This window comes from Vitis vinifera, chromosome 17 (genome assembly GCF_030704535.1).
Source record: "Vitis vinifera cultivar Pinot Noir 40024 chromosome 17, ASM3070453v1".
Classification (NCBI taxonomy): domain Eukaryota; kingdom Viridiplantae; phylum Streptophyta; class Magnoliopsida; order Vitales; family Vitaceae; genus Vitis; species Vitis vinifera.
Genome location: NC_081821.1, coordinates 4,079,569 through 4,143,284, shown reverse-complemented (window position 1 = coordinate 4,143,284; position 63,716 = coordinate 4,079,569). Strand labels below are relative to the sequence as shown.

The 63,716-nt window shown below is 34.0% G+C and overlaps 6 protein-coding genes, 2 long non-coding RNA genes and 1 other non-coding gene across 12 annotated transcripts in view; 5 read left to right on the top strand and 4 right to left on the bottom strand.

Moving 5' to 3' along the window:
- Positions 1-6,032: 6,032 nt before the first annotated feature.
- Positions 6,033-8,322, top strand: LOC104882341 (ethylene-responsive transcription factor ERF118). Of its 2 annotated transcripts, none has more exons than XM_019226684.2 (3): positions 6,033-6,288; positions 6,433-6,644; positions 6,814-8,322. In XM_019226684.2, the coding sequence occupies exon 3, from the start codon at positions 7,007-7,009 to the stop codon at positions 8,027-8,029; it is 1,023 nt and encodes a 340-aa protein (XP_019082229.1). In that variant the 5' UTR covers positions 6,033-6,288; positions 6,433-6,644; positions 6,814-7,006; the 3' UTR covers positions 8,030-8,322. The 2 variants fall into 2 exon arrangements, with proteins under 2 accessions (XP_019082229.1, XP_059590195.1); XM_059734212.1 differs by having other exon boundaries at positions 6,043-6,288; positions 7,014-8,322.
- Positions 8,323-10,439: 2,117 nt separating this feature from the next.
- On the bottom strand, positions 10,440-31,214 carry LOC100252635 (carbon catabolite repressor protein 4 homolog 5). Of its 3 annotated transcripts, XM_010665291.3 has the most exons (14): positions 29,841-30,234; positions 26,729-26,892; positions 26,148-26,213; positions 26,000-26,052; positions 24,998-25,079; positions 23,797-23,843; positions 15,231-15,312; positions 13,638-13,730; positions 13,497-13,529; positions 13,238-13,335; positions 12,929-13,046; positions 12,515-12,600; positions 12,348-12,432; positions 10,440-10,764 (listed from the first exon to the last, which is right to left on the bottom strand). In XM_010665291.3, the coding sequence occupies exons 1-14, from the start codon at positions 30,154-30,156 to the stop codon at positions 10,696-10,698; spliced, it is 1,392 nt and encodes a 463-aa protein (XP_010663593.1). In that variant the 5' UTR covers positions 30,157-30,234; the 3' UTR covers positions 10,440-10,695. The 3 variants fall into 3 exon arrangements, with proteins under 3 accessions (XP_010663593.1, XP_019082132.1, XP_059589940.1); XM_019226587.1 differs by lacking the exons at positions 10,440-10,764; positions 12,348-12,432; positions 12,515-12,600 and adding exons at positions 12,670-12,828; positions 31,129-31,214; XM_059733957.1 differs by lacking the exons at positions 10,440-10,764; positions 12,348-12,432; positions 12,515-12,600 and adding an exon at positions 31,129-31,214 and having other exon boundaries at positions 12,670-13,046.
- Positions 27,103-28,024, bottom strand: LOC132252764 (uncharacterized). The gene is made up of 2 exons (XR_009464545.1): positions 27,898-28,024; positions 27,103-27,728 (listed from the first exon to the last, which is right to left on the bottom strand). It is a non-coding gene; the product is annotated as an uncharacterized LOC132252764 (long non-coding RNA).
- Positions 31,080-34,872, top strand: LOC100247526 (lysM domain-containing GPI-anchored protein 1). The gene is made up of 6 exons (XM_002276088.4): positions 31,080-31,193; positions 31,303-32,019; positions 33,928-34,042; positions 34,134-34,295; positions 34,479-34,510; positions 34,606-34,872. The coding sequence occupies exons 1-6, from the start codon at positions 31,190-31,192 to the stop codon at positions 34,857-34,859; spliced, it is 1,284 nt and encodes a 427-aa protein (XP_002276124.2). The 5' UTR covers positions 31,080-31,189; the 3' UTR covers positions 34,860-34,872.
- Positions 31,420-32,737, bottom strand: LOC132252763 (uncharacterized). Its single transcript, XR_009464544.1, has 2 exons — positions 32,647-32,737; positions 31,420-32,144 (listed from the first exon to the last, which is right to left on the bottom strand). It is a non-coding gene; the product is annotated as an uncharacterized LOC132252763 (long non-coding RNA).
- A 6,833-nt stretch (positions 34,873-41,705) lies between the features above and the next one.
- Positions 41,706-43,612, top strand: LOC100264676 (zinc finger protein CONSTANS-LIKE 16). Its single transcript, XM_002276145.5, has 2 exons — positions 41,706-42,892; positions 43,115-43,612. The coding sequence occupies exons 1-2, from the start codon at positions 41,918-41,920 to the stop codon at positions 43,370-43,372; spliced, it is 1,233 nt and encodes a 410-aa protein (XP_002276181.1). The 5' UTR covers positions 41,706-41,917; the 3' UTR covers positions 43,373-43,612.
- Positions 43,613-49,109: 5,497 nt separating this feature from the next.
- On the top strand, positions 49,110-49,331 carry MIR319G (microRNA MIR319g). The gene has a single exon (NR_127797.1). It is a non-coding gene; the product is annotated as a microRNA MIR319g (primary transcript).
- A 1,070-nt stretch (positions 49,332-50,401) lies between these two features.
- On the bottom strand, positions 50,402-54,534 carry LOC100250756 (NADH dehydrogenase [ubiquinone] 1 beta subcomplex subunit 10-B-like). Its single transcript, XM_002276774.5, has 3 exons — positions 54,197-54,534; positions 54,032-54,084; positions 50,402-50,702 (listed from the first exon to the last, which is right to left on the bottom strand). Exons 1-2 carry the CDS (start codon positions 54,483-54,485, stop codon positions 54,056-54,058), a joined length of 318 nt encoding a protein of 105 aa, XP_002276810.1. The 5' UTR covers positions 54,486-54,534; the 3' UTR covers positions 50,402-50,702; positions 54,032-54,055.
- Positions 54,535-63,213: 8,679 nt separating this feature from the next.
- The window catches only part of LOC100245622 (LOB domain-containing protein 41), a 1,863-nt gene continuing 1,360 nt past the window's right edge, over positions 63,214-63,716 (top strand). Inside the window, exon 1 of the mRNA XM_002276863.4 lies at positions 63,214-63,716. This exon is cut by the window's right edge and continues 402 nt beyond it. Within this exon, the coding sequence (XP_002276899.2) occupies positions 63,710-63,716 (7 nt within the window). The 5' untranslated portion in view covers positions 63,214-63,709.

Below are 63,716 nucleotides of genomic sequence, written 5' to 3'. Positions count from 1 at the left end.
GCTTTCCACAAAATTATAAAAGCCTATCCTCTTCTTATCCTCTCTCTTTCATTGAAGGCCTTTGAGGTCTAGACCCATTTGGAATAACTTTTTATTGTTTTCTATTTTAAGTGGAAGGTGAAGTTAAGTGAAAGCTATGATTTTTAAACATGTTATTAGCTAACCAAAAAAAAAAGAGTAATCAATGCCTTTTGGAATAAAGGTATAAGTATAATAACGAATATATTGGCAACAATCATACTCAATATCCATGAGAGGATATGAACATGTTGAAATATTCATACCATTGATGATTAGCTCGGTTCAAAGTATATAAGATCGTTCTTGATCTATATACTAATTGTTGTATATAAATTTCCTTTTGTGGAACACCATACAAGAAAATCATAATAAAAATAAATTAAATTAAAGGATACTTTATAATCAGAGAAAAAAGTTTCATAATAATCAATTCAGAGTATGTTTGATAGTGATTTTAGGAAGTATTTTTAGTATTTTTTTAATATGTTTAAAAGATAAAAAATTTTAAATGTTAAAAAGATTAAAAACAATTCATAAAATCACTATAAAACGTATTCTCATTCCTTTTTCAAGAATAGTTTTCGCTAATTGAACTTTTTATTTCTTCTTGAACTTGATTTTTGACCTATTCACATCTGATTGATTTCTTTCTTTAATGCAATTTTTATTACTTTTCATGTTGCATTCATTGCAATGATTCTCTATCTCCTCATTAGTCACTGTCAATCCTTTAAATTGTATTCAAAAAACAATAGGCAGCTTCACTTCTGTACCTTCGTGGCTGGCACTTTATATGGGTATGTTTCTATAGTTTTCACACTGCTTTAAGAATCATTGGATTAGGTCCACACATCCGTTTATAGGTGTTGAATTTCATTTTCAATCTTGTCTATTCTTTCTTTCTCAAATATCATTTCCGCTTTTTTACATTTTTATTTTTTATTTTTTGTAGTTGAGTGCTTTTAGTAATAGTTTTATTCATTTTGATCTTTCTCTTACCATATGTTCCTCATCAAATTATATATATCTGCTCACCATTTTTTTATTCATTGCTAAATCCTACAAATCCATGGCATATGCACTCTTTTGATTTTGAATTGGGTTTTGATCTTTCTTCGCTCTACTCGCAGACACAAGTAGGATAATAAAATGTTAGTGATAAAACAAAGACTATGAATAATTAAGGAAAATACCCAAAAGGGGGGGGGGGGGGGGGGGGTGAATTGGGTTTTTCAAAATCTTTTTCCACACAATAATATATACACAAAATAAATAAAGGAAAGAGATAAAGTTAGAGAATTCAAACTCAGGTTTATAGTGGTTCGGCACTTCCTTGCCTATGTCCACTCTCCTCAATCTCTTAACCGAGTGAGGGTTCCACTAATTTGAAGCTTCAATCAAACTTTCAATCTTCTTACACTTGAATTCCAGCTCCAATGGGCTCTTACACAATTTCTTTAAGATTTGAACCACTTGAAGGCTTTCACACTCAGTTTACACAAAAATGAAACTCTCAACCTAGCTTAAGGATGTCTTAAGTACAAGAGAAAGTTAGGATGATTTACAAGAGTGCACTAAGAATATGCAAGTGATGGTTTAATGCACTAAGAAAGAAATGAGAGCTTTTTGATCAAGAACAGGTAGGTAGGCTTTGAATGCAATTGTTATCTTAGTCATAAATGAAGTGGAGCTCTCAATTTATAGGTTTCTAAGCTCGGGAGTCAAAAACAGCAAAAGGCAACCTCGTCCGGTCGAGCGAGGGGTCAATCAGTTCACTAGCCGTTGGAGCATTTAATGCATGACAGGTTACCGTTGCCTCAACCGGTCCTCGACCAGACATCGACCGGTAAAGGAATCACCTCGACCGGGAAGAGAAGGCTATTGGGAGAGAGAGAAGGTTTTTAACCTTCCTCGACCGGTACTCGACCGGACGACCTCAGCCGGTCGACCGGTTCCTCACCCGATTGACCGGTTGGCCTTAGCCTCGACCGATTGAGCCTTTTTGGCCCCGAAAAACCTATTTTTTAATTCTTTTTTTTTTCTAACACTTAGGCAAGGTCTTTAGGTGAATTAATATGCCATTTTTGAATCAATTTGCCTAAGGTATGTTTGATAAAACTTGGGTTTTAAAGAAAATCAAGTTTTAAAGAATAAACCGAGTTTTCTAAGATGCATGAAAATGTATGAACATCCTAAGTGCACTCATGCTATCATCTTACATTTATTTCCTATGATCTCAAGTCTTCCAAGCGTCTCAATCTTGTATCCATTTGGTCCTTTGATGAATTTTCGAGTTTATACCTAAGATTCTTAAACATTAAACCAATTAGTTACTTAACCATGGTTTGTTATCATCAAAACTCGATTAGGAGAACCCTTGGGCTAACAGTTAGGAATTAAAAAAATAATTGATTTACTTAACCATTCTTTTTCCAAAATTTTGAAATTAATTGTAGAATATAGAAATCGATTAATTATATAACAAGTCATATTATCAATCTTAACCCATAAATTCTTAAGTAATTATAGCATTCAATCTCATGCATCTAACATGTTCCAATAGTGTTTTGTTCATCCTTTGAACCACTCCGTTCTATTGCGGGGTTCATTTGCCTGAGAAATATCAAGAAATATTATAATTCTTTTAATACATCTTAAACTTTTTATCTTGTATCCAAATCCATTATCTTATTTGAAATATTTTATCTTCCTTCTTATTAGGTTTTAAACTTCTTTTTTTCATTACTTAAATATCCTAAAGATTCTTATTTATGCTTTATTAAATGGATTTATAATTTTCTTGAATAGATATTTGATGAAACAAACAAAAAATAAAATATGCACCATCAATAGAAGGAACTAAACTAAAAGTCAAAATATCATAATGACCATAATTGCACTTAAGTTTTGTGAGATGTTAACTTGAAATCAACATTGTGTGGTTTCCCAATCACTTAAATTCACAAAAATTTATGCTAGATAACTTCACTATTTCTAACAAATTCCACCATGCTTCATTCAACTAAGAGTTCGAGACTAGTGTGTCAAAACTTCACATCATTTGAATCTAACTTTAATATTATAGAAAGTGCAACTTTATCTACAATAGTATTGTCTACCTAATTATATAAAATTTCAATATTCTCATCATTCATGATCCCCATTGCTCCTTTGACTCCTAATTTTTCATTTTTGGTTGTATAGTGACATCCCAATCCATATGACGCTCTAAGGGAAATCAAATTCTTTTTCGATTCAAGGAAGTGTCTAACTCTTATGAGAGTTTTAACCACTCTATCAAATATTTTGAATCCAATTATTCATATTTTAACAACTTCACATCATGAACCACTGCCCATTAAAATATTCTCACAACCACGTGATTCATATATGTCAAACTAGTCTCTATGAAAGCAATAACACTTCCTTTATTTACAAGTTTATATATATATATAATTTGTTGAGTTTTCTTTCTTTCAAGACATTTTTCAAATTTTTTTAATATTTTCTAATATTTTCTAATATATCCATTTTTGTAATAGTATTAACACACCGTGCCTTAATATAAGCGTAACCATGATATAAAATTATTTCTATTCGACGATCTATCAAACCTAACGACTTCTTATATTTTTTGTTTCTGATTTCAATACCAAATCATCTCTTCGTTGTTTTCCACCAAAACTTTTATTCTTTTTTATCATATTAAATATAACCTCACAAAAAAGATTAAGATTGATGACACTAACCATCGTCTTCTTAGTATGGTTAAAATTTAGAAATGTCCAATGATTTTAGTAAAATTGCTTTTGTACTTACTTGGATAAAATGTGCAAAAAAGTCAGCTTTTCACAAAAGCAACTTCTTGACATATGCAAGATGAAGTTTTATACTTAATAAAAATGTGACAATACCAAATTTACCCCTTATCCTGAGAATGATAAGTGATGACATCAAATGTGCCCTCTTGTGGCCTTATGTTCTCTTGACTCTCTTAAAAGTATAAGAATATCTCAACCAATAATCTAGGTTTAAAAAGGTATTTTTCACATTTTTTTTTTCAATTCTTCATGAAATTCACATTTTAAATTAAAATAGTTTTGAAACTAATTAAAAAAATCAAGGTGTTATAATTTTTTTATTATATCAAGATTTAAAAATTTTTGAAGTAATTTTTAGGGGCATAAAGTAAGCCTATATTTTTTATAAAAGAATTTTTATTTATATATATATATATATATATATATATATATATATATATATATATATATATATATATATATATATATATATATATATCAAAAAGGAAGCTTTAAGCTTTGTTTGGAAACTGTTTTTGAAAACTTTTCTCTAATATTTTGTAGAATAAAAGTTTGTTTAGAAATATTAAATATTTTTAATCTATTTTCTATAGTTTGAAATATGATTTAAAAATAATTTTTATATATAAGATTTTATTTTTAATCATTCTTCATATTTATATAATTATTTTTGAAACAACCCTTAAAAAATAAATAAAAATAATTAAAATATATTATCTAAAAACATCATATTTTTTGTTTCTAAAAACAAAAAATAATTTTCAGTTTTTAAGTTATCAAATGTGTTTTTTTCTAGAGAATATAAAACTATTTTCAAAAAAAATTATCAAACAAGACCTTAAATTTTCATTTGAGAATCAATTTTTTTTTGTTTTTTTTTAATTTTTTTTCTATCATACTAGGTTCATGCAATTTTTTTTAATTATAATAGTAAAATGTTTATTTTTTAATAAAAAAACATTTACTAACATTAAAAAGCATTTTTAGCCCTTCATAAAGTCGCTCTCAATCAAGCTTTTAGTATTTTTCTCTTGAAATTATGTTTGTTACACTTGCTATTTTTTCCTTTTAACTTATTGTCGGTGCAATTTCATATTTTATACCTTTTTTTTTATCAAATTAATTTGGGTTGTTCAAATAATATATACTGAATAACATCATCAATCAGGTCATGTCACATATGTATATTTAAATCTCATTATTTTATTTAGATTTTATCATACATTATAAAAAACAATAAAATCCATTACTCTAATTAATGTTTTCCTTTAATGTCTGTTTTCTTTGTGTCCCATTTATGAGATGATCCTTCTTTATTGCACTACAACAAAGTGCTTTAAATGTAAAAATGAGTCATGACAAAATAATAAAGCCAATATGAAAGAGAGTATACACACCACTAATATCAACCTATATATATATATAGATATTTTTTTTTTCCTTTTGTTGTTCATTATTAAAAATAAAATAATAAAAATTCATACTACTAATTCTATTAATTTTGGATTCTTTTCCTATCTATCATATCGTGTTTTCTTAGTTTCCATTATTAGTGATTTACAAAACAAAATTTAGCATTATGCCCACATGGATCTATTATTAAAAAATTGAATAATTATATATTAGTCAATTAAATTCGTGTCTTAAATAATGGGCTAGAATTGTTTTTATGTGAAGTAATTTGGTTTTTTTTTACCATAATTGCTTAAAGTCCATTTTATTACAGCTAGACATAACTAAGTTTATTATTTACGTAATTTTAAAAAATGATTCTAATATTTAAATATTTTTATGTTTCAACAATTGAAAACACTTCTTAAATATACTAAACCTAATTTTAATCTTATTATAAATATCATAAAATCCACCTCGAATATATTAATTTTCTAATAGTGTGAATTAAGGTGATAAAATAATGGCAATAAATCACTCAAAAGTCAATTTTATAAATTTTGTATCTTAATAAAAAAATAATTTCAATATATATATCAATATATTGCATTGTGGCCATGAGAACTAGAAGGTTCTATAAAATTTTGAAAAAGAAACAAAAAGTAAAAAGGAAAAGAAGGACAGGACTTACAAAAAAAATAAATTAGAGGACAAAAATCCCATTAGAAGATGAAGTGAAATGACAAAAGTACCCGGGTGTGGCCTACCGAGAGGACCCGGTCATAGAGTAAAAGAGACAAGACGGTGTTGGGATGGGGGAGTGGGAGGAGACTGTGAGAGAGTGAAAGCTATAAAAGTGAGGGAGAGATGGGAGTTTTGAATGGTCCAAACAGCAGGCACGCGTGTTGATATTGGGGCCTTAACCACCGGTCAGCCGCCCTGGTGGAGAGAGAGGCGAAGAGCACAGAGTCTTGAGAGTGTGTGAAAGCAGGAGAGGGGAGAGAGAAGGGAGGGAAGACCAAAAAAGGGTTTGCTAGAAAGAGGAATAAAGCTGGTATTTTCATTAGTATTTTTCTTTTGATTTTATGTATGTGCTTTTGGTAGCAAATCTGCGGGAGTTTTGTGGGGTGTGATTGATATTATTGTGCCTTTTGTTTTGTGATTTATGGAGTGGGTGTGATTTGTTTGTTTGTTTCAGTGCGTCTCTCGCTTTCCCTCTCTGCAACAGCAAGAAGTTTTCGAGGAGAGAGAGAGAGGATTTATGTCGTCTGGATTTAGGCTGTTGACTGGAGCTCCAAGGAAGCTCTGGATTTCTTCTGAGTCTCTGTTGCTCTGTATGCAAACTTGTCCTCTTCATCAGAGGAAGATTCAGCGTTCACCAGTTTCTTCCATGCGATTAAGGTCAAAAAGGTAATGGCTTTTTATCTTTGATTTTATTTTCGCTTTTTATCTGTATCTGTTTTAGTTTTTCTTTGTGTTTCTAAAATGAAATCCATGAACCCCGCTTTATATGTGCTCATTTTGTGATTCATGATATGGGTTTTGATGGGTTTTAGGGTTTTGGGTTTTTGCTATGCAGGAGTTGGTGCTTTGGGGCTCTCATCATAAAACACTTCCTCTTTTGTGTGTTGAGTTTTGGGGTTTTGGGGTTGTCTTGATTGAGAGAATCTTCCTAAGATTTGCTTCAATTTTCCTTTCATTTCTTTTGTGGGTGGTTTTGGGCTTTAGGGGTTTTTGGGGTTTTGGGATTTTTATACATTTTTTTCGCGAAAATGCCAGGGTTTAGCAGGCAATTCTTGATGGATCAAGATATGATGAATAAGAAACCGAACACAAAGAAACCTAGCATGTTAGAGGTTTCACAGCCGATGAGGAGAGTTCGAGTCACTTACTGTGATCCCGATGCCACCGATTCTTCCAGTGAAGATGAAGAATACAATGGCAAGAAGAAGCAATTGCTGAGATCCAAACGCACTGTCAAGGAGTTGTTTGTTCATGGAATTCCATATGAATCATCAGCAGAGACTTCTCCCCATATCAGTAATAATGGGGGCAAACTCAGCACCAAGTTTGACAGCAAAATTCAGAAAACCCCAAGATCATCCTCTATTTATAAAGGAGTTAGGCGCAGGAAGTGGGGAAAATATGCAGCAGAGATCAGAGACCCAATTCGAGGGGTTCGAATGTGGCTTGGTACTTATAATACTGCAGAAGAAGCTGCCAAAGCTTATCAAACGAAGAAGCTCGAGTTTGATACCATTCTTGGATCGGAGAAGCTTAAGAATAAGCATTCATCACCTTCAAGTTCAGCTGTTACATGCTCTTCAAGGCAGAAGCCATCTTCCTCAGAAGAGACCAATGGCTTATTTTCTCATCCCTCTCCATCATCTGTCCTGGAGATCTCCCGATCGGCTTCAATTGGCTCTGGCAATTCAGTTAAAGAAGATGACAATGCAATGAGAAACGACAAAGAAGAGCAACCTATTTCGTCTTTGACTGGCCCTGCCAGTTCAATTACAGAAGATAATGCCATGGAAGAAGACAAGGTTCCTGCTGCATCCCTCTTGGAAGAGCCCTTGTTTTTCCCACCATTCAATCAAGAGCTTAACTTGGGTTTTGACGACAACTCTTTATTTGGGAACAACTTTGAAGAATTTTTCGATGATCTCGACATGGAGGGTCTTCCAATGTGCGGTTTTGAAGATGGTGCAACAAATGGCCTTCCCAACTTCGACTTTGAGCTGGACAAGGAATTCGCATGGGTTGATGAAACCTTAAATATAGCCTGCCTCTAAGTTTTGCAGTTAGGATAGAATCATAGTTTTAAGTTATTCATAGTTCATTTGGAAAATAAAAGAGCTCCAAAGCCAGGCGTGGAGATCTTGAAGTTTTGCTTCTTTTGAGAGAGAGAGAGAGAAAAAGACGAAGAGTTCTTGGGTTTTTTGTCCGTGGCCTCAGAGCCGTCCAAGATTTTCAACTCTTCCAATGAGACCATAGAGTGGTTTTTTGCTTCAATCTTGAGTGAAATGTGTTTGCAAACTCCAGCCAATGATAGCAATAAAAGGCAGTAAAATTTTGTATTGGGAAACGAGAATCTGAATTATGCAAGAGAGACTAATGCTTGAGGTTTGAGACTTGTCTTTGTTCTTCATATTTTATTTTTAATGTGATGGATGGATTCTTGGTTGGGGTAGTTTGAAATGGGCATCTTCGCCCAATGTCATGTTGTAGATAGATCATATGCTTGGCCACCCCAAGACAAGAAGGGTGACAAAAGCAGGGTGATGAGTGTCCTCTTCTCATTTGCTTGGGATGTTGACATGCTCTTATCCTATTTTTACTTTTTCTTTTTATGCTTATATGCTTTCTTTATCCTGGATTTTGATTCTCATTTCATTCATGTGAGTTACGTGTGAAGTATGTTATAAGCTATGGCCATTGAAATATTCCATTACCCATGGAGGAAAAAAAAAGGTTGATGTAGATACTCTGGACTCTAAAAAGAGGATATCCAGATGTTGGATGTATGTTATGGACTACTATTTTAATATCATTGTCTTAACAAAGAAAAAGTTATTTTCAACATTTTCCATATTTTTCTATTCATCTTAGTTTCAATGTTTTGTTTGGTAATTATTTTGGAGTAATATTTTGTATGTATCTAAAAATTTTGACACCTAAGAAAAATTTCGGAATTTTCTTCATCTTATGGGAGTGAAAAAGTTCATTTTCTTTTTATCATTTAAATAAATTACATTTTTTGAGAACTTAATATAAGGTATGTTTGGTCCTTTTTGGAAAAAAAATAAAAAATTAGGTTAAATATTGATGAGTTGTCATTTTTGTTTTTGGAATTTGATAGTAATTTTTTTTTTAAAAGTAAGTGTATAAAAAAATTTCTAAACAAAAATTCAACATTTAGGCTTGTTTGTAATCGTTTTTGAAAATAATTTTGAAAAAGAGTATTTAAGAGTAATTTTTGAAAAATGTTTTATGATATTTTATAAAACAAATGTCTATTTGAAAACCTAAAATGCTTTTAACCTATTTTTAATATTTTTAAATATGTTTTAAAAATAATTTTTATATCTATTATTTTATTTTTAATCATTTTATGTATAATTTAAAATAGTTATTAAAAAACAAGTTAAAATAATAAAAAATAAGCAAAAAATATTATCTAAAAACACCTTATTTTTTATTTTTCAAAATAAAAAGTAATTTTTTATTGTCAGATGCATTTTTATTTTTATTTTTTTGTTATGAAAAACAAAAAACAAAAAATTATTCTCCTAAACAGTTGTCGAACAAATCCTTATATTTCATTTACAAGCAAAAAGACTTATTATTTCTTAGCATATGGTTATCAAACATGTTTTAGCTTTATTTTAAAAATGGAAAATAAAATTAGAACCATTAAACATATCTAACATTTATCAAAGCTTAAAATATATTTAAAAATGTTCTTCTGGAATCGTAAAAGACAGAAGCATTCTCTTTGAATTCTGTAACCCCTTTGATTTTGTCAAGTTTGCGTCAATGAAACATGTTGGCAGCCGCCCCACCCATCAGGATCATGGGGGTAGCCTGTAATATTCTAGTCAATGCCACTCTCTCAAACCTTCTGTTTATTGTCCTTGCCATCCAAAAATAACTGCACAGAGGGACCCCAGTGATAAGAAATTTGTTTGATCTGTAATGAAAAGAGAGCAGGTGGTTCACGGCTGTTTCTATTTGACAATGAAGTGTTTGGCCGAGCCCACTTCTTAATTACTAATTATAATGAAAAGAGAGCAGGTAATTGTGCTAGTGGGAAGACATTTCCTTGAGCCAAGGGATGTATCTTCTTCCCTCTCTGTTCCTTGTCTTTGTCTTGAACCATACGACATGTTTGATTTTGATTTCTCGCTGTTTTCCTCACTTCTTGTGATTCCATTATTATCTCCGCCTTTTTTGTTAACATCTTCCTTGGTGTCCATCACTTTTCAGACTTTTCTTCAACCTCACGATACTTCCGTATCCATCTGACTTTCTTCTTCAAAGGTGGTTGGCAATTGCCATCCCAGAATTTCTTCTGCAGTGGCCCCATGAATTATTCTAGTTGGGTTCAGGATCACCATTAACCAATCACATTACTATCTTAAACTCTACCCTCTTTCTCTGTTAAGACTTTTCTTCAAAGTAAATTTGGAAATCTTTCCAATGTGCCACATTAATGATGCCCTGTGGGCACATGGTTATCATATCCATAAATATAAGATGTGGTAGGAGGAGGAACTCATACCATGCATCAGGGTGCATTCAGATGCTTGATGTTTATAGTGTAGTGTGAATCACATTGCTTGCGCCATATAACTTACAATGGAAACTTAAGAGCAGCAGCCCAGCTCCAAGAAACCGCATAAAATGGCATTTTGTACACTAGCTTCCAATAAATGCCAATCAGAGGACTTGAACTAGGTCAAGAACTACTGCCATCATCTGCAAAGGCCAATTCACACACGAGAGCAAGATGGTCGCTGCCCCATTTCTGCAGGAAAGCAAACATCAATAGGTAGATCCAAATAGACAGAAACCCAAAGTGAAGAAACACAATCTCATAGGTACAAACAGATTACTTGGAAAACAATGGCCCGCTGACTGTTTATCTGGAAAGATACTCCATACTAGAGATAAAGCGTTATTCATAAGCAATTTTTGATAAACACATTTGTTGCAGAGAAATATTTTAATTTAATGTAACTTAAGCTGCCTATGCTACTTCCACAATGAAGTTGATGCCAGAAATGGTTGACCAACTTCCACAAAGAAGGGCTTTCAGGAATCACCTATCACTGGATCTCAATTTGCAATATTCTAGGTCAACATGAGATCGGTTTACCATCCAATTTGTTCAACATCATGGATGAAGTGGTCAATTATTCCTTGAAAATAACTGTACGTCTGGGAAGTGGGTTCAAAATTTCCACCATGCCATTGATTGGCTTTCTTAGAGAAAAAATAGTGCACTCTTCCTGATCTTCCATCACCCTGCCTCGGATCCAAAAGGGCATGGATGCTCACAGGACTCCCAAAGTCACCCCAGCTGTCTTCCATGACATTGAGCATTATTCTTTCAAAAAGTAGGTGCCATCTGTGTACTGAGGGTCATGGAAAGTTGTATCTTAAAGTTTAGGATGTGCATACATGTATTGCCTAGAAATCAAGATCCCCCTTTTATTTTTATTTTATATATATAGGTATGTAAAGAGAGTACAAAACAGAGTTAGTCTTTCATTTCACAGGTACCCAGGAAATCTAATCTAGTAGGTTAGATCTTCATCAATATTTTAACTAAATTGTCCGAAAAAGAGTTAGCCTTTCATTTCACAGGCATCTAAGATAATCTAATCTAATAGGCTCATATTGTGCCAAGCAACAATATAAGAAAGACAGAAGGCGTGTCCAAAATTGCTAACTACAGTGTCGATTGGGCACATCTCTGGTTTTTTGTTTTTCAAAACAGAAAATGATAGTAGCTCCTATATAAAATACAAGAATTCTTGGGGCTTACCTTAAAATGATAATGACTTTTAAAAACTGTTAAAAAATAATTAAGGTACTAAAAATCTTTTACTACCTTAAATTTTAAAAATTTAAAAATAATTTTGAAGAACATAAGTTCATACTTTTTATATAAGAGTTACTATATTTTGTATAGTTATCACTTTTTCTGTTTTTAAAAACAGAAAATAGAATATGTATCCAAACAAGCACTATAGGAAATCATTCTAGGGAACATTAGAATTGATTACTTGAAAATTTTCCTTTGAAGTCTCTTCCAGAACACACCATTGATCAGGCATCAGTTACTTCAAGAGAAAGAAATTCAAAATATGAGGGTGTGCCTAATAGGACTTTGGCAGAATGGATAGTTGTAATGCATGAGTGCAAATGATCATCAATCACAACAACTTCAAGTTTTATTTTAACAAAATGAAGAGGCCTATGATTCTCAAATGAAAGCTTAGTAACTGCAGCTTAGATAAGTAATGTTAAGCATAATATTGATATAATACGTTTATAAAGATGAAAGGCAGAAATAGTTATACAGTATACAAAGAGGAAAGTTACCTCACTTGGGAGCCCTCCTGTTTTTCTTAAAATATCAACAGGTAAGGTTTCAAGAACTCTCACAGGAACAAGTTCCTCAGTATGCCTGTGTCAATCACTATCATCAGTATCGAGAAATTTTTGAATGCACAACCAATATTGTGATTGTTTCAATAAAATTGAACTACCATATATAATCAACAGTTCCCATAAACTTGGAGTGGTATGACGTTGCTAAGGGTTCTCCATAATTATCTCTTGTTCTACAGCTTCCCTGGGCAAATCGCACACCATATATTAGAGGGGAAAAATGATAAGAGATAGAAATGCGCCAAGAGAAATGGACCTAATAGAAATGTCAACAAAAGCATTCCTATTTTTGTTCCCTGTCTTGAACACTCCTTATCCCCGATCAGATGCCAACATAAAATGTAGGATCACAACTTTTTGGAGACTAGTATTCAACAGCAGTTATCCATGTAAGACACCAGAAGTCATGGCTCTATCTTTGTCAAAGACAATGAAAGAAACTTCTCAGGGCAAGTTAACTGTGATATTTCCAGAAAGTCACAAGCATTTATTATAAGACTTGAACATCTTACAGGAATGCCATAGTATGCACTACATAGCTTTAAACAGTGCTGAAGATGAGTAACTCCATCACTGCCAGTGGCAAGTCTTAATTCTTCATTGCTCCATCTATGCACCAATGGCCTTGATCTGGACATGCAAAAGCTACACTAAATGTAACACTGCTCAATTAACAGAGTGTAAAGCATTTCACATCATTAACTTTACTGTTTTTTTCTTTTTATGAGGTCATGAACACTGTTAAAATGCATTTGAAATTGAATGTGAATCATGGATGTCAACAGTCACCTCAAGGACTATGCAAGCACTTCAAGCAATACCTGGATGCATCTTCATTCTGATATCTGTAGGCTCTATGTTGTGACTGATGTTCCACCTGCCCAGAAATTTTTCTGCGATCATGTAACCGGACGTCCAACTGCAATAAATCCCAACATTTTCGCACAAATTTAGAAATCCTCCATTGAAAGAGAAATATAGGTAGGAGGAATATAAAACCTGAGTGCCGCAATATTGCAAGAGAATATTCAATAAGACAATACCTATGAGCTTGACACAACATGAAAATTTGAGACTCACCTCAGATGAGGCCAGAAACTGATACAGTGCACTCTGACAGCAAGATAAAAACAAGCACAGTTATAAATTGACAAGGAAACCATAAACCCCAACAAAAAGCATTTGATTTGACACTATTCAATTAATAGTTACATCTATCACCTGTGGCATGCTGTTAAGGTCTCCAGCAAGTACAACAGGGATGCAGCCCCATTCTTGTGATAGTTTGTGAGCCTTCTCGAGAAACAGCCGCATCTGCATCATGGTTTCACATATATTAACAAACATCACAGAGATTGATGGTATAAGAACACCAACACAGTTCTGATGGGGGATAACTCAAGGCACAACAATTGCATTAACAAAAAGAAACATTTTCAATCCTTCTTCAGTTTTCACTAAAAACATATTTTCCCAAGCAAATGTGAGAGGAACAACTTGAAAGTCGTCTCAAATTTCAGACCACCTTTACATAATGTCTTAAAGTTATTTAGCAAAACTATCTTCCAGAATTCCATGTGAAACACCCCACTGTGTGGATAATTTTTTTTTTTGATAAGTAAAAGATATGCATTAAGAAAGGCAAAACGCCGCACAGCATACATGAAGTATACAAGGCAGCTTAGGCCTCAAAAAACAAAAACAAAGAATCACCTCCCTTTAAGCGGAAGCTATCCACTCTAAGAAGCCTATAAGGGAGAACGCCTCCTCACCTACATACAATTTGGCCCAACTCCACAAATTACAAACAAAAGAATTCTTTAACTTTTGAACATTCAAACCCCCCCCCCCCTAAAAGCTAATCTATTCCTCTCCTTCCACACCGTCCAAAAAATACACAACGGAATGGCATCCCATATCTTTTTCCTTTTCTTTCCCACAAACGATCCCCTCCAACTAGCTAAAACCTCCTTTACAGTTCCTGGAAAAACCCATTTCACATCAACTAAACCAAAAACAATATCCCATAAAGCCCTAACCACTGTACAATATATAAGGATATGATTTACACTTTCTTCTTCACATCCACACAAAAAACAACGATTTGGAAGTTGAAATCCTCTTCTTTGAAGTCTATCCAAAGTTAGCACCTTCCCCCATGACGCCTCCCACGTAAAAAAGGCAACTTTAGTTGGCACTCTTGCCACCCAAATGCTTCTTGAAGGAAAACCTATATCATCAGACTTCGTCAATAAACTATAAGCTTCCTTGACCCTAAACTGACCACTTCTTCTTTTCCTCCATAGGACTGAATCTTCCTCCAAGAAAGGTTTGAAACCCCTCAATATGTGGAGAAAGTCCCCAACCAACTCCAACTCCCAATCATTGAAGTCCCTCAAGAAGTGTAGATTCCAGTTTCCTTGCAAAGTTTGCATATAGTGAATTTTATCATTCTAGCATAGTGCTTACCTCACACCGACTGAACTATCTTAATCAGTAAATTATGTATAAGTACATAATATGGGACCCCTTCTTGAATATGTTTGATTCATCCATAACCAGTCATAAAGGGGTACCTTAATGAATATATTAATGCACAAAAATTCAACATTGAAGCTCCAAATTTACGACAATCTAACATGATCTTGTGTTCAGATCTTGTGTTCAGATCTATACCAGAGGAAAAGAAAAACAAGAAAAAATAGAAAAAAATTAAAACAAAAAAAGGTTTCAATCTCAATGCTTACAAATTAAATCACAGCTTACAAATTATAAGAACTTCACCAGTGCTAGACAGCTAGTAATAATTATTACCTGACCTAGCTTGATGTCTCCTCGATTTGGGTTGAAGAGCACATGTATATTTCCAACAATTAAACTTCGAGTAGGTGGAATCCTAAATATGCACATTCAACATCAGCTGCTTAACTAGTGACCCATGATTACAAGGATAATATAACAGAATATCCTGGAAAACCATTACAAGTACAGCTAATTCAATAGCCTCCCAGCTAAAAATGCAAATTCAACACTTTAAATATAAAATTTGTTCAAGAAATATGTGGAATGAAAACAATGAAAAAAAATCTATTCCTCCTTTTCTGAATAAAGTAAAGGGTTTTTTTATTTTTTTTATTTTTATTTTTTAACATTTCAACTTTGCATGCCTATGGCATAGGACAATTGAGATGCTGTACAAGTTACAACTTACAACTCCAAAAGTTAAGTAACACCCAATCATTAAAATATGAAGAGGCCAGGTAAAAATAACATGTACATGTAACATATTATTGGAGGCATTTAACATACTAAATAAATTACGAAACAAAAACCTTGTGGTTAGACTTGTCCTTAGTGTCCATTATTCCATCACAATAAAGAATGTATGAAACACAAATCCTATGGTTAAACTTGCTTTTAAGTTTTGACACAATATATTTGTGTAGCTTGATAAGATTCTTTGTTTAAAGCAGAAAGTTAAAAGAATGACAAATACACCAGCTCAGATAGCAGATTTCCCAAAACAAGAACCTTTTTTGAGAGACGGTCAATGGTTCATTATCATTTCTACATTCAGGCACCTTCCTATAATAGTTTCAGGGTTAAATTTAGTTGGTGTTAAGGAGTCTTTCTGTATAGTTAATTGGTCATTTTCTCCTCACTCTTTATTTTAACAAAGATTCTTCATTTAAAGCAGAAGTTGAAATTATGATGAATACACCAGTTCAGATGGCAGATTTCCCAAAACTAGAACCTTCTTTGAGAGATGGTTGATGGTTCATTATCATTTCTAACTTCAGGCACTTCCTATAATGGTTCAATGGTTAAATTTAGCTGGTAGCAAGGAACCTTTCTTTATAGTTAGTTGGTCATTTTCTCCTCTTTTCTTACATCTATAGAGAAAGTTAAAAAGAAATTGGAAGAAAAAATAACTTATAAGGAAAGATCCTGTCCTCTGGAACAATGGCAGTGGTTTCTCCCAGAGGCAAGTGCTGGTTCGGTGTGGATTCAAAGACCTTTGAGATTTCTATTGGAGAGGTCAAAGGGAAAGTGAGTGGGAGAGAGTCTGTGAGAGGGGCCCAAACTTCTCTTCCTGGTTCCACTTCAGTGGTAAAGGTTTGGCCTTCCTGTTGGAAGGGGCTGAGACCTGCAACAGTCTCAAGATAGGGGATCGTTTCAGAAAATCTTGGGCGGAGGGGGGCAGAAGGTACCAGTTGGAGTTGTGCAGTAACAAGGCAGGACGTTTTCTGTTTTGCACAGCTTGGGATGTGGAAGGCAAGAGATTCTCCTTGGTGTTTCCCGAAGGAAGGGGTGTGGTTGGGGGATGGAAACTCTTGGCTGGAAAGTTGAGAAGTTTGGGTTTTTCCTTGGCCCAAAGGGGAGAAGAGCCTAAAGCCCCTGGTGGGAAGGAGTACTCCATGGTAGAGGCAAAGACTTCTAGCTCTGCTGAACTTCGTAATGCGGTGTGGCTGGAAATCGAAAAGGAAGTGATTGACAGTAATGAGGAAGTTCTGAATAGGAGCTTGGTGGGGAGATGGGGGGGGGGGGGGGACTCTCTGACCCGTTCTTTGATCTCGTCTCTCTTAAGCCCTAAGCTTAGTCTGTTTGGAGGTTGAAAGGAAATCTTCACCTGGCTCTGTTGGGAGGACCCCTAATCCTCTTTGAGTTTGAAGATACTGGCAAAGCTGAATGGGTTCTTCATACAAGGGTGAAGTGGTTTAGGGGAAAAAGTCTCTTTTTGGATTGGTGGAACCCCTTTGTTGGGTGTCTCACTAAGGACAAGGAGTTTTGTGAGGTGTGGGGTTAGAATTCTGGGTCTCCCTTTGCATCTTTGGGTGAAGAGTCTGTTCAAAAGTTTGGGGGAAGCTTGTGGCTGTTGATGAGGATACGTCGGAAAGCAAGTTTTTGTTGTGGGCTAGGATTCTTGTCAAAGCCAAAGGGTGGAACTTTCCCAGTTCCCTGCAGGTGGTGGTTGTTTCCACCAGTTACACGATCCAGCTGTGGTGGGAGACTCCTCCATGGAAGAGCGAGGTGAAACCCTTGCAGTGTTGCAAAGGAAGGGGGGAGGGGATGAGGGCGTGGATGGGTCACATGCCCCTCAGAGAGTAGCTGAAGTTCTTTTTGTGAAGGGGGCTTAGCCTGGTGTCATTGGATGATCCACTGATCTCTGCAAAAGGGGAAGAAGACACCATCCTTGATGTGATGGGAGTAGTTGCTAGTGCACAGACCAGTCTGCTCCCCACAGGTGATGGGCTAGAGCTTAATGGAGGGGGCTCTTCTGTGTTGGGCCAGACTTTGTTGGGCCCAGAGAAAGGTGCTAAACTTAAAAGGCCTTCTTTATTTAAAGCCCAATTAGATTTGGGTCGGGGCTGCCCTTTAAGGAGAGGGGAAAAGCTTGTCTTTGGATCATTTTCTCCTCCTCTTCCTTGCTATTTTCCTTCAGATTGGTACCTTAGTAGCTCGTCGACTGCATTGGCCTCCTTTAAAGGCCCCAATCCTTGCGCGTCAACTCTGATGGTTTCAGTGGTGACTTTGAAGCCTTCAGCTGATGATGTCCTTCTAGAAGAAGTCCTCAAATTCCAAGGTATGCTCTCTTCGTCCTGTACTTCTTAAGGGGAAGGGCCTTATTCTTCTTTTTCTCCTTCTTCTCCTTCTAGGCTTAGGGTTTTGCTATTGTTGGTGGGGACTATAGAGGGAGTGTTCTTGAGAAGGTAAGGGGTGATTCCCCCGAGATGGCTTCTCCCGATGCGTTCGAGAAAGGGGCTGAAGCTGTGAAAGGGCCTCTGTCTATGGTTTTGCCAGATGGCTTAGAGGTCGTCTTCCCTGAAAATGTTTCTCTTGGTGAGGGCTTGCTTTCCAACAAGGAGCTCTCCAGGTTCAAAGAGTTTAGCAGTTTTTTGGGAATGCCGATTGAGGGGTGTGATAAAGAGATCCACTTGTTGCTGAGTAAGATGTGGAAGAAGGCTAGTAGTAGGACCCCTTGTAAAGGGAGGAAGATCGGTGCCCGTTTCTCGCTCTAAAAGGGAGCTTAAGAGGTTGGATTGTTCGATCAATTATGGAGATTCTGCACTTGCATCCAAAAGGAGTGGCATAAACTATTGGGAGCTAATTTCGGTGGATTGATGAAGATCAAAATCCTCTCTTGGAATGTTAGAGGGCTCAATGACAGGGAGAAATGTAAACTGCTTAAATTGGTGATTAGGTCCCAGAAGGCATATTTGGTTTGTCTTATTGAGACAAAGATGCAAGAGATGTCATTAAAGGTGGTGAAAAGTCTAGGTGTTGGTAGGTTTTTGGATTGGGGTGCAGTTGATGCTAGGAGAGCATCCAAAGGCATTTTGATCTTTTGGGACAATATAGTTTTGGATCTTCTGGAGCTGGAGTGTGGAGGTTTCACCATCTCGGGTCGTTTTAGGAATGTGGAAGATGGTTTTGTTTGGGTATTCACTGGTGTCTATGGTCCAGTCTTCTCAAGGGAAAAAAAGGACTTTTGGGATGAGTTGGGTGCAATTAAAGGTTTGTGGGACGATCCCTGGTGTGTACGGGGGGGGGGGGGGGGGGGGATTTCAACTTTGTTAGATTTCCAGGGGAAAGGAGGAATGAGTTTAGTTTGACGGAAAAGATGAGAAGGTTCTTTGAAGTCATCGAGGAACCGAGATGGAAGGATTACCCCTTTCTAGTGGCCTGTTCACGTGGTGTGGTGGCTCTAACTCTCAAGTTGCATCAAGGTTGGATCGCTTTTTAGTTTTCGATGAGTGGGAGGACCACTTTCCAGGTATCTTCCAATGCACTCTTCCCAGAATTGCCTTTGATCACTGTCCCATCACTCTAGGGGGTGGAGGGGTTAAAAAGGGCAAAACCCCTTTCTGTTTTGAGAATATGTGGTTGTTAGCGGATGGATTCAAAGAGTTAGTGAGGAAGTGGTGGATTAAGTATCCGGTTGTTGGGAGTAGTAGTCATTGCCTTGCTGAGAAGCTGAAAGCTCTTAAAAAAGATCTTAGAGTGTCAAATAAAGAAGTTTTCAGCAATGTCCCTTTTAGGAAATCAGAAGCCTTTTCTCGAGTTCAATTATGGGATTCCAAGGAGAGAGTTAATCCCCTTTCTATCGAGGAGGCAGAGGTTAGAAAAGAGGCTTTAGAGGAGTATAAAAAATGGGCTTTATTGGAAGAAGCTTCATGGAGACAAAAATTTAGGGAAATTTGGTTAAAGGAAGACGAAAAAAACACCAGGTTTTTTCATAAGATGGCCAATGCTAGGGCAAGAAGGAATTTATTATCCAAGGTGAAAATTAATGGGGTTACACTGATTGACGAAGAAGAAATCAAGGTCGGGGTGTGCAGGACTTACCAGACTCTACTGACTAAAAAATGGGGATTGGAGGCTGCGTCTTGGGAGTCTTCAGTTTAGAGTGCTGGGAGAAAAAAGGTATAGAAGTTTAGAAGAGCCATTTTTGGAAGAAAGAGGTGTTTGAAGCCCTTTCCAGCCTTTCTAGTGACAAAGCACCAGGCCCAAACGGCTTCACCATGGCGTTCTAGGACTTTTGCTGGGATTTTACTAAAACTAAGATTATGGCTCTTTTCGAAGATTTCTTTCGCCTTGGCACATTCTAGAGGGGTTTAAACTCCACTTTACTACTTTTAATTCCCAAAAAAAAGGGTGCGGAAGGGTTGAAAGACTTTAGACCGATCAGTATGGTTGGAGGACTATACAAGCTTCTCGCCCAAGTCCTAGCAAATAGGTTGAAGTCAATAGTAGGGATGTTGGTTTCAAATAACTAGTGTGATGTCCCACATCGGATAGGGGAGAAAGTTCATGACGCTATATATATAGAGGCTCCTCTTAACTAAATAGACGCGTTTAAAGCCATGAGGACTCCCTTTGGGTCAAAAGCGGACAATATCTACACGGTTGGAAGTGGGTCGTTACAAATGGTATCAGAGCCGATCCCCGACCCCGGTGTGAGGGTTTGTTTGGTTCCGTAAGGGGTGTTTGTCTGTTGGACCCCACAATCCCATGGGACACAATGAGGACGTTGTGTCTGCATGGGGGGGTGTTTGTGATGTCCCACATCGGATAGGGGAGAAAGTTCCTGGCGCTATATATGTAGAGGCTCCTCTTAACCAAGTAGACGCGTTTTAAAGCCGTGAGGGCTCCCTTTGGGTTCAAAGCAGACAATATCTACACGGTTGGGAGCAGGTCGTTACAACCAGCATGCCTTTATTTGGGGTAGACAGATTCTAGACGCTGCCTTGATTGCAAATGAGGCTGTGGATTCTAGGTTAAAGGTCAACATCCTGGCCTCCTTCTAAAATTGGACATTGAGAAGGCGTTTGACCATGTCAACTGAGACTTCCTTTTTGCTGTCAAGTCTAATATGAGGTTTGAAGAAAGGTGGATTAGCTGGATCAGGTGGTGTATCTCCACCACTAACTTCTCAGTTTTAATCAACGAAACCCATTCCGACTTCTTCCACAGCACTAAGGGCTCGAGACAAGGTGACTCACTATCTCCCTATCTTTTCATTTTGGTCATGGAGGCTCTCAGTCAACTGCTGTCTAGAACCAGTTGTGGGGGCTTCGTTGGGGGGTTTAAGATGGGAAGAAGCGGTGGGGAAGGGAAGGACTTGCTCCATCTCCTGTTTGTCGACGACACTCTAATTTTTTGCAATGCCAATAGTGAAAATCTGAGATACTTGAGTTGAGTGTTTTTGTGGTTCAAGGCAATCTCTAATTTAAAAGTGAATAAAGATAAAAGTGAGGTTATCCCCAGAGGAAGGATTGAGTCTTTGGAAGATGTTGTTTCAATGATGGGGTATAGAGTTGGGAAGTTCCCTACTTCTTATCTGGGACTTCCTTTGGGTGCCTCATTCAAATCTTCTAGGGTGTGGGATGCAGTGGAAGAGAGATTCGGGAAAAGATTGTCTTTGTGGGAAAGGCAATATCTCTTTAAGGGGAGGAGGCTCACCTTGATAAAAAGTACTTTATCAAGTCTTCCAATTTGCTTCCTATCTCTCTTTGTTATTCTGCGGAAGGTGTGTGCAAGACTTGAAAAGATTCAAAGGGACTTTTTGTGGGGTGGTGTTGCCTTAGAAAAAAAAACTCACTTGGGGAATTGGAGCTTGGTTTGTATTGATAAGAAGGAGGGAGGCTTAGGAATTTGTAGACTTGTGGCTCTAAACAAAGTCTTACTTGGGAAGTGGAGTTGGAGATTTGCGGTAAAGAGGAAGTCCTTTTGGAAACAAGTCATCATCAACAAATTTGGGTTAGAGGAAGGAGGGTGGTGTTCGAGAGTGGCAAGGGAAGGCTATGGTGTGGGGGTGTGGAAAGCCATTAGAAAAGAATGGAAGGGTATTCGTTGTAGATCTCGCTTTATTGTTGGGAATGAGAGAAAGGTCAAGTTTTGGAAGGACTTGTGGTGTAAAGACCAAACATTGAAAGAAGCATTCCCTAAACCTATATTGATTGGCGGTTAGCAAAGATGAATGGGTGTCAAATGCTTGGGAGAGGAGTGGGGAGTCAGGTTGTTGGAATCCTCACTTCTCAAGGCATTTTAATGATTGGAAATTGGAAGAGTTGGAGGGCTTATTCTGAAAATTGCATCCTTTGGTAGTGAGAAGAGAAGTGGAGGATGCTTTGAGTTGGAAAGAAAGTAGGGACGGCATTTTCTTTGTTAGATCCCTCTACTGCTCCCTCATGAGGGCCTATAGTGACCCTTTTCCTTGGGGTCTTATTTGGAGGTCTTAGGCTCCTATGAGGGTGAGCGTTTTTGCTTGGGAAGTGTCTGGGAACAAGAATTTCGACCATCGATCAGCTCAAAAAGAGGGGATGGAATATGCCGAATAGGTGCTACTTGTGTAAAGAGAAAGAGGAAACTAGTGATCATTTAATCTTGTTTTGTAAAAAGGTTACAATGCTTTGGAGTTTGATTTTCTCCTTTTTTTGGTGTGCAGTGGGTTTTGCATTCTTCAATTAAAAGGAATTTGCTTGGTTGGCATGGTGCCTTTGTGGGTAAGAGAAGGGAGAAGACTTGGAGGGCTGCCCCTTTATGCTTAATGTGGACCTTATAGAAAGAAATGAAAGAGCATTCAATGGTATCAAACGGTCGAACCAAGCTTTAAAACATTCCTTTTTGTATACTCTTGTAAATTGGGTTAGGGTGTTTATAGAGGATCATACTTTGTCTATGATTGACTTTATAGAATGACTATATGTCTAGCTAGGGGAAAGGTTTTTTGTTTTCTTCGCCTAGTTTTTTTGGTGTTCTGATTGTATACTTAGTGTGTACTGTTTTCATCATTTCTAGGCTCTTCTAATACAAGCTCTACTTACCTATCAAAAAGAAAAAAAAAAAAACTTATAATGTTATAATCAGAACCCATTTTAGTCTAACACACAATGCATAAGGCCTACATCTGTAAGGTGAGGCTTGACAGAAGACATGGCTTCATGAGCACCCCAGACAAATAAAAAGCTAAAACTACAAGAATTAAGTGCAATTACAAAGGTTTATCAGTTCAGTCAGACAGAACAATGACAAAGGTTTATCAGTTCGGTCCAATGAGAACAATAACAAAGGCATATTTTAAATTGGAATTCACAAAATCTAATGTCTTGAAAGGTGTATTCTTGCCTAGCTAATGGAAAAACTGCAGATGATTTTTTTCCCCCTGATGGGAAACAAACAATTGATTTCATAGGAGAAGAATAGCATTATAAAAAAGCCCTGATCTTATGATGACTATTTCCTAAGCAGGGATTTAACGGTCACCTCTATGGATATCAGATATGATGATTGTTTCCTTTGAAGGCTTTGGCAAGAAAAGAAGCATATTGCAGTAGCCTTGTGCTACTCCAGCTATAGCATGCAAGGCATGGCTGGAAAAGAAATGACAAGTATGATCGTAATATCATGTGGGGATTTCTTGAAGTTAGCTGATTTTGGTTTCGGCATCAAGGTGGGAATTTTAGCTTTCTTGGGCTGCTTGAGAGAGGCTCTCTATGAGGATCAAGAACCTTCTTATGTAAGGGGATGCTTCGCTGGTTATTTTCTTGCTTAACTTCCAAGAGAGAGACTGCTGGAGCATTGGTGTGAGAGAGATTTCCAACTTATCAGCAGACATGGAGTTTTGGAGCCTAGATCAAAGCAGCTGACAGGCTAACCAAGAAGGGTGCCATGTCCATGGATGTCTTCATGGGGGTTTTCAGCCCCCCTTGAATTGTGGTTGGATTGCTTTGTGTTTATTTAATCTATACCACCACATTTTTCTTTTTCTATTCTCCTTTAGCCTCTGTTAGATATCTCTCATCCTTTTGTTGTAATGCATTTTCATTATTAATATAATTTTGTTACTTGAAAAAGAAAATCATGTGTGAGAACTTACTGTGATGCTTTAGTATCTACATCGGAATTGGACTGATTTCGATTCATCTGATTTTAAAAAAAAATGAAAATAGAATTATTATACAAGAAAAAGAAAAGTCAACTAAGAGAAAGAAAATATGTCAAAAGTTGGAAGCAAGAGTGATCTTCTCCACAGCAGCAAAGCATGTAGGCAAAGAAATATAAAAACAATAGATGTGGAAAACACAAAAGTTATAATATTGGCATCATGCTGGACAGACTAAAAGCACATGTCCCTCAACCAATCAGGTAGACATCTTAAAATCAAATCTTAAACAAGTTGATGTGGCTCACCAATTTAAAAACAAATTGTCAAAAGTTCAAGAAATATCCACAAAATAAAAAGAGAAATAGTATAACTAAACAAATGCAACTCACAAAATGTTATGAGCCAATTCGCCTTTGTTGGTAAAATTGTAGGTTGCAAGGAAAGGGTACCCAAAAGATCTGTTACTTTTATATACTCTTGCCTATGTAAATGGACTTAAAACTTTTGTAAACTTTTATATAAGAAGACAACATAATTCTACTTATAGACTGGAAGAAGTTTGATCAAAGTCAAGCATTTAAAACTTTCTGAGACTCATATTGAACTTCAAATTCAAATTTATCACTAGATAATTTCCCTACAAGGTGATTGGAGTTTGATCTGACACCAAGAGTTCTATACCTAATTTGAGTGCTCCCAAACATTTATTGAGTATAGATTGATGGATTATTCTCAACTCCACAAAGCCTTAATCCCACTGCTTGGGTCTAGCTAAATCCTTCTTTACCATCAAGCCTATGTACAATTATATCCTTCATCAAACCTTGGCACTTTTCAGAATCCTTGTTCTTAAGTTGGGACCATATATTGTTAGAATATGCAATCACATCTAAAAGATATTTTAGTTTCATATAGTTCATTTATCACAACCCAAACACACATGCAGAGGTAGTAGATAGGGTGAAACAGGGAAAATGAGCAATTTTAGAAAAGATATTTACATGGTAGATTGTAATTCAATTAAAAAAAAAAAAGTTACCAAGTTACTTGAAAATGATCAGGAATCAGCAGATAAGTTTTTCTATAAATGCACTAAAAATATAACATACATGCCTCCAGGAAGTAAAGCCATAAGCACCTGAAAAGAGAAGCTATAGAAGTCATAATTCTTAATATCAACAACCATTCATACCTTCAAAACACAAAGTTGAGCAACATTGTGACGGAGACCAAAATTTTGAAACTCTATGTTCTCTTGATGCAAAAGAGTAAAGCTGTATTCAGAAATATGATTTGCTAAAAGTCAAGTATCAGAAAAGAGGAAATTGAAAATAAATGAAGAATCAAAACATGAACTAATTTATAAAAAGAAAATGCTCACTGCTATTGAACTAGAATACTCAATTTATGAATGAACATCCTCATAAAAAACAAAATCATGATGCCTGTTTCCACATCCAACTTTTTTCCAATTGCAGCTACCAAGGAACTAGAATACAACTCAAATTCTTCATTAACAGGCATAGAGAAAGATCTACCAAGCAAATAAATAAGAACCTTCAAATAATTAAATCATTTTTTTTTCGATAAATAAACACAAATATTAGCAAAAGGCAAAGCGCCGCATAGCATACAGGGAGTATATGAGGCGACGAAGACCTCACAACAAAAAAAACCCACCGACCCTTAACTGGAGGCTATCCACTCCAAGAAACCTATAAGAGAACGAGGCTCCGCACCATTATACAATTTTGCCCACCCCCACATATTACAAACAAAAGAATTCTTAACTTTCTGTATAGCTAACCCCCCCCCCCCCCCCCCCGAATGCTAATCTATTCCTCTCCTTCCAAACCGTCCAAAAAATAAATAATGGTATGGATCTCCAAATTTTCTCCCTCTTTTTACCCACAAAAGAACCCTTCCAGCTGATAACCGCCTCCTTTACAGTTTCTGGAAAGACCCACTGGGCTCCAAACAGACTAAGAACAATCCCCCACAACACACTAGCCACTGTACAATGAATAAGAAGATGATTAACGTTTTCCTCATCACTACCACTGGGCTTCAAATAATTAAATCATATTCCAAGTGAATCAATAATTAACATGATTAACTCTACTACTCCATTTATCATCATGTTACAGAAACATAATAAGGGTTTTCAATTTTCAATGGACTTGAGAAACCTTACAGATCATCTTTCCAGAACATAGCACACCCATCATATGCTTCACCTGTGCGAGCCTAGAGCAAATGGTAATTGGAAATCAGCACTTAGATCGTACATTAGTAGTCATGTCAGATTATATGTTGTAAGATTTTTTAGATCTAGGATATACCTTATAAACTCCTTTAAAACCCCCTTTTTTCAGAAGATTATTTAAATCATTGAAACGGTCAACCTCCTGCAGCCATGCGAGCATATTATTAGAATGCAAGCGCATCCAAGACATTTTGCAACATGCTCCACTCTTTAAAATCATTGAGAATGAATGGCAAAAACTTCAACTGCATATATCCAGTGACTCATTCTCCATAAGCACAGGAAAACTATAACATAGATTAACACAAGCAGGTGCACGCATACATGCACATGCCCCCACCCCCAGTAAGATGATTAACATTTAGAAACATCAAGACGCAATTTCAAGCTTGGGAAACAATATAGAGGAATCATAAGGTGATCAAAATGAAACTTCAGCAAACAAGATACATCACATGGACACAGATGAAAAAAAGTGGACTGGAGAAAGGATCTGAGAGAGAGAGAAAGGGAGAAGAAAACAAAAAAGAACCCAGATACTTAACACTCAATGCAAAGCCCTCATCTTCTGCTAAAGGACAAATATCTTCATCCTCTAGTCTTCCTTAGAACAAAGAATTCACACATCAAATGCTTATAGAACATCCTGACACTTACCTGAAAACAAAGAATGCTTGGATTATACTGATTGATCTCCTTATTAATGAGCTTTCTTCGCCGGTTCCAATCCAACAATTTTGTTGGGACTTTAGAGTACAAATCTGGATGGTTTGATGCATTTTCAACACCTAGTATATTGTAGGAAACAACAACAACCTTATCTGCAGAATGAAAGAAAAGGTTTAGCTAGAGCAAAGGTGTGATGAACATTGTAATCTAGATGAAAGATCAAACTGCACAGATAAAATAAGAGCAATTTTCCTATATGATTTACAGTTACTTCATTTCAAGATCTATGTTCAATGCATAATCCTATAGAATGAAAATTTAGAAAGAATATATTTCATGGGAAATTGAACTGAGAAAGAGAATAGAGTACAAAAGAGGTTTCCAGATTCCCCATAAGTACTAAAGATAAGAAAATGCCCAAAGACAAATAGAAACCCTTGACAAGGTGTAGTGTTTCACAAGATACCCTCTAAAGAAAAGACACTTAACCTTGTTATCATGACTCTCTGGCAACCACAGAAAAGATAGGTTGCACAGTTATTTACAAATCACTTGCTTCCTTAAGAAGATCAGCAAGATGTGATTATCAAAAAGGAGGGGAGGGGGAATAAAAAAAATATTGCAACATCCTGCTTTTCCTTGTTTGATCCATTTCACAACATTCTGGCAAACATGCTCAGTTGTTAAACATCCAATTTTTCAGCTTCTCTCAGACCAATTTAGAGCTCCGAATTCAGCCCTACAAGTTTTTCCATGACAAAAAGGCAAAGAAAAGTAAGAATCACAGTTCTAAAAGAGCAGGAGAGTTTACATTAATACAGTTTCTAAAAGAATCCCTTAAAAGAGAAAATGTGTTCAGATTTCACCTGTGCTTCCTAAAGAACAACCATCAAAGTTAAGACTAAAAAAGTCGTTTGGAGGACTGACTTCACGTGGGTAGGAAAAGGTATTCCCATTAAATTCCTTAGGATGGAATGCATGAATCCAACTAAAGGCAAAACCAACAAAAAATGAGCACAAGTCAAACAAAGAAAAAAAAATTCAAACCCATGTTGAAGTCTATCACATGAGTTCCACTAAACTGATCCAGCTAAGATGCAAAAAAGCCACCATGTGGATAATCCTGTTACACATAGCTTTGGTTTACCTAGTCTTACCCTTAAAAAGGTATCATATTCTTTTCTTTCCAAAGAGCCCATAAACTTGCAGACTCACACCACCCCACCCTTATGCCCCAAACTTTAATGTGAACTGTCACCAACTCTCACAAAGTCTTGGGCCACATAACCTAATTAAACACAAACATATTTTAAAATATTAATCTCTCACACATGTTGGTAGGATACAATTATATCAGCAGAGACATTATGTTATGCAAAAGTTATGTACAAGAAACCTAATAAAATCATGAAAAATATAATAATAATAATCCAATCAATCATACAGGTCTATCACATTTAGCTATGCTGTGCAAGATTTGAAAATATTATTAGCATCCATGACTAAAAACAGAAAATGGAACCCATCTTCAACCCAAAAAGTTTCCTTATATTACTTGTTCAATCAACCAAACTTGAAGACGACACACAGAATTTTCATGAAAGTGATTGCCAAATAGCTACCACCCAAGAAACTTCACTGGCTCCAGCATGCGTGAACCTGTGTCAAACACACTAGATAAACCAAGGATTTTGAATAGAACTTTGTTTTTTGACTGTGGATACATGGCTATCATAGAAAACAAGTATAATTACACAATTACAAAAAAAAGAGAGAATCCATTCCCTCTGATAGAATTGCCTTTCTGACTTTGAGAACACATCCTACAAATAACACTACAAAGAATTACCCCATCTGCCTCCACCTCATAGTTATGTAAAGCCGTAATAAAGCAAAATGTCCAAGATTTCTCACCCCCAAGCAGCTCAAATAGTTTTCCGCCATAACCTCCTTTGTTCTGCCAAATGGAGTAAATGTGGGAACCCCTAAAGTAGTTCAATGCCATCTCCCATGGTGTTCAGCCAAGTGCTTGCCCAAAAATGGACTTGTTATGCATCCCTAACTACAACAAACATCTGTCTAAAGAACATTTCCCACCCCTTCCTAATCCCTCTCTAAAGGACCATCCTCTGCAGATTTCTACTAATGAAAGAATACAAACAATACTCCTCTCTGTACTTCCCAGCCACTTACATCTTCACAAACTACTCATTTCTACTGCAAACCTCCACAATCATTCAATCAAGAAAGCTACATTAAAGGTCACCAATCTCCTAAGCCCAGGCCACTGTATTGTTTACAGCACACGATTTTATCCAACCCACTAAGTGATATTTCCTATCCATAGTTTCCCATAGGAAACTCTTCTGCAATTTCTACCATCTCTCAGCCACAAAAGCAGGAATGCTAAAAAGGAACTCGAATTAAGTCAGAATTCCAGATAATTTATTTCTGATAGGAGGTAGAATTACATTAAGTCACTGCACTCTCTCCAACATTCAAGTTTTTGTAACTCATCAATTCAGTAGTTCTTGGCTTTCCTCCCAAAGCACGGTCTATATATTTAAGTGGCTAGTCACAAATTCCATAAGAAACATTGTCTATAAAACAATCAATTTTGCACTAACATAGGCTGAAACATGCTAAATAATGCACTTAAATCTTCATTCGAAAAGGATCAAACTGATCATCTTGAAAGTCCTTATATGCATGCTTTGACACAAAATGAGAGCTTTCCCTACAAATTAGTCCATAATTGTCAGGTGTAGAGGATTCTTTCGCATGGCCTCCACTGGACCCACATGGGCCCACAATCAACAAAGTCCCCTGAGACCAATTAGGAGCAATCCCTGGATTGAAACTTGGCCACGAACTGAATGTAGATAATTAGCCCAACCCCAATTACTCGGCCCTATCAATTAATTTTCAAACAAGACTGAAGACAATCTTCTGTAACACCTTACTATGCATTTCAAAAACGAACAATTCTCGTAAACTCAAAATTGAACCAACAACCATTGTCACATGGGACCACTTAAAACCCACTACAAGAAATTGAATTAATAAAAAGATACACATGTAATGAGTTAGAATCTCGAACCTTTGTAATCGGATAAATCGCGAGTAGAGAAAACCCATCTGCGATGAGCCTCTGTTGTTGCTGATTTTTGTCTTCTTTTTAGCTTCTTCCGCTTCTTCTCCTGTCGTTGTGAACATTGAATTGAACTGAATCTGTTTGATGTGGGCAGCTCGTCAGCTCCGTTGGCTATTAGGGTTACGGTTTCTTCTTTGACAACCAATCTTTGCCTTTTTACGTGATCATGACATTGCTTCGGGATGGCAGAGGGCTTGCGTTTGCGTCCAGACGTCGCCGGATAGTGTACGGATGGAGGGAGTCGACGATCGCCGCCTCTCATGAGCGGGGATATTCTGTGCTTGGCCGTCGATTATCAAATGCCGTTGTTCCCCCCAACCCCTAACTTTAGCATGTTATGCTGAAGAAAAAAATTTTAAACACAGAAATATTATTAGATATATTATTTATATATTATATCAAATTAAAAATATTTATAATTAAAAAACTTAATAATATTTTATTTTTATATTTAAATACTATCAAATTAAATATAAATGTATTAATATTTATCATTATAATAACATATATAAGTAAAAAGATATATTTAAGATGAAAACAAATTTATAATATTTAATTTCCAAAATTATATATTTTTATTTTTTTATTATATAATTATTATAAAAATAAATATGGAGTAAATATTTATGTTTATTTTTGGGTTTTAAATCATGAAAATTATTTGAATTAATTCAAAATAAAGTCCAAAACAAAAAAATTACCCAAAATCAGGAGGATTCATGTCTAATGTTGTTTTTCCACCCCATAAAGATGATTTTTTTTTTTTTTTTCATTATTTTTTGCCAAGAAGACCAAAAGGGTAATATTGTCATTTCCTAACTGGTCAATGTCCTGACAAAATAACCAATCTTCCAGCTCTACAATCCATTCCTAATAAACTTTAGTCAGCAAGAATCTCTGCAAATCTAAAAGAATATGGCAATACTTTCCAAAACACTAGGGTTACTATTTCAGAAAATCTGCAAAGATTAGGTTTCATTTCACCTTAAAGAAATTAATTCCAACCTACCAACCATACTAAACTCCACTCATTTGTAGGAAAAAATCCCAGGCAATTGTAATAGGACACTGACCATTAATTGTAATGTTCTGCAAGCTATAAACTACAGCTTGGAATCCCTTGGAGGGATATGTAAGCATTTCCAGAAAGGGGGAGAGAGGCCCCATTCAATTAAGAAGGCGGTTGGCTTGATTATCACCATATATATCACCTTTTTGAGAAGTGTGATGATACCTGCTAAGCCAGTAATCCCCAATGACTGTTAGGTTCCATGGCTGACCTTCTCAGGAGTTAGATGGGTATCCATTGTCCTATCCTCCCTTCAACCCCCTTATCATCTTCTCTGCTTTTGTCTCTGTCAGTGTCTTCCCAACTATCTTTCTGATAATTATATTGTCTTCTTCACAGGCCACAGCCAACCCACCTGGCTCCCAACTCCAGAGAAAAAAAAGAAGAAAGAAATGAGAGATCAATTCCACCGTCTTCTTCTTCTTCTTCTTCTTCATCTTTCTTTACTTTCTTTACTTTCTTTTGGTTCCATAACGCAAGCAAAGTCTGTAATTGAACCGTGCAGTTCTTCAGACTCCTGCAACTCTCTTCTCTCCTATCTTCTTCCTTGGGACTCCAAGCTCTCTGAGATTGCATCACGCTTCCAAGTCAACATCTCTGATATCTTGGCTACCAACTCCATGGACCCAACAAGGCCATCCTCTGCAAGCCAAATCATCCCTGCAAAATCACTCGTGAAAGTCCCCATCCTGTGTCCTTGTGTGGACGGCATTCGCCGTTCTCTGTCCACTACTTACACAGTCAAAGCGGCTGACACGATGGATTTAATATCAGAGGGGTACGGGGGGCTTGTGAGTGCAGATCAGATAAGAAGCGTTAATGGAGGAAAAGGGGCTGGGTATGGGCAGAGCCTTGTGATTCCATTGCCATGCACATGTTTTGGTAACACAAACAACGGTGCGACTGCTGTGTACATGTCATATGTGGTACAGAGAGGGGAGAGCTTGGGCAGCATTGGAGCTCGATATCATACTACTGTCACTGACTTGGCCGCGGTTAACGGCCTCGGCCAACCGGTGATCAACCCCGGAGACATTCTGGCTATCCCAATACCAGGTTAGTCGATTATCATCACCAATTTCTGCTGGAACCTAGGATTGTTGTGCCCTTAATTTCCTCAAAAATTGTAGATATGTTGATGATATATGAGACTCTCACACGCTTGTTCTTCTTCGAATTGCCTAGTGTTATGCCAACGAAAACTTTGATGCCAACAATGTTAGTTTAAGAACACAAAGATAAAACAATCACACATATGGTACATGAGGTTTTAACGTGGTTCGACCAACCATGCCTACATGCCTACCTCCACGGATGAGAGAGAATAATTTCACTATACAATAGAGAATATTACAGAGGACAGAACCAAATATAATTATTGGGTTCTCAAAATATCTCATGTTTCCCCACCATACCTTACTACGAGCCCTCTTGCTCCATCGGGTACCTCCCATTCTTCCTCATATCTCTATCCAACTCGTATAGTCTCTACAAGCCCATCACCATCTCATAACTTTTTCCCCTTATGACCTAGAATATTTATAAAAATATTTCCAACAACCTTCCTTATTCTATAAGGAAGTCTAATATTACAATAATATATTAACCTAGAAATATTTTATATAATATTCTTTACAAAAAATGAATCTATACTAATTAGGAATTTAGGACACTTCCTAACACCTAGGATAAATTTGATTAATTAACAATTAAGACTATCATAAACCATCGATTGCCTCACAAATCTTAAGTTATTAGATATGGAAGAAACAACGAGGAAACATACGACTTTGTTTTTTCGGTATAAGGAACGTGTACATTGTGTGCATCTTCTACCTTTATGTCATTGTCCAATAATTTAGATAAGGAACATGTACATTGTCTACATCTTCTACCTTTGTTTATGTCATGTCCAATAATTTAGATTTCACTACACGCATTTATACTAGTGGTATAGTAAAACTGTAGATTTTACTGGTATATATGTCCTTGGTCACCTTGCATAACCCGTGAGCTCTTTGGTAGGTTGGACTCGTTGGAGCTACATAAAATTTTTGGACTACTTCTCGGTTGTTTGTTGAGGGTTTAATTTTACTCAGATTGGAGGAAAAATTAGGGTCAATTACTGTCACACACCAACCAGGCCATAATCTGAAAAGGGTCATAACCCATAACCCCACCTTTGTCTTTACCTTTTTTGTCTCCTTAGGTGGGGATAGGATACTAGAAATAAGTGATGTTCTGTCAATCAAGTCTTAATTTGGGAAACTATTGAAGAAAATTACTAAGTTGTAAATATTTAACTCCCTGTTTATTTTTTTAATGAAGTATAAAATAATATAATAATTTTTAAAATTATAAAATAATAGAATATATAATTTTTGACATGTAAATAAAATTAAATGATAAAATTTTATTTTATCTCAAATATATATTTATACTTAAATATTATAAGTATTTTATATATTTAAATTAATAATATTTAATACATTTATATTTATCTTTATCATTTAATTTAATAATTTAAAAAATAAAAAATAAAATGTTATTAAGTTTTTTAATTATATATATTCTTAATTTAAAAAATTTTAATATTATATAAATTATATACTTATAACCAATGACAAAAATATTGGGAGATATCGTGTATCGGAGAAGATCGATACGATATATAAGTAAAATGTATCGTCTAACGAAAATATCAATAAATTGAAGTAAAAGCATATCTAGTTAAGACATTAATTATATAATTATATGATAAGATGATCTGATCGTTAAATAGATTAAATTGACGACACAACATATTACCTATTTAATAATTAAAATACTTACTCTTTGACAAGACACAAACACGAAGTACCGACACAAATTACCACCGGTCTCTTAAACCATTTTCACAACATGTGTATAAATTACTTGGTGATTGTGAATACCATTTTGAGTAGCTTGATGGTGTATGTGCAGCATGTTCATCAGCAAATCTCAGGTGGTACAACGAAAGCCTAATAGTTGCAAATGGCTCCTATGCTCTCACTGCCAATAACTGCATCAGATGTAGCTGCACACCCACTCATCTCAAGTAATCAAACTCCCTTTTTTTTTCTATATATTTTCTTTTTCATTATTAGCTCTACATCATCATATATTTAATTTCATTGTTTGATGATCAGCCTGCAATGCTTTCCATCTGGGATCATGGTCGCCTGCAATCGTTTACAGTGCAAAGCATCCCATCTCTTCATAGGCGATGTGGTTGTCACCAAAACTCCTGCTGGGTGCAACATCACCACTTGTGTGTACCGTGGCCATGGCGGTCGGAAAATTTTCAGAAGGTATGACAACCCTTTTATTCATGTGGGGCTCTCCCATTTTCTAAAAATCAAGCCAAATATGACCAAATAATTTTACAGAACCTGCATGTCCAAGATATATGTAGACCAAATCAACTACTGCTTTTCTTCACTACGTATGTAAAGCTTTGTTAAAAGTTCCTAATTTTTTTTCTCTTGGTGCAGCTTGGTAAATTCTTCTCATGTTAATTGCTCAGGTAATTGCCATCGAGCTTGAGAAATTCCTCCATTCAGAAGCTTTCTCCAACTCTAATATTTATGAGTACGTACACTAATGATGAATGTATTGCAGGTAATGAGAGTTACTGGGAGACATCGCCCATGGCATCCCCGTCTCCGGAAACCATGTTCCCATCCATATCATTGTCTCCATCTCCATCTCCATTTTCGGCTCCATCCCCGTTTTCAGTTTTTGGTGCAGGGACTGCATCCGATTCTAGAAGTAACCAAACCTCTAATTCTTCTAGTGGAGTGTTTCTTAGTCTAAGTATTTCGTGCTTTAGTTTGTTGATTTTACAACTTGTCACTTTATTTATTTTGAAATGAGGGTTTATGTTTATATGATTTTGTTATTATAAATTATCGCCATGTGTCTTGCAAGTGGTGGTCGCAAATAGGAATGACATTAATGAAACGGGTTCAACTCAAGTCAATTGACCCCATCCCTACTCCGTCTAATTTATTTATATGTATTTTCATTATTGTCCAAATTTTGTTTTTAAATAGAACGGGGCAAAATGAGATGGATATAGAAATAATATTTTTATTTATAAAAACAAAAATTATATATAATCAAATCCAAACAAGTCATACTAGTAGGTTTTTAAAAACTTCTAAAACTCACCGTAAATTTATTTATCTTTATCTTAAACTCTTTCCAGGATTTCACCCATAAATTTTTAGTGTATAAAATTTTATAGATATCAAAATTAATTTCCATTAAAAGTATGGTTTAGGCACTTTCATAAATTCAGATTTTTTATTTAACAAATAGAAATTAAAGAAATAGCATGACTATATCTAATTAATATTTTATAAATTTAATATGTTAATAAAGGACAAATAAAGAGTGAAAGGTACAACAAACTTTCAAGTTTGGAATAAGGTGTTTTGGACTTTCTTGTATAATCATCACATATGTTATTAACAAATAATAGGTGTTTTTTTTTTTGGGTTTTTATTCAAGTAAAGAATAAATAATAATAACAACTCAAGACTTCACTTCTATATCATGGAAATGGAAATAATTTTTTTTTGATATGTTTTAATAATAAGTATTTTTGTTTTAAATAATACAAAACATTTATAGCTTGGTTTTTTGGAACAAAAAGGGTTGATAGTTAGTGACTTATCAAGACTAATAAAATGTTAGATTATAAAGTTTGAATCAATTTTATTGTGTTTCACTTAGAATGTTGAAAGTTGAGTTGCCTAGTCAACTCGTAAGGTGTGAAACTCACAGTTGAGCTTGCAATTATCAAGTTGTCTGGTTAATTCGCGGGGGGTCGAAGGGGGTAGCACCTTGTGGAGAATTTTTTTTTTATGAGATGAATGATGAGTTTGTCTTTATTATATATTTCATCCTTTTATATTTTAAATGTTTTTTTTTCAAAGAGAGTACAGTCGTAATTGAAAGGTGTTTTAAAAAACTTTCACCATTATAACTCTTATTGTTCTTTTTTATTAGTGAATTGTTGAGTATTAGTGCATTCCATGGACATAAAGATCACATTGATTGTCGAACCATGTTAGAAATCTTGTGTTTTATTTATTTTTTGTTCGTGTGTGTTGGTGATTTGGTGGGAATGAAAATAATAATAAGGGCTTGAATTTTTGTTACATATTTGTTTTAAAAATAAGACAATTTTTTTTATAATTTATTTATTTTGGAACAAAAAGGGTTTGATAGGTAGTGAACTATCAAGTTTAATAAAATATTGGATTAATATGAATCTTGAATTAGATTTGTTACATTTCACTCATGATGTCAAGGGTCAAGTTGTTTAGTTCACTCGTGGAGGTCGAGCTTATTGCTAAGCTCACAAAAATCAACTAGTTAACTCGCAAGGGTTGAAGGGACAAACATGTACTAGAGATTTTATTTTTTATTTTTTTCATGAAATGAGTTACGAATTTACCCCTTATTATATATTTAACCATTTTATATTTTAGAGTTTTATTTTTTAGAGAATGCGGCCGCAATTAAAAGGTGATTTAGAGAGTTTCACTATTATAATTCTTCTAGTTTCTTTTTATTAGTAGATCGTCGAGTGTTAGTGCACTCCATACATTAATCATTGTTTTTTTATTTTTTATTTGTATGTATACATGATTTGGCTAACATAAAATAAATAAGTCAATGTTATGATTTTGAGGTATAAAATACAAACATCCTTTTAAATAATATAAATTAATAATTGATAATATATTTTATGATTTCGAGAGATCTTATTTTATAATATAATTGTATTTTATATTTTTTAGATAATTATTTTTTATTAAAAGAGTCAATTTTAAGTTTTTTATTTAGTAATAATTCATGGCCAAGACTCAGAAAGTCAAGCTGCTTGCACACTTGATATGATTCGAACTGATCTCAAGTTGAATTTGGCATTAATTGAAGAAATAGATAGATTTGGCATGGCCTTGCATCCGGCCAAATTCTAAGCCTCAATCCAATATAAATAAATAAATAGGAGGTCGAGAGGAGATTTTGAAAAATAAAAAATAAAGTAAATTAAGAAATTAAAATGTAATAGACTAATAGTTTTAAAAATATTATCAAATTTATAATAAGTGGAAAAAGGAGGTCTCTAGCAGGAGTAATATAATTTTTTTAAATATTTTTTAAAAAACCATACAATAAAAAATCGTTCTAAAGTTACCATTGTTTTGAATTTCAAGTGGAAATTATTTTTTAAAGAGATGAATTTAGTATAAAAGTAAATTCGTCTTTTAAACTCATTGTTTTAATGCAAAAAATAAAAAATGAAAATAAAAAGAGTTCAATAGAAAATAAAATAAGTGATAAAAAAATGTTAAAGAGCATGATATGTATATTGAGTCTGAATCCTATAAGTTTAAATTTTTAAGAAAATTGATAATTTAATATGATAGATTTGTCTAAAGGGAGATTAAGTGTTCAGCCCTCCTTGATGCATATTTATTTATCTAATTTATTAAGTTTAAATGTAAGCTTAAGAATGGAGTATACGTGAGGAATGGTGTTAAAGTATATCATATACATTTTGCATCCAAATCCTACATACTTAAATTTTTAGGAAAATTGATAGTTCAAGGAAACATCAAAGCATACGTGAGGAAGAGTGTTAAAATATATAATATACATTATGCATTCAAATTCTATAAATTTAAACGTTTTTATGTTTAGTTCCCGAAAAATACCAAGGAAAGAAAAAAAATATAAAGGAAAATGATTTTTTCATGTTTGACTTCACTATAAAAAAATAAAATAAATATAATTAAAATTAATTAGAAATTTATACCTTTTAAAATTATTTAATCTTTATATAATCAAAAAAATTAAATAAAATAAGTTTGAAAAAAACATATAAAAACAATTTATTAATTTTACTTCATTTTTTCTTTTATTTCATTTTTCTTTTTTATTTTCTTTCCCTCATATTTTCCTTCAAATTTTTCGGAACCAAATATTTAAAAAAAATGATAATTCAATGTGATATCAAAATTTGACTTGATAGGAGAGTGGGTTCGGGTTTAATACTTTTTAAAAATGATATTTAAAAAAAAAACCAGAAAAACAAATGAGGATGATTATCCTCGGATTAAGGTGGATGCCCACATTCGGTTGAATTTTTTTTTGGTAGCGATCTAGTTTAATGGGTGGCCCTCACGGGCCTCACTGCTCCAACAACCACGTAACGATGGAGATGAGTTCAACTGGCAGACCTCAGAAAATGCAACATGTGTGCAACAACTTCAATCAAAATCCTAGTCACAATGTCGCCTCAGCTCCCTGATTTTACACCCCACAAGCCCCATCATCGTCATCATCACCAGCATCTATTTGATATTACCCAAGATTCTTTTCATTTCTAAGACTTATCCATTTAAATGGATGTAACTGAGACAATCTAGTACCAAACATTTCACACGGCCTCTCCTGGATTTTATGTTAGATGTTACATCAATTCAATGTACCTTCCTAATGATTCTTTTATAGGCTATGTTTGGTCTCAAAAAATTTGAAGAAAAACGTCCGCAAAAGAAAATGCAAAGGAAAAGTAGAAAAAAAAAAAACGAAAAATAAATAAATAAATAAATAAATAATTGATAAATTATTATTTTTGTTACTTGAAACTTATTTTATTTATTTTAATTTATCAATATAAAGATTAAATAATTTAAAAATACATAAGTGTTAATTAGTTTTAATTATATTTGTTTTTTTTTTTTTTCATAAGACAACCAAACATGAATAAATCATTTTTCTTTACATTTTTTTTTTCTTTCCTTAGTATTTTTAAGGAACCAAACATAACAGGGAAAACGTTAGGCTCCTAAACCTTAGCCATCGATTTTGTGACCTCCATAGATCAAAATGTACCTTGAAATTTATGTCTTTTTATGAGAGTGTAAATGATAAAAAATGACACCAACTTATATAACAATAAAATCATAATATAAAATAATATTATGGCAACAGAAGCTTTAATGAAAACAATGTTAATTGAAAAATACAAAAATAAAATAATTCATATAAAGATGGGGTTTTGACGTGGTTCCGTTAACTATGTTTATATTCATAAATAAGAGAAAAAAATCATTTTATCATATTATATAGAATATTATAAAGGATAAAATTATATATAATTGTTGGATTCCTAAAATATTATGTATTTTCCCACCATCAGGTGTTTTCTATTCTTTATCATATCTCCATCCATTTTATATAATTTTTATAAGTTCATTTTCATTTTATAACTTTTTACTCTCATGACCTAAAATATTTATAAAGATATTTTCAATAATTTTTCTTATTTATATAAAAATATATATAATATTATAATAATATATCAATTTAGGAATATTAATTAAGAATTTGGGTTAGGAATTTGTAACACTTTCCAACAAATAATGTAACGGATTTACGTGTAAAACAATAAAATCTAATTACATATGTATTACATCATAATTGGTTCCACTTTTTTGATATGTATAAATTCATTATTATAGTAAAAAACCTTTCTTAAATATAAAAAGATGAGATGACATGCAAGATATAGAAAGATTGGGCATGTTTGGTAATTATTTTTTAGAACAAATTTTTCGTTTTTCAAAACAAAAAAATTAGAAAACAGGTTTAGTAATCAAAAAATGTTTTCTGTCGTCTATTCTTAAGAACAAAAAATATGATATTTTCATATAATATTTTTTAGTTGTTTTTTGTAGTTTTTTAAAAGTTGTTTAAAAAAATATCTATATAAATATATGAAATGATTAAAAATAAAATATCAAACATAAAAATTATTTTTAAAGCACATTTTAAAATATTAAAAACATGTTAAAAATAATTTAGATTTTCAAACAGACTTTTATTTTAAAAAATATCAAAAAATAATTTTTAAAAATTGTTCTTAAAAATAGCTGTCAAACATAGTTAGTGACTTTTAATTAGATTATACTTTTTGATATGAGATTTAAAGATTTTTTTTTTTATTTCATTAACAACTTTGACTTGTAAGTGATGGTTTTGCAATTGAAATGCTAAAAGGCTGTAGGTGAAGTTTGCATATATTTTTTATTTTTTATTTTTTAATAGAAAATATAATAACCTATGTATAAAAAAACTAAAGAATTATCTTATATTCTTGAAAATTCTTTTTAAATTTTTAAAATTTTGAGGAAATTAAAATTTTTTATTTCCTCAAACGTTAAAAATTTTTAAAAATACAAAAATGTACTTATATTTTGTATAATTTTATTTTATTTTTAAAGCAGAAATAGAAAATATCTCCAACGTCATCCTATATTAGTGATTTTTTTTTTTCAACAACGCACTCAGGAATGGGACCATTTGTCCAATAGATGAAGAACTAAAGAAGTATTATACCTGGCCTAAGAATCCCCACTTTCAACTATTAGGCTCGGCTACCGTGAAATATTAAGAAAAGAAAAAAAATATTAAATTTTTTTTTTTTTTTTTTTTATGTTTAGTTTTAATATGAAAAAGGGAAAAGAAAATTAAATATAATTAAAATTAATTAATATTTTATATATTTTTAATTTATTAATTTTTACATAAAAAGAAAAATAAATGAAATGAATTTAAAACAACATATAATATAATTTATTAATTTTAAATTTATCTTTTATTTTTCTTCACATTTTCTTTAAAATTTTTCTCAAACCAAACATAACCTTAAATATATATATTTTTACATGTATTTTAAAAAAAGCTATATTAAATCATTAAGTCATGCTTGGATTGACTTTTAAGAAATAAAAAAGTCTTTTTTAAACTTAAAAAAAGAATTTGATATATAATTAAAAAAAATGTTGTGTTTTTTTTACTTATGATATCTTTAAGAAGTGTAAATTTTACTTGAATTTCAATCTCTGATTAAAGTGAAAAGCAGAAATCCCAAACGAGGGCTATGTCAATTTAATTTTGGGTGTAGTAAAACATATGAAAAACTAAATCTTTCAATATTTACAAAATGATGATTCAATGAAAATTCATCAAATATGTAAGTGAAGTTGGGCTACATGAATTATTAAGGAGGACCAACTATGGATCCAAAAGGTCACAGACTAAGGTGGGTCATGAATGGGAGAAATGCATGATGGGAATGAATTTAAGTTGAAAGAGGAGCATCTGGATGCTTCTTCGACTGCAAATGCGTTAACTGGTGGAGAGTGGCTAAGAGGCGTTGAGGGAGAGACAGAGATGAAAGCAACTATAGAGCATGCAAACAAGGTTTATAAAGTTGTAAGAGGAATAATTGGAAATGTAGAGACAAAACAGCAAATGGATCTAACTCAAGCTGTGAGAGAGAGGCTGAGACAGTGGTGATTGCAACCATAGGGGACCGCAAACAAAGACCATAAAGTTGAAGCATGAATAATTGAAATGTAGAGGACAGAACACCAAATGGGTCCTCTTCATATTGACAATTGAAATTTTGAGAGAGAAACAGAGAGAGACACAGAGAGAGACGAGAGAGAGAGGGAGAGAGGGAGAGAGTTAATTTTCATGGTGCCCACCCTCAGCAAAGGCTCTCTCAAGGCCACAATCCAGTAGGGTCCAAATGACTCAAAGAGAGAGCCACAAGAAGGCGGAGAATAGGACATATTTCATAACTTCAGCCATTCAGCATCGAGATAAGTCCCCAAACTAGCAATCTCTTTTCATGGACAAAACCAACCAAAAATTGCATGGGCAAAGCGCCCATTCGCTGCAACCCTCTGTGTGTGGGCTCATGGGCCCCATAACTCCATCATTTGGCCCTCCCACTAATATGAAGAGTCACCGCTAGCTGTTACAATTTGCGCTTCGTTCTGGGTCTTTAGTTTCTGTGTTTCTGCCCAATTTTCCATATTCTTCTCCTCTCTCTTCTTCCATGATCACTGACAAGAAAGTTGCAAATGCCATGGGAGGCAAGACTGCAAGGGCCTGCGATAACTGCCTGCACAAGCGGGCTCGTTGGTACTGTGGCGCTGATGATGCTTTCCTATGCCAAGCATGCGATGCATCAGTGCATTCGGCAAACCAATTAGCCGAAAGGCATGAAAGGGTTCGGCTCCAGGCCGCGTCTTGTAAGAACGCTGACTCAATGCGTGATAATTCTACTCCCGCCTGGCACCAGGGGTTCACTCGCAAGGCCAGAAGCCCACGCAATGTGAAGCGCACCTCGGTGCAACCATCTAAACATGAGAACAAGTTTCCAACTCCTCCCCCACTTGTTCCGGAGATTGGGAGTGAAGAAGCATCGCCTGATGAGAATGAAGAGCAGTTCCTTTTTCGGGTTCCAACCTTTGATCCCTTCGTTGCGGAACTCAACAATGACGGGATACGTGAAATCGGCATGGAAAATGATTCAAAGCCTTTATCGGATTACGGACATGAAGAAATAGGTGACTTGGATTCTCTAACTGGGTTTCTGCCCTCAGAAATGGATCTTGCAGAGTTTGCTGCTGATGTTGAGAGCTATCTAGGAGCAGGCCTGGATGAGGACTCGTGCGGAATCAAAGGAATAGGTGTCTTGGATTGTGAGCAAGGTGACATGGATGCTTGTTTTGGAGACCAAAAGGTGAAAGTTAAAGAGGAACGAGTGGAAACTGATGCAACCTTCCATCTGGACCCGGAATTGGACATGACAAAAGAATTGTTAGCATGGAACTTAGATTATGAGTCAACTGTAATGGACGAGGAGGAACATGAGGAGAAGATGGTGGCTGCAGTGGAGATGAGGAGAAAGATATCTTTGAGTCTTAATTACGAGGATGTCATCACTGCCTGGGCCAGCCAAGGCTCTCCATGGACAACAGGAAATCGTCCAGAATTCGATCCCAACGACTACTGGCCAGACTACATGGTAATCTCCCCCACACAAACATAAAATCCAATTGAAGAGATGCATGTTTATATATATATATATATATATATATATATATATATATATATATATATATATATATATATATATATCTATATATGATGATCCAAAGTATTTATTAATGTTGAATGCCCTTAATTATAATTTGATCAAATAGTGATGACTGGCTTACAATTGCCATTTTTGTGATGAATCTTTCAGGGTGCTTGTCCTACAAATGTTCATGGGCCGTGTGGAGATGTGGGAGGAGTGGGAGGAAATTTTGGAGGCAGGGATGGGGGTAGAGAAGCAAGAGTGTTGAGGTACCGAGAGAAGCGAAGGACTAGGCTGTTTTCCAAGAAGATAAGGTACGAGGTTAGGAAATTGAATGCGGAGAAAAGGCCTAGAATGAAAGGAAGGTTTGTGAAGAGGGCATCCTTTGCTGCAGGACCTTGTTTTCCTATCTTGAATGTTAAATAACCGTCAACTGCCAAGTTTGCTTATTTGCTAGCAAAATTGGTATGTTTTGGTTGGACTTCTGATGGCTATATATATATTGTACAATAAGTTGAAGTGAGTTTAGCTTCTTAAGCACCTTCAACCTTGTACCTAGCTAGCTACAACCCTCTCTTTTCTTCTTAGACATCATTCAATTTTGTAAAGTTCTTTGTTTTTTTTATGGAACAACAATCTTCATAAATGGGTTGAGATTGTGATCAATGCTTGATGTGTATCTGCAAGGCATGCAGCTATATAGCATACATCTCCAACTGCACTGCAAGAAAGAAGAAGAAAATAGAGGAGTTGTAGACTTGTAACTAATTTAATTTTGACAATGAAACAGTGACTGGCTATATTTATTTCACACAAATCTCATAGATTGTTTTCATTTCTACAATTGATTGATTAGTTGTTCAAGAACTGAGTTTCATGTGGGTTTTTCAGTCAATTCTCATCTCTAGGATCATGAATATGAGAAGCCTTTAATGGAGGGTGTAGGACTCACCTCAAATTACCAATTCAGTGCCAAAAAGAAAAATGGAGAAGAAGGAAGAAAAGCATAAGCTGAAGAAGAAAGGATCAGTAGTGACGGCCTTGTCCATATTCAAAAACAAACAAAACAAAACAAAACAAAACACGAAAGGAGTTGCAGCAGAGAAGGCGACATAACAGAATTGAATTGCTTGAAATCATGTCATCATTGCTACCACATTTTACCAGTCCAAAAACAAAGTGTTTTTGATTTGTAGTGCTGTTATCATCTTATGATCAGTACTGCCAAGTCTATGCTTGAGTAGTATATATACTCAAGGTCATGTTAAAGAGTGCGTTCACTTGTCAAGGTAGTAAGCATGAGATTACTACACTTTATTGAGAATTAAATCATTTTTTTATTTTCCAACACTTTTTTTTTTTTTTTGCTACTTTTTTCTATATTTTCATTTCCTCGTATTTTTCCCCCAAAATTTCAAAAATCAAATACAACCTTAATTTTTAGATAGGCTTAAACTTGAAATCTTAGGTTTGTTTAGCTGCATCTTCAAAAACCATTCTTAAACTTGAAATATTAAGCTTATTTGACAACATTGCTTTGGAGCTGTTCTAATAGAATAAGTTTTTGAAAATAATTCTTAAAAATATTCATAGGTTTTCGAAAAGCCAAATTTTATTTAGGATTCAAATATGAAAAATAGTTTTTTCAATTTTGAAGGCATAATACACTTACATAAAATACAAAATAAAAATAAAAATGATCTATTCTTTGTGTTTCTTTCTCTAAATATTAATCTAAAAAGAAATGTAATGATCCTAACGATATTGATAAAAGAAAATAACGAGTTTTTGTTTAAGGGTGATTATGGAATTGAAATTAAGTCTTTTTTTTCTCTTGGAAGACATGTTATTTTTTAATAGATACAACTTGTTTCAAATGATGAGTCTAATATTTTAAAGACATAACATTTTTCAAATGATATGTCTAGTGCCTTAAAGACACATCTTTGTCTTATAGTCACTAACAAAATCTATAAATAGGTTCCTTGTATTTTCTTATTCATCCATTTTTTTCACTCCTTTCTCATTTCTTAAACTTTCAAGTCCTTAGTTTCAAATTTGGTCATTTTTTTTACTAAGCTTTTTATTTTTTATTTTTTATTTAAAAAGGTACAAATCATCAAACGATTCGTTGTTTATTATAATTTGGAGTGTTATTCTCACAAGAAAGTGATCGTTGTATCATGAGAAACAATCACATATATCATAAGCATATGAACAGGGTGAAATTTGTCTTAAGGATATAGAGTTAAACTCTAATTTTGATCAATCCCAAAAGTCTATTTATTCAATAGACTTATTTCCTATATAAAAGGATGTCCAAACAAGTAGTCTGGGTACACCCCTTCGAAGCTTAAGTCAGATAAGAGTAGTACTAATTATTTTTAAGAGAGGATGAGTTTTTTCATGCATATCCCTTGTTCGTACTTTTTAGAAGGTTTTTATAGAGCTAATGGCACAGTCATTGTAGTGCTGACTAGGCATTCTGACCTTCTTCTGTAATGATGAATGTCTTGAGAGCTGTTGGGAAATCATCACAGTTAAGGGTGGCTGGTAGGTGCCATCTATTGATGTGCTGAGATTTCGGATTGTACAGTTGTCTATCCCTTCAATCCATCGTCGTCTTGGATTATGAGTAGTAATTAGTTGAAATGGATTTGTAGACGAATGGAGTCCCATCAACCACTCAAATGTCAAGCATGAATGATCATGCATGCCAAAGGTCTTTAAGATATGATTGGGTAGTCCTTTCCTTTTGGAAGTTCAGACTCCTAATACCGTGGGCCCTGTAGGGAAAAGGAATCCCCTCACTTCTGGTGTCAAACGGATCTTAACCTAGTTTGAATGCAACTATTTGATTGGATTTCATACTTGTCCTGGATGGCCAAAGTGTCTTGAGTTAGAAAAGAACACGTGGAGGGGAACTCGCCACCGGAAGTTCTTTGTTTTTTTATGAAACAAACCATCTACATAAAGGGGTTGAGATTGTGAATTCTTCCGGTGTATCTGCAAGGCATATGCAACTATATGGCATGCATCATGTAAGATTTTTTCATATGGGTGTTTCTTAGTTAGCATTCTCATCTCTGGAATATTCATGAATATGAGATTTCTTTAATGGAGGGTGTAGGACTCACCTCAAAACAACCAACAATCTCACTGAAGAAAAAGAAAAAAGAAAGCAAAAAAAAAAAAAAAGTGTAAAGCATAAGCTTAAGAAGAAAGGAGTGATGGCCTTGCCCATGTTTAAAAACAAACAAAACAAAGACAAAACAAAAGACAAAACGAGTTGCAGCAGAGAAGGCGACTGAACAGAATTGAATAGTTTGAAATAATGTCATCATTGCAACCACATTTTAGGATGCATGGAAATCATATAACTAAAGGAAACTTCTATGGTGCTGAGGGAGGTACCATACCTCAGATTTTTTGTAGCCGTTGGACCCTATTTTGATTAGTTATTTTAGTTGTACTTATCATGTTAGGAGTGTTGCAGAGTTGCAGGCAACAACCAAAAGAGTGATCCACAGCGTCTACTGGAGCCTGGGCCTATGCTGTGCGTGGAGGTCATTTCAATATCCACCATGCGACAACAAAAATATTTGAAAATAGGAGTGAAAAAGTTAGATATAATTTACCCGTTTGCATATTTGGGTTGAATATAAATAAATTTGAGTAAAATTTATATCAACCCATTTAACCCGTTTAACAAATAGAGATAATTCTTAGGTCTGTAAAACAAATTTAACATAAATTTACCTATCTAATAATCTTAGTATTAACATAATTATATATTTAAATTATTTAATCCATACTTGACTTATTTAAAATTTATTTTTAAAAAAATAGGTTAATTAAGTCATATATAAGACTTAATTTAACTAGATTATTAAAAAAAAAGAACTCAAATATTAAATGGGTTAAATAGGTTATATATATATATATATGTAATAATTAGATAATATTTGAGCTTATGTTTTTAACACAATTATTTTTCATATCGGTTTTGTTATGTAGTAAAATGCCCAAATTGTTTAAATAACTTCTTAAAAACCATTTACAAAATGAATTTTGGTACAACTATTTTCAATCTAAAATTTGTCATTTTTGAAGTTAGAAAATATTTTTCTTATTTTAAAGAAACAGGAAAATATTTTTAAGAAAGGAGCTCCTTTTTCTCTCCTACTCACTTTTTGAATCCGAAAATTTATCATTCTATCTTAAAGTTTGGAGAAAAGAGAAGTAAAATATTTAGAAAAATGCAAAAGAAATGAAAAAAAATAAAAATTAGGCTTAAACCGACAAAATCCATCACATATTTCTCTTAATTAATCTCTCTTTTTCTCCTTCCATACAAAAAGGGAAAAAAATAGGAAAATAAAGAATTTCAAAATGTGTATTAAATAATTTTAATCATATTTATTTATTTATTTCCACGAACTTGAAAATTAGGGCAAAATGTAGAAAAGAAAATAAGGTAGAAAAAGGGGGGAAAAAAGAGTTTAAAACTCGTTAAAAAGATTTCTCCTTTGCTTCTCTAAAACTCTTTTTCTCTCTTGCGTCTCCCACATAAAGGTCAAAAGTATAAAAATTTCCGATGCAATTACAACCCCCATTCATTTTGAGCTTGTTAGTGAAAGACCAGGAGGGCTCTTGGCTCCCAAGAGGAAGCCCTCTGTGCCACCGATCTTCTTGAAGGCCCCTCATTGGACAAGTTATGTATGGCTACTTTTATGACCCACAAGCCTATAAGGCTATAAACAAGAGTCCTTCCTTCACAAGTATGGAGGAGAGATGCAGAATACAGCAGTGACTTTCTCTGCTTTACTCATTCTCCCATTCTTCTTACTGCATCTGCTCTGTTGCTAATCCATTTTTCTTATTACCAAAAAAAAAAAAGCTTTTTTTTTATATCATTTCATTATTTTCCTAGGTGAAGGAGGGATTCAGCATTTCAGCTGGAATCATATTGCAAAAGAGAATCAGAATCCCACATATCGGAAGCAGGACAAACACTTAAGTTCACAGCCGTACCATACACACGGAACCCATGATGTCACCCCTACCACCCTTCATCACAAGGACTAGCCTTGAGTTGATGACTAATCCAGAGGATGTGGAGTTGGGGTGCACTTGAGTATGGTGGGTCTGACAGTAGCAAAGCGGGGCATTAGAGTACTGCTCTCTGCCTTTTGCTTTTGAGCAGTTCTGTGGAGTGAAGAAGAAAAAGGGTTGCTGTGGGTGTTTGCTGTTGAGACTTGAGAAAGCCAGAACTCAGAAGTGACCTCATGCGAATAATGCAGTACTATTGAATCTCTTTTCGAGATTTCATTGCCCCAATACTTTTACAATTTTATGCTAAAAGCCTTGTCCTTTCTCCGCAACTTACATAGTTCAGAGGATGGCTGTATTCAATTGCCCTTTGACCATCCTATACCTATGCTCCACTCTTCTATGATTTTCTTTTATGTGCCAGAAGTCAAATGTGGAAACTTGTATGCACTGCCATCTAAGATAAGTTTGGAGTGTAGCATAATCAGAATGTAGAAAGAAGGTAAAGATTCATATTTAAAGTTTTGAATTATTTTCAAATGTCAGAATGCTGGCAGAGAACCTAGTAGCCTGGGGATTATTAATCTACTCACCCAAAAATGTGCCAAAAAAAAACCCCAATATAACCAATGATTCTCTCACTTATAAAATGGTTCGATGATTCTTTCACCAAAGTTGACAACAGTTCAAGAAAAGCTAGACCAGAACATCAAACCAATGGGTAGACATGATGATGCATCCACTATCCACAACTACAGCACAGAGAAGAAGCAAACATGGTATGCATGACATACACGTGCTGTGTTATATGGCACAGTGCAATTGGCACAAGACTGGTAAGGCTGATGCTCGGAGCCAAGGGTTATATAAATCCAGGAATGTGGTGAAAAATCTGAAAATGAAATGAGAGGATTTCCATGAATCTCTTTCCCAGGAAAAGGTACTTTCACAGCATATCTTAAAACATTTTTTGTGGGAGTGACAAGCTGCGTTTAAAGGAAGCACAAGGGAGGGAGCATGTGATACCTTTCTGCTCCTTCTCATTCTCTTCTACTACTACCATATGTGCGTGTGAGGGAGAGGCATGTGCAGGATAATACATGATTTGGGGGAACAGCTGAAGAGCTCCTTTTAGTCCAATAAAGAGGGCTGAGGGGCGGCCAGAGCTGCCATCTCATGCACTTGGCTATGCTTATTCTTTTCTCAATCAATTCGGTTCGAGTATGGCTGTGGAGTGACAAATGCTAAGTTTAGCCTGATGCATGACATGGGAGCAACTCCTCCGCACGCTTTGCCCACTCATTGGACTGAAGGGAGCTCCCAGGGCAGATCTCAGTTTTCCCAAGAAATATATGTTTCCTTCTAGACCTGGTCTATAGTCATTATCCATTTCTGTGATAGGATTTTCATTATAACTGTTAATTAGTTTTTATGGTTGTTTCATTTTAGTTGTCACTAATCTGCTCCTTCACACATTTAACCTTAATTTCCTCAAGTTTGTCTGCTTTCCAGGAAAGAAGAGTAGTGAAGAGTGATGAGTTTGAGAGGTTCCAGCTGTGGCTATGCGCACACAATATCTCAAGGTAGGAAAGCAGCTACCATCCTTGATTTCTTATAGTCTCATTAGAAAACCACATCATGAAATCAAAAACCCTATCATCCATGCTTTCACAGTCCCAACTATATTGTAATCATTAAGATGGTGTCCAATCAGCATGTCTCAATAGCATCACTAATCCTACTTTGGAGCCTAAGACTAAGAAAAAAAGGACTCTTCACAGTGCTTTTTGAAAAGGTAAATCATAAATGTTACTTCTTGTCTTCTTTTTTTTTTTTTTTCCTAGGCAAAGAAGTAAATATATTAAAAGCACCTAAGAGATGGGCAAGAAAAGGCCATTACTTCTTATTGTCTCTAAGACTTGTTTCATTACTGCCTTCAAAAATCAGAACGTTACAAGCACTAAATTTGATATTGTTTTGCTTCACTTAATTGGATGAATTTAGTCTGTTTGGGGTGGAGGGCAAGACTCCAGATAAGTTGACCTATTTTGTGCTTCCCAAGTTCCGAAGCAGAAGTTGCAAAAGAGGAGTATCAAGCTATAATACTTTGTATTTGGCATTTGAAATGAACAAAACTGCATAAAATCACATTTCTTTTTCCTTTTACCATCGTCTAACAAATAGTCCAGGAAAACATCTGGCAGTGAATGGGTGAACACAAAAGACATCTACCATAGTTCTGTAGACCCTAAACCTCCCAAACTGCCTACTCCTGAACAAAGTCAAATTTTCAATTGACCAAGTTTCAGAATAAATAAATAAATTCTTAAATTAAAACAAAAAAAATGCTTTGACAATTCTGACACAATCATGTCCAGCAATGCATTTATTAGAAAACAAACATTGCATAAAAGATGCCATTCATTATCAACAAGGAACAAATCACAAGTTGTAACTTATTTCATAGAGGATATCTTTGGATTCATTGCCTTGGTTCAAATCATTATCAGTTTCTGGATGCTAACAAGCAAAAAGATCTAACATCCAAACCAATGCCAATAACATCCGGCATCTGGATATAACAAGAATGAAGGGAAAACCATTGAAGCATAAGACAATTAACAGCAAAGAAACTAAACTGATAAATAGGCAGGTTCCAATATCCCTCTGCTTTAAGCAATTACCAGATGGCCATTTCAGTCACCTGCAGAAAGAAAGCACAACTTATTTATGTTCTTTCATCAGGCCTAATTTTTTCATGTCTCATGCACTAGTAAACCATAGTGTGGGACCAATTAGCCCTTACATCAGTCCAAATATGGATAAAGATTGATATCAACAAATTTAACAAATTCCTTGCATATTCAGAAATCAACTTCTGCTTTTTTATAATAGATCTCTTTGCTAATTGATTAAAAATAACAGAATTGTTGATAAGTGAAGAAAAAAGAAGTGATAATCATGCAAAAGCCTCCTGAATCATTAAAAGGGTTCTTTTTTTTTTTTCTTTTTAAACCCAATTTCCCTAATGAGGAAAGCACAAGCAGTTTTGGAAATCACCCTTTAGAGAAGTCATTGTGGTGTGATGCTGCTAGTCTCACATTAATTTGGACTACATAGCAGGAGAGAAATGTAAGGATCTTTTAGGACAAATGGAGGACTTTGGAGACAATGTGGGATTTAATCTATTTTTCCTCCTCTCTAGGCCTCAACTAATGCAACATTCATTGGCATCCCATTGAGCACTATATTGTTAGATAGGAACCTATTGGTTGAGGAGAAACTCTATATATGGACTCCTACATTGCATTGTGTCAGGTTGAATTTTGATGAGTGCTTCTTAGGTTACCCAAGACCACTACAAATTGGATTAAGGTTTATGAATCATCATGGAACAGTAGTGAGAGCATTCTCTAAACATGCTAGAGTTGGAATTGCCATGGAGGCAAAGTACTTTGTGGAAAGGCTTAAAGCTAACCAAATCTCAGGATTTATCCAATCTTCTAATAAAGAGAGATTCAGTTGTCATCCTATTCTAGCTGAATAAGAAAGGAGGCGGCTCATGGAAGTTTGATGAATAGTTTTACCAAATTTTTTATATTGCTTTAGAATTAGAAACTTCAGTACTTGGATTCCTCACTCAAGTAATCCCATGGTGGATAAGTTCGTAAAAAGAGGAGCCAACCATTTGATTTCAGGGATTATTAATTTTGCAATTGTAATTGCTTTCAATTGTATCATTATATTTGCTTTCTAGAACAGACAATTATTCTTACTTTTGATCATATTTATATAGAGGATTGTGTGATTAGAGAAGGATCCCTCATCTTTCTTTGTAGTTACATATTTCATGGCAAAATGATCTGGGTAAATGTGATTTATTATTATTTTATTTTATTTGGGACAATGAGAAAACTGGTTTTTCAAAAACCAATTTAATAGCTTGCCGGCACTAAACAAATTGGTTTCTGGTTTTCAAGAAGTTTCCAATGGATGCAATCCAAGCAACTTAGAAATGCCAGTGCTTAGTGCATAGCCTGGTCAATAGTCAAATTTTTCTCCATACAAAGAATGCTATTTTAAGAGGCCTGAGTTGCCCAAGGTTTCTAATCATGAAAATTTTAAAAGCCCTACCAAATCAACACCCTCAAACATAAAACCACACCTCCCCATTCTCAACCAGGATGAAAGGGGTAACAGTCAAGTTTCTGGTTCTCAAGTGGATGTGAATAGGAGGCCAAGTTGGTTTGGGGATAATAGAAATGGTTTTTATTGGTCAAATTCTCCAAATGAGGCAAGCATCAGATAATGAGGACTTTCTGATGAAGGCTGCATGGGAATACTTTGCACCCATGAAAGTTGCCTTTTTTGCGTGACAACTGATAGCGATAATATCTTAGCTATAGATCATTTGATGAGTAGACATGGAAAATTTGTCCTGGATTTTGAATATGCTAGTGGTAAGGAAAATTCAGAAAATCATGCTATTCTTCACCATCCTCTCATTGAAATTTAGCAATTCACATTTGCACTAGGCTTTAGGTAATAAACCCAATAATAGAATTCCGAGAGGAACTGGAAAGTGATTGATTGACTTAGTCCATGGTTATGAAAAAGGAACTCCAATATTGGAAAGCAGCAGCCTCTTTTCTGCTTTGTCTTGCATTTAGGATGAGTGAACTAAAAGAGCTTTTAAGTGAAGTGTTAGAGCATGATATACATTATGGGTCCAAATCCTAAAAGCTTGGGCTTTTAAGAAAGTTGGTAACTCAACATGGCATAAAAGTTTGGGTTAACTAGAGATCTTGAGTTTGAATCCTCCCCCCAATATTTATCTCTCTATTTATCTACAATCACAAAGTTTGAATGATATACATTGTAATCCAAATCATAATAGCTTAGAACAAGAACCTTTCCTCTCTGGTCGTAGACTGAATGAACTATTGTGATATTTTGGTTTTATGGACAGTAATCTTGGAAGATTTGAAATCCTAATGTTTTGCACTTTGTAAATGGTCTTTCCTTGAGCTACAGGTGTGACTGTGTATATGTATACCTTGCTGGTACAAGACCTTGCTTCTTTCTCTTTTTCTCACTAATATTATTATTACCTTTCAATAAAAAGGGCAAGAAAAAGAGAGGAAAAGACTAAAAAGTTGAACGAGGGTGAGGATGAAAAAACAGCCTTTCAATCAAGGATGCTAAGTGGTCTATCCTAATAGACTTGTATAACACTTTTAAGAATGTCAACCACTCAAAACACCCAATTTTATTGCTCAACCCTGTAAGGCACACAAGAATTCAAGCTAACTGCAAACCCTAGCCAAAGCACACACTTGAATACACGGGGTTGCTTACACTAATAAATGAATTAACATATGAGATACCAAAGCACCACATGGGACGGTACTCAAGAATACAACATCAAAGACAATCCTTTCAAATAAACTTTATTTGGTCTCATATCCCAATAAAATTGGAAATCTAAATAATTCTGTATAACTAAATATACTCCTGTTATTCCCAACTTTTTCAACAACTCTACAACGTTCCACAGCATTGCACAACATGATATCTTATTCCAACCATTATAATGTGCTCCATTCCAAACTACTCTACCACTGCTTGCTCATTCTGTAGTAGTTTAAACTACCATAAATGATATTAAACAAATATACATGTCTTCAAGTTGTTGGTGACAGGTGCAAGCCACCTTAACAAGCTAAGACTATGATCAGGATCCAATCATCTAAACTAATCATAACATTTGGAGTCACTAATCCACTTATCTGTATACTACCCCTACAATTTTAGGACCATGTAATGCCACAACGATCATAATTATACAAATAATTGTAACTAAGCATGTAGAGCTGAGAAAATAATAATCGAAACTAACCGAATCTTTAGTATTCGTTTGACAGAGAAAAAGAAAAAAGTAGTTCATATGCATTTTCAACAAAAAAGCAAAAGAAGTAGCAATCAACGATTACGAACTAACGACAGATTATGATACCAAGAAATTTCCAATACCTTGAACAATCCACGCAGGGTGGCTCATTCCGACTCGGCTTCAACCTTAGGACCTGCTCCATAAAATCAAAAGACAAAATCAAACAGCTGGCGGAACGAATGGAAATAGAAACAAACAAAAATTTTCATGTCCATGGAAACCAAACAGAGAATTAAGGGGCGAACCGTGGAGGGACGGGTGACGTCCGTCCTTGCCCCAACCTATACCACGGGTGGCGTCGAGGTACTGCTGAACAAGGTGGCGGCACTTCTGGAGGTGGTTGACACCTTCGATGCGGTAACACCACTTAAGCTTCTCTCTCAAGATCTTGGCTTTCTCTATGTCAATCCACTTCTCCCTCACCTGATACTCTCTCATATCGAAATACACCACCGGATCCTTGTACGGATTCTCCGGATCGTACCCGTCCGGCGGCGATTCATCGAACTCCACGGTTCCCTTCTTTCTCCCCATTTCTCCTCTCCTCCCTCTGCTCTCGCGACACACTCCTCTCCTAATTCGATATATAAGGGCCTGGTTTGGGCTAGAGGAATTAATTATGGGCCCAGGCCCTCACACGATTAACAGGTTGGGCCAGGCCTGCTCAAATAATGCGGTAGTATAAGGGTTGAGAATTACAGAAATGAGAACATAATGTGATTACAAAAACACTAGGCCCTGTTTTACCGTTGTTTTTTAAAACAGTTTGGTAGACATACCTGATAATTAAAAAAATAAATTAAAAAAAAAATCGTTCCTTATTCATAAAATTTATTTTCTAATAATCTATTTTATTATTTTCAAATATTTTCTTACAAATATTTTAAAATATAATTATACAAATATTGAGAATAATCCAAAATAAAATATTACAGATAAAATTTATTTTTAAAAAATATTTAAAAATATAGAAAAATGGATTAAGAATATTTCTCAAATTCCCAAATAGCTATTTATTTACAAAAAATCCAAAAATAGTTCTCCACAACTATTTTTCAAAACCTTGTGTAACCTTTTTAGGATTTAGATTAGCATAGGGTTTGGAATTCGACAACCATTTTTGAAAATAGCTCTCAAAAATAGTTTTTGAGAATGATTTTTTAGTATTGTTCTCTAATACTTTATAAAACAAGATTTTGTTTAAAAATATTAAATATTTTTAACCTATTTTTAAAATAATATTTATATCTAGTGTTTTATTTTTAATCCTTCTATAAGTTTGCATAATTATTTTTTAATCCTTCTATATATTTGCATAATTATTTTTAAAACATCTATAAGAAAACAAGTAAAAACATAAAACATAAAATAAATAAAAAAAATTAAAATATGTTTTCTGAAAACATCATATTTTTTGTTATCAATTGTGATTGTCAAATGTGCTAAAATAATTATCAAATAAGCCCTAAGCAATTGACACTACCCAAATATTTAATTATTTAAATTAAATTAGATAATTATACTTTATTATATGTACATGTATCATAAATAATTAAAATTTATGTATACTGATTTTTTTTCTCACGTCTTCATTTTTAAAAAAAAAATGTAGACATTAATTCCCATTTTCCTAATATGAAAATATGTCCTGTTTTCACTTTTTGAATCCAAAAAATATTACAATACATTTTATTTCATTAAATATAATACCTAAAATGCCCTCATTTTCATATTTTTATAAATTAAAAAAATATATTTGACGTGTCATTTTACATGCCATCAAAATAAATGACATGTAAATGTTACTCTAATTTCTAAAATCTTTTTTATTAATGACTTGGAGTATATTTGGTAGTAATTTTATAAAATGCTTTTAAACTTTCTTACACTTGAAATATTTTATTTTTCATGTATTAAAAAAATTAAAAACACTTTCTAAAATCATTACCAAATGCACAGGTTTGTATGTTTCAATTATTTATATTTTTGTTTAAAGCTTCTCTAAAATCCCATTTAGTACTTTTAAGAAGAAGAATAATTTTACCATTATTATTTACTTCTTTTTTATAAATAAAATTACCTTTTATTTAAGTAGTGAAAATTTTACTTAAAAAAAAAAGTAAAATTGAGTTTTAAAATTCATTATTATTTTTTTATATATATAATTTGTTTAAATCTTGAAAAAAAAACAAATGTTTTGTGTTTGATTAAAACAAATCATACAATTATCTGAATTGAACATTTAAAAATTATTTTTTGCATTCAATCAATGGTTAATCTAATGGAGTGTTTTCGTACGTGAGAATGAGAAATGAAAATAAATATTTTGTTTCTATTAATATTTTCTCTTAAATATGAATGAATTTAGTGGTTTCAACTCTTGTATTTGGATGCATATAGAAATGTGAGGTAGTAATGATAATTTGTTTTCATTCAAATGTTAAGTAAAAATAGGAATAAAAATAAAAATAATAAAAATAATTTGTCAATAATATTTGTATATATGATTTAAAATAATTTTTTATTTTCAGTTAAAAAAAATACTTGAGATTTTTTTTTTGCTAAATAATAAAATCCTATTTGGGCACATAATTTACAAACAAAATTGTTTTTAAAAATTGATATCATGGTTGTTATTCTTTAAAATAATTTTTAAAAACAAAATAAAATAGATATTTTTTTTCTTTAAAAAAATGAATTTTAAATCACGTGATATTTTATATTGAATTTATTAATAAACTTAATAATTTTAAAAAATATTTTGAAACTCAAATATATATATAATGACAACAAAAAATAATGGACATAATTAATGTTTTGAATTCTTTAATAAATCATATAATTTTTAAGTATAATTTGAAATAAATAAATAAAAATTGATTAATTAATTATAGATTAAATAAAATAATTTAAAATACAATATTCATAATTAAATAATAAATGTATGCATATAATGAAAATTTTGGTTCATCGATACCTTAAAAAATTAAATTGTCTTTGTTTTTATATACATTTAAAATAAAATAATATTAACAATTATTAATTTTGAATGATTATTCTTTATTTTTAACAATTAATTATGCTTTTATAAGATATTAATATTCATATTTTTATAATATTTATATAATTTTATAAATGTGTGAACCCCGCATTTCGGCTCATGCACTTCCACTCGTTGGCGAACTCACTTTTTATTTGAAAAATGATTTATTGTTCAAAAAATGGCTTGAAATCGCCACTTATTTTTGTTTTATTTTTAAAGGGTAAACAAAATAAGAAAAAAACTCTAAGTGTGACTCCTTATTTGAAAAAGACAGTCTGTGAGATCGTACCTTAACAACAATTAATAGTGCGTTATCATAGAAACAAGGTTAATTTGAGTATAAAATTATCACATTCATATCAAAAAGTAAGACAAAGATCAAACAATATTTATTAAGTATAACAGCTGACAATCAAGAGAGAAAACTCATGCATAGGACCTCCACCAAAGCCCAATTTATCTTGAATGAATTAGTTTCACAAATTCCATTATTTTGAAATTATGAAAAAAAAAATTCATTATTGTTTATTTAAAAATCAAGAGGAACATAAAAATTATTTTAAAATCAAAGAAAAATTTATGAAGGTACTTGCCTCAAAGAAAAAGGCAACAAATTTATTAAAAATGGGATTTTTAGTGACCCTGAACCTTAAGGAAAGATGAAGTGTGGTAGGATTAAAGAAATATTTGAAAAATGGAATGAAATCAAAATTATTTGAAAGAAAACTAAAGTTTTGAAATTTATTCGAAAATTGAAAACTAAAAAAAAATTTGAAAATTGGCGTTTTGAAAATTATATTTAAGAATTGGAATTTTGGGAATTAAATTTAAAAGGAATTGGAATTTTGAAAATTATTTGAAAATTGGAGTTTCGAAGATTAAGTTTAAGAATTAGAATTTTGGAAATTAAATTTGAAAGAAATTGGGATTTTGAAAATTATTTGAGAATTGGAGTTTAGGAAATTATTTGAAGATGGTATTTAAAAATAAATAAAGTAATAAAGTAATAATAATAATAAAAAAGAAATGTGAAAATTGGAATTTTGAAAATTGGAAATTAAATTAGGAAATTGGAATTTTCTAAAAATTATTTAAAGATGGAATCTTAAAAATAAATAAATAAATAGAATAATAATAATAACAAAAATAATAATGATTAAATAAATAAATGTGAAAATTTTGAATTTTGGAAATTGGGAATCAAATTTGAAAATCGGAATTTTGAAAAATTATTTAAAGATGAAAAATTTTAAAAATAAATAAATAATTAAATAGAATAATAATAATAACAAAAATAACAATGATTAAATAAATAAATGTAAAAATTAAAATTTTGAAAATTGGGAATTAAATTTGGGAATTGAAATTTTAAAAAGTTATTTAAAGATAAAATTTTAAAAATAAATAAATAAATAAATAGAATAATAATAATAACGAAAATAATAATGATTAAATAAATAAATGTGAAAACTGAAATTTTGGAAATTGGAATTTTGAAGGATTATTTAAAGATGGAATTTTAAAAATAAATGAAATAATAATAACAATGAAAATAATAATGATTAAATAAATAAACATGAAAAATGGAATTTTGAAAAATTGAAAATTAAATTTAAAAATCGAAATTTTGAAAAAACATTTAAATGGATATATGACAAACTAGAAACACACAAGTACAGTTAGACATCAAAACAAAGCAAAAAGAAATTTAAAAAAAAAAGTCAGTCTTAATAAATGTTTATTTGGCATATACATGGTCATTGGTACTTTCTAACAAATTAATTAACCTCTCTCATGATGTCACTATCAATAACCATGGGTGTGCCCCTTAAAAATTGAATAACCTTTGTTTTTTTCTCTTCCACTAACTTCCCTTGGAATTTCAACTTTGAGCATAATTGCAAACTCACCAACAACATGAATTGCAAGAATTAGTTTCTCTTATTAAGATTCTCCTTTTATAGATATCATTTTTGGTCCATCAAGTTTAACCAGGAAGTTCTAGTGTAAGATTCTTAAAAATATCTTCCACCAACTCACAGTGGTTCAAAAATATGAAATCTTGAATTTAGTGATATTTTCTCTAGTAGATATTTCCTTCATTGCATTAGTGTCCAATCATCTTCAAACTTTCCTCTCTCTCTCTCTCTCTCTCTCTCTCCCCCCCCCCCTCCCTCCCTCACTCCCTCAAAACCTCTAATAAGAATAAACCAAAAAAGTTGATGAGCAATGGCAAGTGCAGTGGTGGTTTTGTTGGTATCGGGCGACCCATAGAATAGCATGTGCGGGCAGTTTGTGGTCTCAAGAGCGCTGGTAAACACTCGAACCACCTCGTCCTAGTGAGCTACACCCTTCACTTGCTTTGGACGATATTATTCCACCCATGGCTGAGAGCTCTGCAACACTGGTGCCATTTCTCTCTTTCTAAAATCTCTCCTTTTCTTTTCTCTATCCGTGGGTGGCTTGGTGGAGGAGTTGGTGGTGGTGCAGGTGGTGGTTTGGTGATGGTTTGATGGTGAAGGGAGCTACTGCAAGGGGTGAGATAAATGGAGAAAATGGGTATGTGAAGATTTAGAGAGAGAAGTGGGTTTAAAGGTGGGCATGGAGGATATGTGGTGTAGGGGAAACGGGTTCGGTGGGCAGGAGGTGTGTTCAGTGGGAAATGGAAAACATAGGATCTAAGGTGGCCATGCGAAAATAGCGTTTCACGCATGCAGGGTATAGTCCAACTCTGGAAAATGATCCATGTTGTTGGGAAGCCATTCTGAAATCAGCCCTGGACATATTCAGTGAACCAACTGGTTGTTGAGATGCAGCTGGTGATGACAACTCAGGCCACTCCTTCAAGCCTTCCTTAGATAGATAACCTTCAGCTTACCAAATATACAATAGGGGCAATGTCTCCCAAAGACTCTAATGCTAATCTCTCTCAAAAACACCCCAAATCCAGACGGCCAAACTGAACATGATACCAACACTCCAAAAAATGCTAAAAACAGAAGGTAAAATGAAGAAAAACAAAAAATGTACAAGAGAAAGAAATTATGCTACATTTAGTTCCATTTCATGATGATCAATGAGCTGGATATAGGTGGAAAAATCTCATGAAGCAAGAGCAGGATTTCTATTTATCAAATTCAGGGAAAGATTAATACATTAAGTATTTTCCAGAGATAAATAAAGATATCAAAACATGAGGCCCTAACAGAGCACGCACATAAAAAGCAGGTATAGCAAAGCAAACAAGTGGCCCTTAATATTCACACCAATCAGCAAATGAACCTAAAAATCATCAGGAAACAGGATAGAACCGTCTGAGATGAGAAAATACAAAAGAATGCTGAAACCATACCTAGACCGAACTGACGAGCTCCTCCCCTACTTCTTCTTCAGTTTCTCTCTAAGGCTCTTCACTGGTTCCCTCTCAAGCTCTCTTGAATTTTCCTCTGAACCATTCTTCAACCTCTCTTGCTCCCTTTTAAGCTTTTCACTCCTCCCCTGTTTATTTCTTCCCTCGCAAGTCGCTACCTGCTTTGTTGCTCCAACCGTCATCCTCTGAAACTTCAACCACCACAATGGCGAGGTGGTCACGTCCAAGGCTATGCGTCTCATGCATGAAGCTTCATGGAAGTCGGTCCCCCACTCGTCCAAGGTGCTACCAGCTCCCCTCGGGTGGTAAAAAAAATAAAAAAGAGAAGAAAGAAAAAAAAAACTTTGGTTTAAAAAAAAAGGGGTCTACAAAATGGCATTAAAAACTATTATTATTTATTTTTAACAAAATAGATCAATTAATGTTAATGCCTTTACTTTTATAATATTTATAGAAAAAAATATAATTTATGACTTTATTATAGTATTAATATTAATATTTTATTAAAAATTATTTATTTTGAATATTTTGAATCTATTGATTAAATTTTTTTATATTTTTAATAAGATGTTAATTAAATTAAAATTATATTATATAAAATTGAATTTAGTATTACAAAAAAAAAAAAATTGTTTAAAAAAATAACTTATTCAAAAGAGTCTTTAATTTTTTAATATTTAAAAATATCTTACAGAATCAAAATACCTTCTTCATAAAATTTCATTTCCATTAGAATCACTTTTAATTTTATTTCTATCACCTGTTGATACCTCGCGCTCCTGGTGTTCCACGTAGTTGCCAAATGGATGGATGCGCGACCTCAACCAAAATAGGTTCTTGATTCAGTCGTTATACCTGCAAAAGGCATTCGGACAGGGTGTCCGGACGCACCCTCCGATGGTTTTGTTAGCCATGGTTAGAGAGGGAGATATAAATCAGTTGACCTTTTACTAGGTATCAGGAGATTACCTTCCTCTTCGTGTGAAGGTTTATATATAGTGTCAGGAGTACTATTCCTCTCATTAATGGTGGGGAGATATTTTATGTTGTCATGATGACATTAGATGGCAGCAGGGTCATCACCATCCTACGGACGGTTGTTAGAAACCGTGGTAGGTGATGCGGCTGTCAGAGATCGTGGGAAGTGACTTGTTGTCACCTCAACTCGTCCTTTCACTCTGCAAGTGATGGGACGTGGGTCATGTCTGGTTGTTGTGATAGCGTGTAAGACTCGCTTTACTTTAGTCAATGATCCGGACAATCATATCCGGATAGCCCATGTTGGTTATCCGGATGTATTGTGGAGCAGACGCATTTATGGAAGCCGTCCGGATGTCTATGCTTTGTAAGCGTCGTTTGCTCTTCCTTGAGGCAGTCCAGATGGAAAAAGCGCGTCATGTGTGCTTTATAGGAAGATCCGGATGAGGGTGACCCGGATGACAATGCATATCATGTGTCACTGTAAGATGCGTGTCACGTATCTCGGAGGGAGGGGTCCCTACATCACCCATCCAAGTATGGAATAAAAGATAAAATGAATAAGATGTTCATTCACACTTCTTATTCCGGTTGAATTGATTTAATTTTTAAATTTTTTATTTTTTAAATGAGAAAAAGATGTTAGATGAGGCAAATATAAAAACATACTTCTCATTTAAACTAATATGGAACTTACGCTTTTTGAAATTCTTGTTTACACATGGGTTTCCATCTCACGTTTTATAGGTGTTGCAAACTATTAACAAAATAAACCAAACAATCCAACATTGAATAACAAGTATAATGTATTTGGTAAATTATTTAAATAATTTAATTATTAATTTAAATCACTAAATACATTGAGCATGGTTTTATTGACAAAATAATAACTTAAAATTAAAAATATTTTAAAATAATAAGCCGAAACCTATATTTTTTTAAAAATTGATGAAAATAATTTTTACTCATTCTCTACAAATTATTTATAAAAAGCAATGATATAATAATGTTATAAATTTTAAAAAATTATTTTTAAATCATGTGGGCAAACAGTCCCTAAGATTTCCAAATTGCAAATATCTCTAGACCTAATCATCTATAATTTTATAGTTAGTAAAGTTTACGAGTTGTCAAGCACTTGAGATCGAATATTTTAAACGTTTCCAAAATAAAATATTTGTTTTATTGCAACATAAAATTTGTAATTAAAAATATTGAATAAGAATTGAGTCAAACTTCTTCATATTCCGCCGGATAATTATTATTGCCACAGACTCACTCCGCTTTTGTCAAACAATCCATCTCCAAAAAAAAATCGTGGCCTTATTATTCTCTAGTATGGTGACGGAGAACAAAATTTTCTATCATGATGACAACTTAATTCTTAATTTTTTTTATTTTTTTATTTTTTATATTTAATTATTTTATTTTAAATAAATAAAATAATGATGGACGGTAGACTTTATTCGTGTGATTTAAATTATTCCAAATTTATTGGTCTTTAATCGAATGATTAATATTTAATTTGAATATTAGGTAATAATTAATGAATCCAAAGGTATTGGTTTTTTAATTGAATAAATTAATGTGAAGGGTGGTGGTTTTGTTTAATTATTAGAAAAGGGGATTAAATTATTGGAAAAGGGAAACGTCGGCTCCACGCTTATAGGATAAGCATGGACACCAAAACCAGAGGCCCAGTCCAAAGGGCGCCCACAGTCACGATTTAAAACCAGTGTACGGATTCCACAAAACCGGGAGTGGAAACTTAGGGCGGCGTTTTCCACGCTCCCCAATTCTTATTCCTACCCAACGCGCCCTCCACTCCTGCCCTCCAATCATACCCCAGTTAAGTGTGACTTTTCACGTGGGCAGATGACTCACCCGACTGGGATGAATCTCCGTGTTTGGCGCGTGTAAATGTGGCGCGTGCGAGGATGCCTCTATTCTCAAGGTGTGAGCCACTATGTGGCGACTAGTCAGCACTCTGAGCTCTGTAAGGCTTTACACGTGTCGTGTTCATGCTGCATGTAGTTTTGGAGCAATATGCATGGCGTCGAAGATACTGTTGACCCTGAGATTCCCTTTAATTACAATCTTGGCCTCGTTGTTTGGGGGATTGAAAAGACCGCAGTAACCTTGATCAACGTCCGTCCATCAGAATCAACCAAGGACGTGGTTGCTTGTGTGGGATTTAGATTAGATTCTTTTTACGTAACTGACCGTCTTTCTCCCGTATTTTTCCTTTGAATGGTCGCAGTAAGAGAGAAAAGGAAAAACGAAGGATGGGGTGGCGGAAGCAGGAATAGAAAAAGGGGAAAGCAGAGAGGGAAAGGTTGAAAACCGGAGGCAGACAAGAGAGGGGCAATGAGAG

What these genes read in the sequence shown, in the direction of transcription:
- LOC104882341 (XM_019226684.2), top strand. Translation starts at nt 7,007, where the DNA reads ATGCCAGGGTTTAGCAGGCAATTCTTGATGGATCAAGATATGATGAAT.
- LOC100252635 (XM_010665291.3), bottom strand. Translation starts at nt 30,156, where the DNA reads ATGAGAGGCGGCGATCGTCGACTCCCTCCATCCGTACACTATCCGGCG. An exon ending in CAAGCATTCTTTGTTTTCAG is followed by an intron (nt 26,214 to 26,728) that starts GTAAGTGTCAGG and finishes GCATGGCTGCAG; the next exon opens with GAGGTTGACCGTTTCAATGA. An exon ending in GTAGATACTAAAGCATCACA is followed by an intron (nt 15,313 to 23,796) that starts GTAAGTTCTCAC and finishes GTGCATATTTAG; the next exon opens with GATTCCACCTACTCGAAGTT.
- LOC100247526 (XM_002276088.4), top strand. An exon ending in TGCACACCCACTCATCTCAA is followed by an intron (nt 34,043 to 34,133) that starts GTAATCAAACTC and finishes TTTGATGATCAG; the next exon opens with CCTGCAATGCTTTCCATCTG. An exon ending in GGTCGGAAAATTTTCAGAAG is followed by an intron (nt 34,296 to 34,478) that starts GTATGACAACCC and finishes CTCTTGGTGCAG; the next exon opens with CTTGGTAAATTCTTCTCATG.
- LOC100264676 (XM_002276145.5), top strand. Translation starts at nt 41,918, where the DNA reads ATGATCACTGACAAGAAAGTTGCAAATGCCATGGGAGGCAAGACTGCA. An exon ending in ACTACTGGCCAGACTACATG is followed by an intron (nt 42,893 to 43,114) that starts GTAATCTCCCCC and finishes TGAATCTTTCAG; the next exon opens with GGTGCTTGTCCTACAAATGT.
- LOC100250756 (XM_002276774.5), bottom strand. Translation starts at nt 54,485, where the DNA reads ATGGGGAGAAAGAAGGGAACCGTGGAGTTCGATGAATCGCCGCCGGAC. An exon ending in ACGTCACCCGTCCCTCCACG is followed by an intron (nt 54,085 to 54,196) that starts GTTCGCCCCTTA and finishes TTTATGGAGCAG; the next exon opens with GTCCTAAGGTTGAAGCCGAG.